The 55,307-nt window shown below is 41.3% G+C and overlaps 1 protein-coding gene across 3 annotated transcripts; it reads left to right on the forward strand.

Moving 5' to 3' along the window:
* The first annotated feature begins 352 nt into the window (after positions 1–352).
* Positions 353–15,694, forward strand: WEE1 (WEE1 G2 checkpoint kinase). 3 transcript variants are annotated; one of them, XM_074335975.2, is made up of 11 exons: positions 353–1,239; positions 2,709–2,914; positions 3,407–3,470; positions 3,813–3,985; positions 4,460–4,581; positions 8,575–8,721; positions 11,532–11,627; positions 11,723–11,808; positions 12,706–12,876; positions 12,972–13,117; positions 14,342–15,694. In XM_074335975.2, the coding sequence occupies exons 1-11, from the start codon at positions 667–669 to the stop codon at positions 14,493–14,495; spliced, it is 1,938 nt and encodes a 645-aa protein (XP_074192076.2). In that variant the 5' UTR covers positions 353–666; the 3' UTR covers positions 14,496–15,694. The 3 variants fall into 3 exon arrangements, with proteins under 3 accessions (XP_074192076.2, XP_019584503.2, XP_074192078.1); XM_019728944.3 differs by lacking the exon at positions 353–1,239 and adding an exon at positions 1,423–1,694; XM_074335977.2 differs by lacking the exon at positions 353–1,239 and adding an exon at positions 1,897–2,034.
* Positions 15,695–55,307: the final 39,613 nt, after the last annotated feature.

Consider the following 55,307-nt stretch of genomic DNA (forward strand, 5'->3'; position numbering starts at 1 on the left):
ACCCCGAGGTCCTCCCCTGCCCCCTGTCCCACTTTAGACCCTGGAGCGCCGGAGGCAGGGCTAGGAGGGCAAGTGCAGACCGGCGTTCGGCTCGGCCGAGTCAAGCTCGGCTCCCGTCGCCCCCTCCCTAAGGAGCCGCCCCGGTTCCCTAGCTCGGCCTCGTCCCGGCGGCGCCGGGCCAGACTCCCGGCATTCTCGCTCACTCATTGGCCCGCGGCGCCGCGCCCGCCCTACCCCACCCCGCGCCGCGTGGGGGCGGAGCCAGCGGGTTCGCGCCAAAATCACGTAACTAATCCCTCCCCCGCGGGCTACGTCGCGCCCTCCTTTTTTTTCAAACCAGGGGCTGGGCGGGGATTGGTGGGCTGGACACTCACGTGGTTAACGGTCGCGGGAAGCCGCGGAGCCCGAACTCGCGGCTGGACCTGCGGAGACCTCAGCCTCGGCGCACGGGCCGCCCCGCCTCTCCCGGCTAAGTCCGCGTTGCCGCCGCCACCGTCACCCGCAGCCTCAAGCGCCCCGGAGTCCCAAATCTCCGCCACGCAGACCCGCCGCGGCGGCCACCGGACGCGCCCTGTTGCACGTGGCAGACCCGCCCCCTGGGCCGACTGTGTCCTGGACTCCGCGGGTCCCGGCTCTCCGGTCCGCCGCCCCAACCCCAGGAGCGCGATGAGCTTCCTGAGCCGGCAGCAGCCGCCACCGCCCCGTCGCGCTGGGGCCTCCTGCACCTTGCGACAGAAACTGATCTTCTCGCCCTGCAGCGACTGTGAGGAGGAGGAGGAGGAAGAAGAGGAGGAGGGCAGCGGCCACAGCACCGGGGAGGACTCCGCCTTTCAGGAGCCCGACTCGCCGCTGCCGTCCGCGCGGAGCCCCTTAGAGCCCGGGCCCGAGCGCTGCCGCTCGCCTGGCCCGGCCCCTGGCAGCCCGGGGGAGCTGGAGGAGGACATGCTGCTGCAGGGCGCCTGCCCCGGCGCGGATGCGACCGGCGGCGGGGCCGAGGGCGACTCGTGGGAGGAGGAGGGCTTCGGCTCCTCGTCACCGGTCAAGTCGCCGGCCGCCGCCTACTTCCTGGGCTCGTTCTCGCCGGTGCGCTGCGGCGGCCCGGGGGACGCGTCCCCGCGCATTTGCGGGGCGCGCAGGGTTAGCGAGGGCCCCTGCTCGCCGCTGCCTGACCACCCCGGCACCCCGCCGCACAAGACCTTCCGCAAGCTGCGGCTCTTCGACACGCCGCACACCCCCAAGGTGAGGAGGACCCCGGGGTCCGGGTTCCCTGTGCCGGCCCAGCCTTTTAAAAAGGCGGAGGCGCCGGGAGCGGGTGCCCCTCGGGTTCGGTTACATAACTGCCCGGCCGCACCCCCTCTCGCTCTCCGGCTCCGCAACAAAAGTTGGCAGGCCCCTGTTTTTGGCCCTGCCCAGAAGTTGTCCGTTAGGATTATGTAACTGAATAATGGGCCTCGTCTGGAACTTCTTCATCTTTCAAAGGGGCTGATCGGCGCCGTCCAGGTGGCTGACGATTGAACGCCCGCCGACTAGGGGCCGCCCCGAGCGTGTCAGACCGGAGTGTGGCACCGATAACGTGGTTGGGAAGGATGCTGGAGCTGTGCTGGCCCGGCCACCTGACACTCCCGAGCGCCGCAGCCATATGGTGCCTTTTAAACGCAGGGATCGGTCCTGTAATTTGGGCGGCGCACACAGGAGTTCGGTTAAATTAATTTTAATGCGTTTATCTTTTCTTGTCATGTGGCCTTATGGCGGGGGTGGGGCGGGGAGTTTGAGGTAGGGAGGGAGACTGCGCTTCGACTGAGGAGAAAAGGCTGGCCTTCCAACCATTTACAGCCTTAAAGACTTGTAAATAATTCAGGGTAGCATTTAAACTTATTTCCAGACATAGCGCTTTATTGGGTCAGCGTTTGTTTACACCCGTGGATTTGTAGCGCCCAAGTTTGGTCAGCCTAAGTGTGATCAGGAACATCCAACTGTTAAAATCCAGCGTTGGGACTGGTGCTTGGACCCTTACGCGTTCACATTGTTGATAAGGTATGAAGAAGTGGGTGTTCGGCACCTGTTTGTTGAGTGGCCAGAGTATGCATATTATTACTACTAGTACTTGAGAAGTAACCATAAATTTTAAAACGGACACTTCCCGAGTTGAGACAGGTATCGCATTTCTAACATGAATATGGAAAATGTACCTTTTTAATTGAGTCAGTGTCAGTACTTTTAGTCCTAAACCTCAGAAAGATGTTTGCTTTTGCGCTTTACTGCTAATTAGCCGACTTGCCCAAGGCAAGATTCCTCTGAAAGTCAGGGGAGGAGCCCAGAGGAGGTGGCTTTCAAAGCCCTATCTAGGTGAGGGGTGGGGGTGGGGGGTGAGGATCTTTTATGGGGCTCCCTGACTGCTTCCTATTTTTAGATGGATTGAAAGGGTTTGTTAATTTAGCCTCTAGAATGAACTTAATTTTAATATGCATTGGTTCTCCCTTCCTACTCTTCAGGGCTAGAGACCTATTTTTCTTAGCTGTCTTTTTCAGAAAAGATGGTTATTATCTAGGTTCAGACTCCTAAATTAACCACTGTTTCTTTTGGTTGAAATACTGTAGGAAAAGCTTGTGTGTTGCTTTGACCTACACATTTCAGCCAAGTGAAAAGCTTGTTGAAGGTTAGGTTGTCTGTAGGACTTGAATCCTAAAAACTTATTTTTCCTCTCCTAGAGTTTGCTCTCCAAAGCTCGAGGAATTGATTCCAGCTCTGTTAAACTCCGAGGTGGTTCTCTATTCATGGATACACAAAAATCAGGAAAGAGGGAATTTGACATTCGACAGACTCCCCAAGTGAATATTAATCCTTTTACTCCAGATTCTGTGTTACTTCATTCCTCAGGACAGTGTCGAAGAAGAAAGAGAACATATTGGAATGAGTAAGTTAGTTATTATTCAACCATTTGTTCCCCAACCACCCAAGACTGGTTTGGTACACTTAACAAAATTTAATTTCAACTGAATGACATGGAAGTTTATGCTCTGAAATTTTTCTCTATTACCAGCACCTAATTCTCAACAGGGATAGGTGGGAAGTAATCAGCTGTGGAAAAGGAGTGGAATGAAAAAGGAAGGAATAAAAAGCCTGGATAGCTTGGTGTCAAACGTCAAAAGTGAGGCAGGCAGAGACAGCTAATTTAAAAAGGCTTTAATTTTGATATGTGTGGTGGTGGTGCTTCTGGTTAATGAGCATATCTCAGCAGGAACCACATTTTCATGAGCTGAGCTATATCTTGTGATCGTAAAATTAAATGCTTTTCTGGTTTTATTAAAATTTCATTTCCTTATACACCTATCAGATAAAAGTTTTAGATCTCTAGTTGATGTATCTTTCAGATATGTTGATGGAGAAAATACATTATATTTTTTAGTTCCTGTGGTGAAGACATGGAAGCCAGTGATTATGAATTTGAAGATGAAACAAGACCTGCTAAAGTAAATACCTTTTAATTTTCTTGTTTCTGAAATTTGAATTTCTACTTTTTAACAAGTTACTGTATATAATGTTAAATAAACATTAAAACATAATTTTTAAATTTCATAGTGCTATCATAGCAAAAAGTCATTTTCATGTTTTCGTGTGCATATACATATGTATATGTATACGCACACTTTCTTTAAATTTATTGGGGTGACAATGGTTAGTAAAATTATATAGGTTTCAAGTGTACAATTCTATAGTACAACATCTATATATCCCATTGTGTGCTCACCACCCAGAGTCAGTTCTCGTTCCATCACCATATATTTGACCCCTGGATATACTTTTCATTACAGAGAATTACAATTACTGAAAGCAATATGAAGTCACGGTATACAACAGAATTTCATGAGCTAGAGAAAATTGGCTCTGGAGAATTTGGTTCTGTGTTTAAGTGTGTGAAGAGGCTGGATGGATGCATTTATGCCATTAAACGATCAAAAAAACCATTGGCCGGCTCTGTTGATGAGTATGTATTTAAAATTTTGTCCTTTGTTCCCTGCAGTGTTACAAACATTAAGGTTTTACGTGATCAGACACTGAATTTAATTCTCTAATTTTTGAGAAGTTAGAATGACTCAATCATATCCTTTTCATTTTGTACTGTTCTTATTGGACTTGGTAAAATAATATGAGTAGTCTGACTTTGGAACCTAACTTAAATTTCTTATTTCTAGTAGCATCCATGAATTCACAGTAAAATGGAGTTGCATCTTTCCTGATTTCTAGGTCTAGTAAGATTTCTTCTTTCTAACTGACATTCTTTAGTAGAAGTCTTTGGAAAAATCTGCAATAGAGTCTTAACTCCCTCTCAATTAAGCAAGTTGTTTTTCAGCATAATGATAGATACAGAAGTCAAGTTTCTTTATTAGATTTCAGATAAATTCAGTTTAGGCTTGAATAAAAATGATTTATCATTCTGTTAATCTCAAATCTCTCCTAGGCAGAACGCTTTGAGAGAAGTGTATGCTCATGCAGTGCTTGGACAACATTCTCATGTAGTTCGGTATTTCTCTGCATGGGCAGAAGATGATCATATGCTTATACAGAACGAATATTGTAATGGTGAGTAGTGCTTCCCTTGTAAATCTGTGAGCTCAAATGAATGAACACTGAGGAAATATTTTTATCTCAAATCTTACTCTATTCTGTCTCTTTTATCTTACGAATTCAAAGATCAGAAGCCTAACATGAATTTCAAGTGCAAGTAATGCCTACCTGTATGTTAAATAAAGATTGGAAACCTTGTCCCTTCCACCTCTGTAGTGGAACAGTACAAATTATTTATATGCCAGTTACTCAATTTAAACTGATGTTTTTGAGAGGATACTGGTCTTGCCATATATGTTTTGGTATTCCTAGCACCTAGCATAGACTTTGGGATATAGCAGGCTCCCTGTATCTAGCCTTCCATTTCATTTTATGAGCTGCTAAAACTGATGTTGGTTACTAAGAAAAATGACAGTGACTATTGATCTGAACTCAGCCATTTGTTCAAGGCATTCTGTAATCTTGCCCTCACTCCCATCTATCCTACGTAGTTTACCACTAGAATCCACTAACACTTTTCTATTAAGTTGTTCTAATTTAGCTGTGCCTCCGTCCCTCTTTCCCCTTCATAACACAAAAGAAGCATGTTTAGCAGTTTAACTTTGGATCTGTGTATAGCTTTCAATTGCAGCAGGACCTTCAAGGACGAACTTGGGTCCCTCCTTTTCTGTTAAACTTTTATTACCAAAATCCTGGTCTCAATTCTGAATCTTATAGACATCTGTCATTAAGTACTCAAATCTTGATACATAATGGATTTTTATTTCTGTAAACTTCTGTGAATAATAGAGAATTTAGAATTTAGTAAACACTTGAGGTTATAGCAAAGATTTATTTTTGTATTATTATTTTTGTTCATGCTCATTAGTTTTTCCGTAAACAAGTTCAGCCATCTCATAGATTGTGAATAAATAAGTGGATGCAGTTTTTCTGAATTTAAAAGTGAACAAAACAAGTAAAAGATCCAGTTCTGAAACCTGATTTCTCACTGAGTTGTCATTTTGTTCTCTATACTTGCAAGAACAGGAACGCTCAGTATATATATAGCATTGCTGCTAGTTTGTTTCATAAATCTTTTGAAATGTTTCTGTTCATACCATCAAAATATTTATGTAGCTATCTCCCATGACCTTGTAAAATATTGTTTCTTAACCTTTACTTTTCAGTTAACTGCATGTAATGTAGTACAACTCAACCATAATGTCTCCTCCACTCCATTTTTGCTAGACACCATTACCTTTTTAGTTTCTTCCTCCCTCTCACCTTTTTGATGTGGCTGATTCTCTTAACAGATATTTCAGTAGTAATCCAGAGATCACAAATTTGTAACAACCTACTAAATATATGGTTGTGTTATTCAGATGATTTTGAGAAAACTCTTGGGTCTGAGAAAACTCTTGCTACTCTCTCAGATTACAAAGGTCTTTTCCCCTACTAAAGTTAGATTATAACATTTTTTTTTTTAACTTTTTATTGCGGAATATTGGAGAACAGTGTTTCTCCAGGGCCCAAGTTGTTGTCCTTCAATCTAGTTGTGGAGGGGGCAGCTCAGTTCCAAGTCCAGTTGCCGTTTTCAGTCTTTAGTTGCAGGGGACGCAACCCACCATCCCACGCAGGTATTGAACCAGCAACCTTTGTTGTTGAGAGCTCACGCTCTAACCCACTGAGCACCAACTGAGCCATCGGGCTGCCCCTCGGGAAACTCAGCGGCAGCTCATTATCTTCAATCTTCATTGCAGGGGGTGTAGTTCACTGGCCCATGTAGGAATCGAACTGGCAACCCTGTTGTTCAGAGCTCGCACTCTAACCAACTGAGCCATCCGGCTGCCCCTATAAAATAATCTTTTGAAACAGTTCATATTATTTTGGCGCAATATAAAACTTACAGATCTTTTAAAAGTAAACAGACCTGGGGCCAGCTAGTTAGCTCAGTTGGTTAGAGCGTGGTGCTAATAACACCAAGGTTGCTGGTTCGATCCCCGCATGGGCCACTGTGAGCTGCGCCCTCTGCAACTAGATTGAAACAACTACTTGACTTGGAGCTGATGGGTCCTGGAAAAACACTTTAAAAAAAAAAAGTAAATAGATTGCCTCTTTATATTGTTGTTTATTCTGCTTAGAAGAAAGAAAATAAGGCTATCCTGGTACATTTGAGCTCTTTTCTTTGGTTCCCTTTTCCACCATTCCTCCATGGAAAGTTTTGAATGTACTACTAATAATAGGCCTGTTCTTCAGATCCTTTTCCAGTTTCACAGGGAAAGGATTCTGTTATTCATTTATACATGTCGATTAACTGATATTCTTTATCAGTGATTAAGCTTCCTTATTATCTCAGTCATTTGCATTTTAAGCCTTTTGTCTTTGGTTTGGTGATAAACTGAAATTTCTACCATAGATAAGTGTAGAAAAATGTTGATGAACAGGGAAAGAGAACGTGAAAATCAGATGAATGTTTTGCTCTTCTAACCTGCCTTGCCTTTTCAAGCAATGAGATAGATAGGCTCAGCTATTGTTGCTAGATCCACTAAAAAGCAGCCGTATTCTTTCTTATTAAACTTGATCTAGGACTTCAAGCCTGTTTGTCTGACAGGCATATTGACCTGCTCCCTTCTAGAGCCCTATTTTTTCCTCCCCGCAGTTCAAGATTTATACAAGTTAAGTATGGAGAACACACTTAAGCTTAAGATACCGAGGTATATGATTTATTTTTATTTTAAAAACACATTTGACATTTTACTCCATCTTGTTCAAATTGTAGGACCTTTCCTAATATTTCATTGACTTTCCTGCTTTTATTATTCCTAATTAAACTTGAAACAGAAGTGGTTTGTTTTGGGCTTTTTAAAAAATATATAACTTCTCATTTCCTCTGAGATAAAGTTAGAAACTTACAAGTTTTATTAAAAACTTAAACTTTATTTAAGCCAGACTAAAAACTTGTAAGTATAAACTTATAGAAGTATAAACAAATTAGGTGATTGGTTTGGCTGATTCTATAAAAACAGGTTTTATTCTAATACGTAGTAAGAGCAGTTTAAATTAAAATTACTAAGATACGGGTTTTAACCTATAAAATTTATAGACTTGTCAAGGGTGTTGGAAAACAAGTATTCTCATACATTAATGAGGGGAGTATAAATTGGTACAGCCTTCTCTATGGGGGACTGTGTATGTGTGTCTGTAATCACCTAAGATTCACATAGGCACATGCTAATAAAGTACTAGCCATTTTGAAAACAGAAACTGAATGTCCTGTTATTTCTTTATGTGAACTTTTCAGAGACAATCAAGTCTTGCTCCTGATGATGGTGTGAATACCAGTCCTAAGCTCCTTTGCAGAGGATAAACAGAGAAATGGCCCTGTCAGCTCCAGAAACTTATTCTAGATGTAATAAAGTAGTATTACACACACACACACACACACACACACACACACACACACACACACAACGCATTCATATATTTCATTGTACGTACCCTTGGATGCAGCAGTGTGTTTCTAGGAGATGTACTAAATATATGTGAAATCAGCAATGTACAAAGTTATTCCTTAGTTCATAATATATATAGTAGCAAAGGCTTGGAAATTATTTTTAAATATCCATCAATTAAAAGATTGGTTAATGCATTACTATTCAATTATACAGTGGAATTCTGTAGAGACAAAAGAAAAAGGGGTAGTTTTTGTGCATTGGTAAATTATCTTCAAGGTGATGAAAATATGTTATGATTTGTATAAAAAGGAGTTGAAAAGAAAGCATAAGAAACTGATAAAATTGGTTTACTCTGGGTAAAAGAACCAGGTGGGTTGCTGGGGTATATGGATGAGACAAAGACTACATCATATTTTGTACCTATGTGAGTGTATTATCTATTGAAAGAATAAAATTTTGATTTTATAAGCAGGTTGAAGGGAATAAGTCCTATAAAATGTCCCTTCCTTGGTTAAGTCTGGTCATTCAATAAAGATAGAAAGAAGAAAATGCTAATTTTTTTCATGTTTGTTAGGTGGAAGTTTAGCTGATGCCATAAGTAAAAACTACAGAAGCATGAGTTACTTTACGGAGGCAGAATTGAAGGATCTCCTTTTGCAAGTTGGCCGGGGCTTGAGGTATATTCATTCAATGTCTTTGGTTCACATGGATATAAAACCTAGTAAGTATTGCAAATCCTATGACCTGTGATTTTAGGATTATAGAGTAAATGACTTCATTAAAACAATATGAAAACATACATCTTAACTATTTTTTTCATTGTTAGTTTAAAAGACCTTTAGCCAACTTATTGGTATTGTTTTAGGATTTCCATTCATCTCTTGTTATCCCCAAAGATTTGATTTAATGAACTCATATTTATTAAAAATGGAAAATTTTGAGGCATCTTGTGCAAACTACATAGTCTCGAAGTGGGACTCTGTTGTGCGGAGACTAAGAACCTGTGTTTAAAGCCCCTTCTACTAGACAATAGGACCATAATTATAAATTCATGTTGGTGCTATCAGGGTTATTAGAATAAAATGAGAAATGTGAAAATGTTTTGAAAACTTAAGTGCTATACAAACATATTTCTAGTCTAAAATAAAGTCATATGACTCAGAAAACAAAATAAATACTACGATTGTAACTTTATAAAAAAGATTGCAAGTGAATCAGGGTTGGAGATCGCAAGTGAGTAGGAATATAGTGGGTTTAGTTTTTTTCTCTTTACCGTTAGGCTATTTTTCAGCTAAAAAAATGATTTATATATATATAAATTGGCTCCAGTAGAGTTGACCATACTATGGCTCAGACCAATATCAGAGTATTCTTTCAAAGGCTGATGAGGCTTCGGACTGAAGGGAGCAGTGATACTAACCAAAGTGTAGGCTTAAATCTTAGCTTAAATTGAAACTATTTTATTACATAAGCAGTAATGAGCACATTGTAAAAATATTTTTAAATATAGATAAGCCAAACTAAAAAAAATTAAATAGCCACTCATCTATTAATCTCTAGAACCACAGTTATAAAATAATGTCATTCCGGCCAGCAGGCTTATTAAAATAAACTGAGGTGTGGAAATGCTTTGAAAACTTAAGTACTTTACAAACGTGGTGGTATTTCTAGCCTATAAAGTACCGTGAAAATGGCTCACGCATTATGATTATATTGCATTTATGATTATTGCATTTAAAAAAGGATGCAAGTGAATCTTACAATAACATCTTAGTGCAAATCCCTCATTTAATTAAAATACCATAACGTACACACTGTTTTAATTTTTTTTTTAAGTCAACGATCTCTACCTTTCCATTTTAATAAGTTTTCATCTCATCAATACCCAGATCATACTAAAAAATTTCCCAGTTAACCCAAGTCCTTAACAGTTGATTTGTCCAAATTAGTATCCATTTCAGGACCATGCATTATATCTGATTATGTCCATTTTTCTTAGGTGTTAACCTTGCCCTGCTTTTACAAACAATAACATAGATACCTTTCAAAGACGTACATCGTTCTGAATTTGATTGGTTGTTTCCTTGCATCATTTAGCTTATTCCTCTTTCCCCTATATTTCCTATAAATTTGAAGTTATAACTAAAAGGATGGATTCAAGTTAAACATTTTAGGAAAGGTGTTTTTAAGTTATATTTAAAAGTTTGGGGTTTTATTTATTTTTTACCTATGGAAATGTGTAATTCATGGGAATTTAAGTCATTTTTACACAGTTTATTTCAATTCTAGGAGTATGTAAAGAAGTTCTTGTCTGTACTAAAACAGCTCACTAAAATTTTTATTTTCAAAAAGAATATATTTGGACTGATCGCAGTAAATGTGACTTGTAAAGTTTGCCTACATACAGTCATATCTTGTATTGTGTGTCAGACAAACATAGTAGACTCTTACGTTGTAAGTACCGAAGTTGAAAATACCAAGGCATGTGAAGTTTTTAAATTTTCAGTTTACAAATGCCACCGAAAATAATTTGTCCTACAAATAAAGCAAGCTAGAAAGATGACTCCAATGAATAGAACATTTATAAATTCAGTACTATATTGTTAAACTATTAACATGAATCTGGCACTAAAACTTATGTTAATCATGAGCTTACCCAAATTTGAAGCAAAAAAGTGTGTACATCTGAAATAGTGGACCATGAAGCCACATTGCGATATAGATGCTGTATGGTCAGCCAAACTCAACAGCTACATGACTATTCTCTTCACATCAGCCTTGTAGCTTAGACAAAATTTGTGCTTTGGCAGCTTTACAGATAACTGTTACTGCCCTTTGTATTGTTTCTAAGTAATTAAAACTGATGATGATGAATAGGCAGATAAGAAGGGCCTGATGCTATGATTTCTAAGTGCTCAAGGACCTGTGCTAGGCCTGAAAATATATTCTTAGACACTATAGCCTTGGTTCCTATCCCGTGATTCTTAATTCTCATTGGGTTTGGGGTAGAACATAGGAAAATCTCTATACAGTGGTACCTCGGTTTTCGAATGTCTCTGCTGACGAACATTTCGGTTTACGAACGCCGTAAATTTTATGGATCTATGGTATTAATAGATAGTAATATTTATGCTAAATTTGCAGTTTTAGGGGTTGATTTTAAAAGTCTGGAACGGATTAACCCATTTTGCATTATTTTCTATGGGGAAACCGTGCCTCAGTTTTCGAACAATTCAGAACTCAAACTGTCTTCCAGAACGGATTACGTTAGAAAACCGAGGTGCCACTGTATATACCGGGGGTGCCAAAAAAAAATGTATACACATAACTTGTATTCATCTTTATTATCAGTGTATATTGAGTATTGTCATTTTAATAGTTTTTTTTTCCTTTAAAATGTGTATATATATTTTTTGGCACCCTCTGTATATTTACACGCTTTCTGTATGATTTTGACGTAAGGCCTTGTTTCTGAACTTTGGTTAAGACTCTTCATTGTTAGTGTGGCTTACGTAAGTGACTGTTTGACAGGTAACATTTTCATATCTCGAACCTCAATACCAAATGCTGCCTCTGAAGAAGGAGATGAAGATGACTGGGTGTCCAACAAAGTTATATTTAAAATAGGTAAGAAAGAAAGATAACCAGATTATTACCTTTAAATAAAGAGAAGAGAGGCTGTTGTGTTTTAACTCTTGGCTGTATTTTTTCAATACTTCTAGGTGATCTTGGGCATGTAACAAGAATTTCTAGCCCACAAGTTGAAGAGGGTGATAGCCGTTTTCTTGCAAATGAAGTTTTGCAGGAGGTAGTTTTTCTTTTTTAATAATGCCGTTTGCTTTGTAACATGTATTAGTTGATAGAACATAAATGCAGGTGTATTAAGATTTTAAGCTAGTAACTAGTACATGGTAATATAAAATAGGAAGTCTAAACCACCAGCTGGGGTATTTAACTTAACAAAAGTCAGTAAAGGCAAAGATTTATAATATTCAACAATGGTGGAGTTGTAGTAAAAGAGACGTTCTCATACAGTACTAGTGTAACTTTAAAATGGCATAGCCTTTTTGGAGATCAAAGTATTAGTATCGCGTAACATTTAAAAATCACCCACCCTTTGACTCAGAATTTCCATTTCTAGGAGTCTCCTATAGAAACATTCATATAAGTAAACTGAGAACAATATGAATAAGTGCTTAGCAATACAGGAATGATTAAGTAAATTATGTAGTTAGTAGTCATCACACTCTTTTGAAACATTTGAGACATTTCTCAATAAGTTTTGAATGAAAATAGAACAAGTAGAACAAATAAATTGTATGATGCCATTGTGCTTTTTATGTTTGTGTCTTACATGTATATGTGTATTTGTAACTTGTCAATATATGTATGTTTTGTGTTTTCATATGAATGCCCCTAAGAAGGATGGGAGTTTGTTCTGAAAGTTGAATTGGTCTAGTGATAAAGAGGAGACATTCAGTTTTATAAATTTATTTACCACTCCCCCCAGAGTGTTTATTACTTTGTAATTAGAATAATTTCCCCAAATTTAGCTTGTTCTCCAAATAGGTCCTGAACTTAAAAAATGGCATTGGACATTTTAATTTAGTCCTATTTCTCACCGAAATCATTATTGAGTTGTAATCTTACTTTATTTTGACCATTTTTATATTTCCTTGATTTTATTTTGTTTTTAATTTCACAGAACTATACCCATCTACCAAAAGCGGATATTTTTGCCCTTGCCCTTACGGTGGTATGTGCTGCTGGTGCCGAACCTCTTCCCAGAAATGGAGACCAATGGCATGAAATCAGACAGGGTAGATTACCTCGGATTCCACAAGTGCTTTCTCAAGAATTTACAGAGCTGCTAAAAGTGAATATTTTGTACATGAAGCGCATTTTTGACATGGTTCAATATTTTACTAAATCACATGTCTTTACCTTAATTTCATATCTTTTTCTTTTAAGGTTATGATTCATCCAGATCCAGAGAGAAGACCTTCAGCAATGGCACTGGTAAAGCATTCAGTATTGCTGTCTGCTTCTAGAAAAAGTGCAGAACAATTACGAATAGAATTGAATGCTGAAAAGTTCAAAAATTCACTTTTGCAGAAGTAAGTGAGGGGTTTTCGTTTTGTTTTTACTTGATCATTTTTTTACCCCCTCCCACCCCTTTGCCCCCCCACAACTCTGATTCAAGCCATTGTTCTCAATCTAGTGGAGGACGCAGCTCCCTGGCCCATGTTGGTATTATGAGCCTTGCGCTCCATCCGGCTGAGGCAGTTATTTTGGCCGATGGTTGGTGGCTCCAGCCTCTCAGGCTGGCCATCAGCCCCTCACGGCAGCCCAGCTCCAGGTCGAGTCGTTGTTCACAATCTTAGCTGTAGAGGGCGCAGCTCACTGGCCCACGTGGGAATCGAACCAGCAACCGTGGTATTGGGAGCACAGCGCTCCAACCACCTGAGCCGCCTGGCCGCCCTTTCTCATTTTTTTAATTCACAAATTTTAATGAGAGATGATTAAGCCTTTCTGTCAGTGAAAGACGTGGTGATTTGGCATGTTATACAGTTCAAGTTTGGGGATTTCTGCCTTAAATTAATATTTGACCTATAAATTTGTGTTGTTTCTAGAAATTATAGACTTAAATTTTTTTAAGACTAGCATATATTTGCAAGTCGTGATAATCCCCAAATCCTAAATCATAGCAAAAGCTAAGTGAGCCTGCACTGTTTCCCCGCTTCCCAACTTAGCAAAAATTAATAATTTTCCTTGAAACATTCTTTTCTACTTATTTTGATGAAAGGATGAAATTAATGTTGATTAGGTTAATAGTTGATTCTCATGTGATATAAATGACCTTTCACATTTTCAGAAAACTCGGAATAATTCTAATTCATTTGCTATATTGCTATCCTTTTGATTCTAACCTAATAAAACTACTTGAAATACAAGGTTTATTTGCCACTAGTTTGATAGCCATCATTGTTCATGCAAATAGGAAGTAGAATTTTCCTTTTACCTGTTATGTAAAGATATTTTCACAATATGGAGTTCTATTTGAAGTTATTTTTTAACTAAAACCCAGTCATTACTAGTCTTTATTACTTGTATTTAAGTGTAAATATTTTAATTCTGAAAGCACAAAGTAAAATTATTTCATAAGTAAGTTGTTTGAACAGAAACTAAAATTTCATATTTTTCCTGCCTTATTTGCATCTTAGAATAATGACATGCAAAGATCTCCCCTGATAATATAGTTTGTGTTTGGCCTCTTAGGATCCCTTCCTAGGATTAATACAGTCTGTGAAAAATCTTGTTTCCTATTTTTATGTTCTTAGAGAACTCAAGAAAGCCCAGATGGCAAAAGCTGCAGCTGAGGAAAGAGCACTCTTCACTGACCGGATGGCTACTAGGTCCAGCACCCAGAGTAATAGAACATCTCGACTTATTGGAAAGAAAATGAACCGCTCTGTCAGTCTTACCATATACTGAACTACTCATTTCCCACCTCCCCCAAAAAACTGTGACAAGAGGGAAGATAGGTTGAAATCACTGCTAGAACCCAGTTACAATCATTTTCTCAAAATCGGTATCAGTTGTTTACCTGAAATATCTTTTAGGACTTTTATTTGTGAATTACAGTTAAAAGCTGTATTTGACCAATGCTCTATCAGGCTTTCATCTAGTCTTACCAGTCTGTCTGGTAGGGTGTCAGTCATGTTGGATGTTACATCAGTCTTTCCAGGGTTAACCACTATGGTTGTGTGCTGCTTATAGTTTGCTGTTGGGTTGTAATAAAAGGTATCATTCCCTATAATGACCTGTAAAAAGGACTCAAGGACTTTATTGCAAACATTCTCCCTTGGAAAAGGAAAATGGTAAGAGCCTCAGTTACCACGGCCTTCAATGTACCTGTGTGTGTCAGTCTTATATTTCTTTCTTTTTTTTAAATTTTTTATTGTGAATTATACTTGTATATCCAACTGGGAGCACTTTGTAGGCACTGTATGAACCATGGAATGATAATTCTATGGAAATATTGCCTTGTGAATTTGCTGCTATTTTAGTTTTGTTTTTGCTGTAAAATTGTAGCATTAAACAATCATCATTGTTAATAGGCATTCTTTTGAAAACAATTATGTGAAATATATAGCTGCTCTTGATGAAAAGCAGCTATTTGCCTTTCTTTTTCTTTGGACTTTGAAGCTAGTGCATTGGAGAAGTGCACCTTCCCCCCCCCCCCCCCCCCCTTTGGAATGCTGTATTAATGTAGTGTAATTATTACTGGTTTTGTAATTTTTCCTGATAATGCCCTTCCCAGACTCTTTTTAAAAAACGTTGCCTCCTTCCACCCAAGTTTTGAACTTGATTGTATTGTTAATCTGTTTTTAACTGTTTTGCCCAGTTTCTCTTCAATATTTGTGTATATAAACTAATCTTGGTGATACTGTACATAGATGTTTGAAATGCCAGAATGACTTCTGACTATTCCAAGCTTTTCACAAAATATGTTTTATCTGTGATTAGCCATTTGACTAATAATACTGGCTAATAGATGTTGGAAAAAAAGAATTTGTCTATTGTTTTCCTATTAATTTTGGTATAAGACATGTTTGCACTTGTCTCTTTGACTTGTGTTTTATTAACATTGATTGGCATATTAAAAGTCACTCTGAGCTTAACTGTCTAAATCTTTGTGATGCCTATTTTGTACTATTTTATCTCCATTACTACACTATGAAATTAAGAGCATAGTATATGTAAAGTACTAAAAGCAGAAGATACATTTTTGATAGAATATGAAACTGAATATTTAGTGATGAGTTTTAGTCCACATTAGTTACATTTTTGGGATTTTAAAAAAATTTCCCCATCGAATATTTTTACTTATAAATATTAATTTTTTTTACATCACATTGCGTATTGTGCTTTTGATCTGCTAGTAAGGTAGTATAATACAGTTTAAAATAGCTTTAGATTTTTAAGTGAATATAATATGACTCATAATTTGAACTGAGTCACAAGAGAGCTGTAAGGTGGGAAGGGTTTTAACTCACTAAGCTGGATTTTAAGAAGTGAGTGCAAATTTAAGTGATAAACAGTGCTAATTCTAAGTGACATTTTTCTGATGTAGATTTGAACCAGAGAAAGCAACAAAGGCCTTTGAGTAGATATAGTGGATGTTGCAAGATCTTGTGTTTTTCGATCATGGCTCTATTTCTCTTGATTAGGGTCTATTCCTGCCATAAATATTTCTAACAAGCTTGATCATTTTAGCTTTCTAGCCTATGGCATGTTAAAAAGCACAACTTGGAGGTGTGAGAGGAATTGGTGCAGACGGATCCATTAAATATAAAAGCTGATAGTTGTGGGTGACAACATTAAAAGCGTCATAGGCTGGAGCAGATAACACGTTTCAGGAGCCACAGAAGATAACTATAAAAGTATGATAGGATCATTAGGCTCACTCCAAGTCATTAAAGTTTCATTTTTCTAGTGCACTAGCTTCAAAGAGAAAAATCTGGTGTTTTTTCATCAAAACTAGCAGTAAATTTTTCAAATGTTTAAGAATATTAGATAAAGTAAAAAAATAATCTGGTTTTCAAAGAATTCTTAAGCCATCTGGGAGCTGCTATGAGAGCTGGGCTCACATCCAGCACAGGATACTTAACATTGAGTGCCTTCTGTGTGCTAACTGGTAGACCAAAGGCCAGTAAGAAGTAGTCTTGGCCCATTAGTGACTCAGGATAAAATAGAGGAGACCCATGTAAAAATGACAATAAAGTGTGATAAATGCTATGTTGGAGGAATCCTGCAAGGTAGAGTGAGGGCTCAAGGGACAATAATAACTAGGGCCTGAACTTAGAACCTATGTAGATGGAAACAAGGGAATTGGGATTTCATAAGATGAGAACACCACATTGAATAGGTTTTGTTTTTATAACAGAACTTAGGACCATCATGCTGAAGCTACAAGTAGGTGCTAATACTGAAGCATTTTCCAAAAAAATTTAAAATGCAGAGCCTGTTACTGTTTGGGACAGAACTTAACATTGATAAAACTTTTTTGGAAAGCTGACTTTAGTAAGGAAGAAAAATATTGACTATGCATTTGGTAGGAGGAATCCCATATTGCAGTTGACTGCAAATTGAAACTTGCCTTACCGTTATCTTGCCAAGAAACCATCCAAGGCAGTCCCCTTTAATTAATGAACTAATGTCTTTTGAAGAGCCAGTTCTTAAGCTTTGATTTTAACTCAACTTTGTTCCAGAGGTCAAGAAATAATGGCATTTAAAAAATTGATAAATGCTGGGTTTGGGTAATACTTTAGGCTGTCTCCTAACTTTAAATCAGCAGCATCCTGACAGAGTAGTTTTTCTTCTCTACATTCAGCTCCACAGAGCATCACACCGACCAGCCATGAGATCCAACAAGTTGTTGCATCCTTAAGGTACTTTGGGGAAATTTTTGAAGACCAATTAAAGCAACAAGGAAGATGGATCAAAAAGAATTTTGGAAATGTTTTGAATATTGTGAAAATCCTAAATGAAGCCTGGAACTAGGAATTTGGAGGAAACTATTTTGAAGGCATTTGTATTACTGTAGAAAGCATCACTGAAACTGATAGATACTGTAGAGGGAGTAGATTTAGAAGTTTCTCCTGCAAACTGGGTTGTATTGTTAGAAATTTCTCAGAAGCTCAGCAAAGTAGATTGTTACAAAAATGGAAGAATAGACATCATTGAAACTCTCCCTCTTGCAACTTTCAGCTTTTATAAACTTTGAGAGTTTATAAAACAACATTATTGAACTTTTTTTTTCTTTGTGGCAGATGACCCTAATTTTCAATGAAGTTCAAAGGTCTCTGGAGTAAGGAAAAATATCTGCTCGTATGTACTAGGAATATTTACCAGGAAAAAATGGCATGTTCTGTTCAAATTTCATTAAGAGTCTTAAGAAACCTCAGCCAGTCCAGCCCATAAAAATACCTCAAAGGCACATTTATATCATATTTCATATTATTTAGTTTTATATGGTTAATAAAGATTTTGAAGAGCATATTATTTGTTTTGAGTTTTTACATTCTTATGCTATGAAATGGTTCCCAGGCCTGGAATTCCAGTTTATGCCTACTAGTCCGTTCCTCCAATGGGAAATAAAAGTTCAGTTGTACAGTGACTCCCTTTAGGATGATCATCCAGGAGAGAAGTCACCTTTTTGCAGACGAGATTGTGTAGGCTCAGGTGAGTTAAATAACTTAGGGACCCTGGTAAGTACGTAGGAGAACCAAAATACCACCTCAGATCTCACAGCAAAGAATCCTGCTTTTTCCAGACATGAAAGTCTTGAGGACAGATATTAATTAAAGGAGAGCGTGAAGGCAGCAAAGGAGAGTGAGAAGGAGTGAGAGGAAAATTGGGAAGATTCTGGTCGTGGAGACCAAGAGAGAATTTTGAAGGGGAAATTGCTTAACTGACTATGCACAAAGACTAAGAAGTGACTCAAAGCTCCGTGAAGGCATCTAGAGTTTATTAGGGGAGCAGTGTCAGTAGGGGAGGAACAGAAGGCAGATTCCACTAAATTGGGGTGTAAATGGTAGATGAGCAAATAGAGACAACAAGTATAAATCATTTTCCAAAAACGTCTGAAAAAGGAGGGTAAGGGAGGAGAGGGCTGTAGCTAGAGGGGAATTTTGGGGTTTTGTTGTTGGGTGAGTCACCCATTATGTGCTAAATGTTTCACATACATAATGTAATTTAATCCTCATAAGAACTATGACAACATCCCCCTTTCGCAAGTGATATTCAGAGAGGTAAAACAAATTCCCCAGATTACATGGCTATGAAGTGTTGGGATTCAAAGTGTGTATCTGAACTACTAGCCAAATTCATAGCAAGTCCTCAGCCTAGAGCAGAGGAGGAATGAGTGTGGATGAGACAAGTTTGGAAGTGTTTGGAGGAATACAGGAGTATCTACTCATGGGGGAGGGGAATTCCAGTTTGATGGCCTCTTCTCTGAAGCTGGAATTGAGTCCTATGAACTGAAAATGCCTGAGGACAGATGCACACGAGAGGAATGCCATCTCCACTGCCTTCTTTCCTTCTGAATGAGGTGGTTAAAACAGTTTTCAGAGTACACTGTGTAGCTATTTAAAGCAATGTTTCAGGAGTTTTTATGACTTGGGGAAATGCATGTTCTAATGTTAAAGTGAAAAGGTAAGCAAAATTGTATATACAGGATTTTTTCTTTTTTTAAAAGCATTAAACAAGAGAACAGAACACTAACAATGGCTGTCATTTGAGTGGTGGGATTATGGGCTATTTCCTACTCCTTTTTCTTTTCTAACTTTCTACATTTTAAACAATGGCATTTGAGTAGTTATTGAAACCTTGGCTGTGAATGAGATAATCAAAGAAGAATTTGTAAAATGAGAGAAATAACCCCAGGGCAGAACCCTGGAAACAGTAATATTTATGGGGTTGATGAGTGAAAAGGAATCAGTGAAGAAGATGGAGAAAGAGCATCCAAGGAGATAGAAGAAAATAAGGGGTGACTGGTGTCTTGGTAGCCCCAGGAGAAGAGAATTTCAAGAATGAGGAAATAACATGCAGAAGAGGACTACAACCCTTAAGATAAGGACTGAAGTATCCCTCTAGTTGAGCAACACAGAAGTCTCTGGTGACTTTGAAAAGAGCAGACTTGGTGGTGTATTAGAGAGAGAATCCAGATGTCAAGGGGTTGAAACTGGAGACCCTGGTACCAGTCCAGGGAATTTTCCCCACCACAGCTCAGCAGTATGTGGTGACAAGAAGATGGAAGGATGCTGGACAAAAGAGGAAGTGAGGTAGAGATGGGAGAGCTGCAAGAACAAGCAGCAAAGTTTGGAGAATGGGATTTTGTCAGGATAGCACTTCTAGGTGATGACAAGGCCAAGGGAATGAGTGGCCCAAGTGGTAAGAAGAGCAAAGGTCATTGGATATGAGGGAGTCAGACTTTAAGGTAAAGATGTGCTATCCACAGAGACACTAAGTCATCTAGGATGAGGACAATATGTCCCCTGGACAGCCTGTGAGTCAGGGGCTCACATCCTCAGTGAATGTTGGGAGGTGGGTAAATGGCTAGTGCCAAGGAAGGGAGCTTCACAGAAGAGTGATAGTCCAAAGAAGGCGGTAAGAAGTAGAAGGATGCTGACCACCCTCCTCCTCGTCCCATGGGAGGTGGGTTATGGGAATGAGTTGGTGTCCCTCCAGAGGTCAGCAAGGAAAGCAACATCCTCAGCCAGGTTTCAGTCAAGTCAGAAAGGGAGTTCCTTTCTATAGGTGAACAAAGGTTCAGGAGGCTGGGAGTAGTGGCAGAAGGGCAGAGGGCATCAGCCTAAGAGCACAGGAGCGGCCAGGTAGCTGGGCTGACTTACATTTTGGGAGTTAGCCTGGGATAACAGAGAGGGAGGGGGCCACAGTGGGACTGATTGACCAGGGACAAAGGAGACCATTATTGAAGTGGCCTCCATACTGTTCAGACAGTCCCTAAGTTATGTCTGCAGCCGGTGTGCTGTTTGGGGTTTTGTACCAGGTTTCCAAAATAAATTTGGTGACATTGTTTGGAAGCCTCTGCAGGACCCGGCTCTGATGAAGGGATGGTAATTAGACTGGAGTCCGAAAGAAGTGGACAGTGGTCTCCTGCACCCCAGCCCTGGGTGGACATGCCTTCGTCATGGATCCTGTGCCTTTGTCATGGCACCCTCATCCATGCCACTCCCTCTTGTCTTTGGAGGAGCCATGCTCTTTAGGTAGGACTGACCACTTCAGCCCTAGAGGTGCGTCCTGAATCAGTTAGAGAGACCCCATCACCTGGCCCACTGACTGGTTCAGGGAAGGAACTAAGCCAGCTCTGCCTTCCTCTGCACATTGGCTTTTCTCTGGGCAGAGGGGCCACTTTGGGGTGGGCACATGACAGTCATTGGCCTGGACAGATTGAAGCCCAGTAATCTGTATGGATGGTGCCATGTAAGGATGTATGATCTGAAATAAACTGCAGCTGCTTCTGTTCCCACGTGAGGAAACAGCCTAAAGATAAAGCCAACACACAGGGAAGGGAATTGCTAAGAGAGGACAGAGAAACAAAGCGGTTGAAGATGTTGAGAACTTTCAGATCAACCACTCTCAAGTCCCCATTGCTTCTGAGACAATAAAGGCCTTATATTATTTAGACCAGTTTCAGTTGAGTGTTCTGTTACCTTATCTTACCTGAGAGCAGCCCAACTGAGAGAAACATATCTTAGGTATCCTTTTTTCCCATCAGCTCCTCCACTCCACCTTCCGTGCCAAGTTGTGTCTGGGGGGCAGGGCATGGTGCAGATTCTGCCACTCTTACCCCTCAGAGGACCGTGATTCTGAAGATGGAGCTGGATATAAACTACGAGCCCGGAGAGCTAGTCTTCTTTGTCCTCCAGCCTCTATCTTGGTGACTCAGAAACTTATTTATATTTTGTAGAATCTTTTGCACTACCAACCTGTATTCTTAGTAATCTCCCTAAGTTAGCTTTCTGTGAATTAGAATGTTTCCTTCTGTCTCTGATCTTTACCACATTGTTGTTATCTGCTTCTCCTTCCCCCTTTCATTTATTCAGTGAATATCAAGTGCCTACCATGTGACAGGCGCTGTTCTTGGCCCTGCATATACGTTAGTGAACAAAACAGGCAACATCCCCTGGCCTCAGAGGCTTACATTCTAATGGGAGATACAGATGATAAAAAAAATAAACAAGTGAAATGTCTACATATCTCTATCTCTATATGTATAGAGGGTGCCAAAAAAAATGTATACACATTTTAAGAAAGGAAAACTGTATTAAAATTGTAATAATGTATACCGATAACAAAAGATGAATACAAGTCATGTGTGACTTCTGCAATTACAAGAGGTGCTCAAAATGGTTACCATCAGCGTCCAGACACTTCTGATTATGGTGAACTACTGCTTGAGCAACGTTGACCAAAGTGTCCACTTGAATACATTTTTTTGGCACCCCCAGTATATAAATGTGTGTGTGTATACCTATGTAGCTTTAGATAGTGATAAAGTAGAAAATCCACAGCATGGTATTTTTTGTGTATTTGCCTCACTGAGAAAGTTGTTTTGGCTTTTGAGTAAAGATCTGAAGGAAGTGAGGCAGGGACCGTGCATGAGTATGAGGGGAAAATCATTCCTGTTCAGGGGAACAAGTCCGAAGGCTTGTGGGCACGTGCCTGGTGTGTTTGAGGAGCAGCGTGGAGGCCAGTCTGATTGAGAGGAATGATGGTAGGGGAGAGTAGTAAGAGAAAAGGCCAGAGAAGTGATGGGGCCTTTAGGGCATAGTGAGCACCTCAGCTTTTACAGCTAATGGATGGGAAGACAACCGGATGTTTTAAGTAGAGGACTGATATGACCTGACTCAGCTTTTAAAGCAAAGAGAGGAGTCGAGGATAATTCCAAGTTTTTGGCTTAAGGCAAATGAAAAGAATTGACTTGCTATTAATTGAGATGATGACTGTTAGAGAAACTATTTTGTGTGTGGGATGTGTGTAGGGTGTGTGTGTGTGTGTGCGTGTGTGTGTGCGTGTGTGTCTTTGGGAAAGGAAGGATGGAGAATGGGTGGTCAGTTTGGGACAGTTAAGTTTGACATTCTTTTTGAGAAGTCAAGTGGACAGATGGATGTTTGAGTGTGGAGTTCAGGGTGGAGGCTCGAGTTAAGGACCTGTTTGAGAATCATTAGGATAGTGATGGTATTTAAAACCACAAAACTGGATAAACCCACTAGCCACACACAACCCCACTTTTTTTTTTCTTTTACTTTGAAAAACTTTTCCCTGAATTATGGCAGTGCTTTACTAAATATCTGTAGATCATTTATTTAGAAAAGGACTGAGTGAGCTGAAAATGAAGAAGTAGCCTTTTATGTCTAACTGATTACAACTGTGGGAAAGGATGGGGTGAAACAATCTCTGCAATGTCATCTTCCATCGAGGATGAAGTTTTGTTAGTTTAGTGAAGATAAAATAACAGATATTTGACTATATTGCTTCACCTTAACGAATTCACCATTGTCTTAATATGTGTGTAAAGTAAATCAGTTTTTAAAATAGCCCAAGTATTACTGTGTGCATGGTTAAAAAAGAATCAAATGACATTCTAGTGGTCACATGTTCTTGCCTAAGGGTCATTGTACTTTCTGTTCCTCCTACCCTGGAGCACTCTTCCCACAGATGCTCCCTCCTGTCTTTCAAGGCTCTGTTCAGATTTTTTTTGTTTTTTAATCAGAGAGGCCTACCCTAATCAAATTCAAATAGTTAAGTCCTATTACCTGCTGTTCTATTTTTCCTTTTAGCACTATCGCCATCTTATACCCTGTAGATTGTCTGTTCCTCTCCATTAGAACAAACTCTTCAAAAGCTATTCATTGAATGAACAAAGATCACCATATTGCTGTTCAAAAGAATTGTATGAAGCTATGGTGACTTTATTATTTTACCACTTTGCCAACATTATGCATTACAATTTTAAAACATTTTTGCTACTTTAGTAGATGTAAGGTGCTATGCCAAGGTTAAGTTTAAAATTTTTAATTATAAAGGACAGTGAACATTTCACGTTCTTGTTTACTAATTTTATTTCTCATTGTGAATTATGTACTTATCTTTTTAATTTATTTAGCTACTGGTATCTTGGTTGTTTTCATATATTTAAACAAGCATTTAAACTTATACATCATTGTGATATTTTTCTGCTTGTTTTTTGGTGCAAACTTTTTTTTTCAAGCTTTTGCCTTTTTAAAATGCTGCCCAGTTTTTATATTTTTGAATGTTAGTCTTCTTTTGTAGTTTCTTCTATTGTTCCAAAGCTGACATTTAGCCATAAATATAACTTTTATTCTATTTAATCTAGTATTTCTATGACTCTTCTTTAAAGTATTCAGCATTTTAATCCACTTGGAGTTTATTTTGATGTATAATGTGGAACTTACTCCCCCCCCCCCAATTTTCATTCATTTATCTGAAAATTCCTTACTAAGTAATCCCTCCTTACTGCTGTGTTTGGTAATACTACTTTACTATCATCAGGAATATATATACATACAGAGAGTGCCAAAAAAATGTATACACATTTTAAGAAAAGAAAAAACCATATTAATATATCCCGATAAAAGATGAATGCAAGTCACTTTTGACTTCTGCAATTACAAGAGGTGCTCAAAGTGGTTATCCTCAGCATCCAGACACTTCTGATGGCGGCAAACTACTGCTTGACCAACGTGTTGACCAAAGCGTTAACGTCTCGTAAAATGTGTGTACATTTTGGTATATACTTATTTGTTCAGTCTCATTCCTTTCACTAGACCTCAGCTTCTATTTTTGGCTCTGTACCCTAGCAGAACTAAAGGAACATTTCGCCCCCTGCAGGCGGCCACTGTCCCCACAGACCTGAAAGTGGGGTGGGGCAGGGACTCGGGGGCGCTAGCCTCCTTGCGTCCCCCTCCGAACGCGGGTAGAAGTATCCCGCTGCCCAGGGGAGGATTTGGGGCCCCTTAGACCGTCTTCCTCTGTCCAGGTCTCTTGGGGTATCGAGCTTCGCTGATCCCATATCTTTAGGACCCAGTAGAGCCGGGTCTATACCCACCGTCGGGTGGGGACTGTCCCCTTTGGTCTCTGCCCTTCGTACCTTTCCTCCTCCTGACCCCGGGATCCGCAGCGGAGGGATTTTGACCGTCTGCGCGGAAAGCCTCGGCACCCAGGCGGGGCGCGGCGCAGGGATAGGTTCTGCGCTCTGACTTTCTAGCTCACTCAGAAGCTGAGCGCTAGGCCCCCATATTTCCCTCCACTTCCCCAGCTGTCCCACATTCTTCTAGCACATTGCTGACTGTACCTGCTGTTGGAAATGTTGAAGCAGACACGGTTCAAACATAAAAATTAAAATATTTTATTTATCCAACAGATGCACACATACCTACTGTGTGCCAGATACTGTTGTCAAATGAGTCCCATACTGAGCCCGCCCTGGGCGTCTAGAACCAACCCGATTTGGTTGCCAAAGTAGAAATCAGGTCTTTGAACATCTCGGGAAGAGTACAGAGCTGGACTGATGGGGAAATGGGTCGTGCTGTGCCCCCTTCCACTCGCTGTCGCTCCATTAAGCTGTGATCCTCCGGGTGGAAGGTCCCCAAGGACCGCCCAGCGCGAGGCCCAGGCTTGTCCTGAGCCGGAACTCCCAGCCGCCCGGGCGGCCCCGGGGGCCTGAGCGCCCCCGGTGCTGGAAGGCGGTGCGCTCCGCGGGTCAGGGCCCGGTTCCCGGACGCGCCCAGCCCAGGCGAGGGAGCTCCAGGGCAGGACATTCCGCCGGTTGCCGCGGCGGGTGACAGCCACCCACGCCCAGGCCCCTCAGGGACTCCGCCCATGGTCACTCACCCTTAGCGACCTCAATGGCTGCGTCTCGCGCCCAGGCCCACGTTGGTAACCTTTTGGACACGCGCTGACAATATGCATCAGGAAAATCCGGTCATAATTGGAGAGTAAAACTTAAATACACGTGAGCCAGCCAGCGGTTGTATCATTTCCATTAAAAACCCCCTGAAAAGCCGGGGTCGGTCTCCGCGGGGCCTCGGATCCACCGACGTGGCCGTCCGTTGCCCTGAGCCCTGGGGCAGGGGAACGGCCCGCAGGACACACTCTCTTGGAAGAGACTCTTGGGAGACAGCCTTGCGGCAGGGATAGGAGATCCCTCTTAGCATGCTCTTGGACCTGCACAGGCGTTTACTGTCTCTCTGGAGAACATACATAACAACAACGTCTCTGAATTCAATATTTCTTTTAATTTGTATCAATTCATCACAATCCTATCACTAGACTTGAAAAATAGCATACATGTTGTAGACATCGTGTGCAAGACGTTGTATTTACTCAAGCCCAGCAGGGATTCTTAAAGGGGAGTTACAGGGACAAGTAGGAGTGTCAAGGATTCAGGGAGTCCATGAAAACCCTGAAATTGTTTTTAAAAATTGGGCTGATGCGCATTTTTCTGAGACGAAGTTCCATATCTTTTATGATTACCAAAGAATTCCTTACCGTTCGGTTAAGAATGCTGGCCTTTCAATGCTCAGTGGGTTAATGTCTGTAGAACCCCTTGCAGTAACACTGAGGCACCGCTGAGGACCCGAGGCCCATGAATCTGGACCCGGGGAGAGTCACTAGAGCCTGGATTTGACTCTACCTCCCAACAGAAAAGCCTCCCCAACCCCCCAACCCCCCCCCAAAAAAAAAAACAAAAAAAAAACTCCAGGAGCACGGGTCAGTTTCCTTTTAAAGCCAAGTTAGACTAAAATAGATTTACTTCTGCATTTCTCTGAGCTTAAATAGAAATATCCTCTGGTGGGTTTTTTTTCCCCGGGTTAGTCATGCAAATGCTCTATGCCTCACTTACCACTCAGTAAGGGCATGAGCCTGGCCCACCACCCCTCTGCTTCGAATGGGAATCTCTGGGGGAACTTGGGCATTGACTTCACTGGGCTGGGATTTTCCTCAGTCAATGTACCCAGGGAGTTAAAACCTGTTCCTTTTATGGAAAAAAAAAGAGTACAAGATTTTTTTTTTAATTGTGAAGAAAATAAAATTTGCAAAACTCCCTACAATCCCACTAATAGGCCTAGCACAACAACTAATTTTGTTTTTTATATCAACTCTCCTATGTATACACATTTTGCGTTGCTGTGATTATAGTAGTTCAGTGATTATATATTAAGAACTGTTCTATTTTGCAATCTACTGTTTTTCCTTAACATACCATAAACATTTTACTGTCTTCATAATTAGCGTTTTTAATGGCTGCATACTTTTCCACCCTACAGGCACACTTCATTATTTCCCTTGTTATATATTTGCAAGGGTTTCAGATTGTGTGTGTGTGTGTGTGTGTGTGTGTGTGGTGTTATCCCACAAACTTGTGTTCAGAGAGTTCATGCTGAGGTCTCTTTTCTCTGGCCAATTTCTGGTGTCATAATGAAATGTCAAGCTCCAGAGAAGCCGTGCTTATTTCATTCATTCATTCACCCAGCAAATATTTAATGAATTAATGAGAACAGGGAAGAGAACAAAACAAAGTCTCTGCTACTGTGGAGCTTGTAGTCTAGTTAGGGAAGACAGACAATAAACAAATATTTATATTACATTATATTATTATGTATTATAATATCAGGCAATGATAAGTGCAACAGGGAGAAATGAAACAAGGTAAGGGAGATAGTGTATAATCTTTTTTGTAATCAGGGAACACCTTTTTGACAAGGTGACATTTAAGCAGAGACACGAAGAAAGTGAAGGAGTAACATTTTTGCAAATAGGGGGAAAGGGCTTTCTTTTTTTTTATTTTTATTGGGATGACAACCGTTAGCAAAGCTACACAGATTTCAGGTATACAACTCTGTAATACATTATCTATATCTGACATTGTGTGTTCACCACCCAGTGTCCGTTCTCCTTCCATCACCATATATTAGACCCCGTTTACCCTCTTCTAGAGCCCCACTCCCACCTCCCAGAAAGGGCTTTCTAGGCTGAGGAAACATAAGTGCAAAGGTCCTGGGGCAGGATTGTGCTTGGCATGTTGCAGGAGGCCAGCGTGACAGAAGTGAAATGAGTGGGAAAGAGTGAAAGGAGATGTGAGTAGAGAGGTGGGTTGTACGTGGTGGGTGCCACATCTTGTGGGAGCCTACAGACTTTTACTCTGAGATCAGGAGCCATTAGAGGGTTTTGAGCAGAGGAATAAGATGCTCTGACTTACCTTTTAAAAGAATCAATTTGGTCATGTGGAGAACAGACTGTCAGAGTTCAGAGGTTGTTGTAATAACCCAGGTAAGAGATGAAGCGGTTCTTTGGACCAGGGCACAGTGGTGAGGGTAGTAAGTAAGGATAGCCTGGGGATGGATCTAACAAGACTTGATGGTTTGAATATGCAGTTTGAAAGCAAGGATCAAAGATGACTTAAAGGATTAGGAAGAATGGAATTACCATTGAGTTCTTTTGTTTTGCTGTTGTTAGTTCATTTGTTTATGTTTTGTAGAGGGAGACAGGGAATTAGGAATTTAGTTTGGACATGCTAAATTTGAGGTGTGTGTTAGAAAGGTAAGTGAATAAGTCAAGTAGGCAGTAGAACATAAGAGGTTGCAGTTTAGGGAAGAAGTTAGAGCCAGTTTTGGAGATGTCAGTGAATATTTGATATTTAAAGCATGAGATAGCACAAGGTCTAGCCCAGACCTCTCTTGTCAATCATTTATCCAGCTGTCTACTTGACATCTCACTTGGATGCCTAAAAGCCAACCCAAGCTCAATGTGTTCAAACCCAAGCACCTGCTTTTACCCCCCACCTGCTTTACCCACAGCCTCCTCCATCTCATCTGGTGATAGTGCCACTGCTCAGACGAAACCCTGGGAGTCACATTTTACTTTTTTCTCACCTCCCACCTCCAGTCTGTTAGGAAATCCTGTTGGCTCTGCCTTCAAAATATATCCAGAATCTAATCGAAACACTTCTCACCACCTCCACTGTTACCATCCTGGTCAGAGCCGCTATGAGTTATTTCTTGCCAGGGTTGTTACTGCAATAGCCTCCTAAATTTCCTCGGCTTCTACATCATCCCACCCTAACCCCTCCCCTCCCCCACCAGTCTATTTCTCAACACAGGAGCCAGACGGATTCTTTTAAAACATGTCAGAGCAAGTCCCTCCTCTGCTTAAAACCCTCCAATAGTTTCACTCAGAGTAAAAGACAAAGTCCTTGTAATAACCGACGAGGGTCTACGTTGTTTGACCCAGGGCCTGTACCTCTGGCCCTCCTCCTACTGTGCTCTTCATGTTTCACTCCGCTCCAGTGACACGGGTCTCTTTGTTGTTCCTCAAACATGCCAGACACACACCCACCTCAGTGCTCTCTACTTAGGATGCCCTTCTCTCAGGTGTGCCCCTTGTCTAGTTCCCTCACCTTCTTAAGATTTTGATCATCTCACTTTCTCAATGAAACTCCTCCTGAGACCCTTTGAATATGCAATACCTTTCAGCCTATACCTGACCCTGCTTTCCCTGCTCTACCTTCTGATTTTTTATATAACTTTTCACCTTACAACATATGACATAATGTATTTATTTGTGTGTAAGCTCTTCCAGAGAAGAAATCTTTGTTTTGTCGTGTTTGTTTACTGATGTGTGTCCAATGCCTGGAACAGTGCCTGGAACATGGCAGATGCTTGATACATGCTTGTTGAATGAATGAATACATGAATGTTGAATGTAGAGCACAGGGAAATGAGTCTGATGGTCTCCAAGGCAGATTGTGATGTGGGAGTGATGGAAGTTGCCAAGAGCAGATATAGATATAATGCTGAGACTCCTGGGCTGGGTGAAAGCTACAGGTAAAAAATTATGAGGACCTGAACCAAGGCAGGGAATGGAGGCATATTAAAAGAGTAACAGTCTTAAAAAACTAAGTTAGAGAGACCATGTAGTCATTTGTTCATTCATTCATTCATTCATTCATTCATTCACATGCTTTCTCTGCACCTACAATATGGAAGATACTGGGAGTATCAACTCTGTGTCCAGTCCAAGCCTTCCTGAATTAAAAGGTCGAGTGTACAAGAGGATGAAAGAGGTGGTGTATTCTTTGAGCAGGGCATTTGTCTCAGAGGGTTACCAAGATGCTGTAGGAGCTGCCAAATACCTCGAGGGTGGGAAAAGTAGAAGAAGAGTGAAATGAATCCGCTGGTGCTCTTCTGGCAGATACTGCTTGCTCTTTTGCTGCCCAGGAGCTGTGGGTCTTCCTTGGGTCAAGGAGGGCGCAAATATGGAATCAGAGCTCTAAAGCTTCCTAAACAGCTGTGTAGGCTGAGACCCTGCTCAGCCTTCCCTTCTCTCCTTCACCTCTGTAAACTGCCTGAGGCCACTGGGGCAGGAGTGTTGGCCAGGGGAGGGGGTGCTGGGAACACCTACCAATTAGACCTAATTAGTGATTTGTCTGGGTTAATGAGCAGGGCTTTCAAACATGTAAGTCCCCAAAAGGACTGAGATGGGTGGGAACTAGTGTTAGCAGAACTCGGGGATGGGAATCAGCCTGCGGGGGCTATGCATGCAGTTCATTGTGCCCCAGGTCCAGAGGCAGCTGGTATCACACAAGGGTGTAACAGTTTCATCTTTTATTACCCTGAGTGTGTGTGCAATTTGTGTATATATGTGTGTGCCTAATTTACTCCATGGCCTCTCCCACTTGGGGCCTGGTGTCATCCCATTTTGTAACTGGTTGCTTTACAGAAATGAGGTTGGATGGAACAAAGGGGCTAACCTTTCAGCTTTTACACTTTGGTGCTATTTGAATTCTTCAAATGAGCAGGAGTCATTTTGTTATTTTAAAAATTGGTGGATGGAGGCTGGGTAACAAAATCACTCAGTGTGGGGACAGTGTCCCAGAGAGCAGTTTCCAGGCTCTTGGCCTCACGTGGAAAGGTGCTGGCTCTGTTATTAGATGGACATCAGCTGTAATCAGATGGCCATTAGCCACTAATATAACTGCTGTGGCTACGCTGGGGGTGTTGGTTGGTTGGCAGAGAAACATACAGTGGATTGCGGCTAGCAAGTGCGGTTAGTAAGCGTGGATGGCGGATTGTAGATCATGTGGATCCTACTTCCTGTGTCTCGCCCAACCGCCAGCAAGACTAGGGTGCAGGAAGACCCCTTGTTGGGGTACTGGCAGATGTTTGCTTTTGTGTCTCTACCAGCCGCCATCGAAAATATAGTGGGATGAACCCCCCATCCAGGGCTCCATTGGTGTTCCTTTTTTTTAAAGATTTTATTGGGGAAGGGGAACAGGACTTTATTGGGGAACAGTGTGTACTTCAGGACTTTTTTTCCAAGTCAAGTTGTTGTCCTTTCAATCTTAGTTGTGGAGGGTGCCGTTCAGCTTCAACTTGTCCTTTCAGTCTTAGTTGTGGAGGGCACAGCTCAGCTCCAGGTCCAGTTGCCATTTTCTAGTTGCAGGGGACGCAGCCCACCATCCCTTGCGGGAAATCGAACTGACAACCTTGTGGTTGAGAGCCCACTGGCCCACGTGGGAATAAAACTGGCAGCCTTCGGAGTTAGGAGCATGGAGCTCTAACCGCCTGAGCCACCGGGCCGGCCCTGGTGTTCCTTTTTGACTTCACCATATCCTGCGTTCTTGTGCGGGGAGCGGGAGCTGAGACCCTGCATTACACTCGGTTTCAAGGAGGTCCTGCAATTGAGTCCTCAGTATTGGGACTTAGACTTTCAGCAAGTTAGTTAGTCTTTTTTGTTAGAAAGGAAAATAGGGATAAAAACACAGACATGCAAATAAACCAGCAGGTGTCAGTATTTCTGACATCTATTCCCTCACCTCCACCCTTGATGCTTCTGCCTTGGTTTAGGCCTCATCGCCCTTCTCCAGGCCTGTGAACTCCACAAGGGCAAGGCTGTGGTTACTATTTGATTGCTGGATCATAGTACAGTTCCCAGCACAGAGTGGCTAGTCCATCAATAAATACTAAAAATGAATGAATTGTGGCAATAGTCTCCTGTTGGTCTCCCTGACTCTAGTTTTACATTTGATGATAATTAAATTCAGCAAAGACTCATTGATGCACCTACTATAGCAGTCTTCAAACTTTTGAGCATCTTGTATTCCCCAAAATCAGTGTTAGAATTTATACTATAGGTTTAAATAATTTCGAAGGATGTAATTTCTGGCTGATCGTATATACTGACATTTAAATTAAAAAAGTATCTAATGGAATCTAAATACCATGGCAGCTTGATGCCCACCATTATCCATTAAAAAAAAAAAAAAAAAGACAAACAAGGCCTTTTTTAATGTGGGAATTTTGTGCCTTTTACTCCCTGAACTGGTGGAATCCATTGTACTTCTCCACATAGAATTTTACCCTGATGTAACATATTTTTTTCCTTGAAAGTCTTTTATTGATTACCTTATTCTTTTCTGCCATAACAAAATGTACATGAATTGAAATAAAAAATATTTCCTTTGATCTTTAGATTATAGATGCTAAATTTCTTCTGGACTGAATTGGTGTTATTATAATTATTAGTGCACAGTTGGTTAAAATAATATAAATGTGTTATAAATCATGATAAATAATTATTAAACATGAAAACAAAATTTTAGTGAAAATGTCTCTCTTAATGAAATGGATGGACCTGTGTTTTTGTTATTCCATGTCTTGGTGGTTAAATATTACCTTACTCAAATGAATAAGTAAATGAGAATGGAAGAAGTTCTGTTATTGCAGATTTTGTCAATTATTTGAGCCCCTTTTGAGTTATATGCCAAAAACCATATAGCAATTATTAACTTTTATCAAAAATTATTTTTAATAATCTGTCAGCTGATAACTCAATTTTCAGTTTTGTTGAAAGCAAAGGAATTGGAAACCACCCGACTTTCAAAAGGATTTGTTACCCAGTTAGACTCGTTTACTTTCTAATTTCTGAAAGCAGAAAGGCTTTATCAAGCCTTAACAAATTAATGTTACTTATATCTCTCATTTATTTATGTAGAGGCACATTATTTAATACAATATACTTAGAAAGAATTGGGAACATAAAAATATTAATTTTGAAATACCTTGCTAATATAATTGTTTAAATGAAATGCTTTTATCTTATTATAGGCTTTAAGTATAATTTGTCAAAACCTTGGACCTACAGATTTGACTCCTTCAAATTGAAGGGAAATGTCTGGCATTAAGAAAAATTGGCAAAACCAGTGTATTATCAAATTAATCAGCCAGTCAGGCTTCATTTTTCAATATCAATAAATATGTTGTGTTTCCCTACAACAAACATATTTCATCTGAATTCTAGTTCTAAATTGAATGGCTAGACAAGGCAGAGAAACTAACTCTGAGTTTGCACCAGGAAGGTATAAGGTGCTGTCACTCAGTATTTCCTCCTGAACTTCTCTTTGCTCTCACAGGATTCTGTCTCTGAAGAAACATATTCAGAGATTTCACAGCAGTCTTGAGATGGAGGAAGGAATACAGCTTGTCATTATTCCTTGGTCCCATTCTATCACATATTTAAATCGTAACATCTCAAAAGTGCTCTGTTACCCTGTTTCCAATATGATGCTTCAAACTTAACACAAATATGTATAAGACAGATGTGGGAACAGAGTTCCAGAGAGCAGTTTTCAGGCTGTTGGCCTCACGTGGAAAGGTGCTGGCTCGGGTGGTAGATGGCTATCAGCTGTGCCTGGTTGGCTGTCAGCTGTAACCTGTTAGCCACTGGCCATTGATATAACTGCCGTGGCTAAGCTAGCAAGGGCAAATTGCAGTTAGCAAGGGGGTTGGTTAGTTGGCAGAGAAGTGGATTGCGGATTGCAGCTAGCAAGTGGGGTTTGCATGCATGGATGGCGGATTGCAGATCATGTGGATCCTACTTTCTGTGTCTCCCCTGGCCGCCTGCAAGACTGGGGTGCAGGAAGACCCCTTGGCGGATGTTTCCTTTTGTATCTCTAACCCAGCCGCCAGCGAGAATATAGTGGTATGGACCCCCATCCACGGCTCCGTTGGTGTTCCTTTTCAGCCTCACCATGTCCTGTGTTCTTACGGGGGGAGGAGAACCAGAATCCCTGCATGACAACAGGGAAAGACATGAAGCCTACTATAGGTGTCCTGTTTAGAGAGATAATTTTTTTATATCTTGGATCAATTCACAATATAAGATTCAGGATGGGTGAGAGATATACCTTTCTTTTGTAAAGAGAAGGGGTGATGGGAAAGGGCAACAGGCATAGTGGTACACCCCAAAGGTGCATCCTTAGATCAATTTTAGGCTAAAGTACATGTGGAAGTCAAGGATCCCCTTAAATTGATCCCCTCAAACTGTCCATGCCTGCATAACCCTGGCAACCCCAGGTTAAAGACCACTATCTTAAAGCACAGTCCTGATCACCAACTTGCTGGTTTAAAGATGGAGGGGGCAACATGACTAGGAATGTAGGCAGTTTTAAAAAGCTGACAGAAGCCCCTGGCTGACAGCCATCAAGGAAATGGGGACCAGTGAGCCCTCCAAATACAAGGAACTGAATTCTGTTAACAAACTGAGTGACCTTGGAAGATTTATCCCCAGAGTCTCCAGAAAGGAATGCAGTCCCTCCAACACATTGATTTCAGCCTCTGTGAGACTTTGCACAGAGAAGCCAGTTGAGCCATACTGCACCTGGGCCTGACCTGCAGAGCTAGAACTAGGAGATAACCGGTGGGTAGGGTTTGAAGCCTGGTTTGTGGTAATTTGCTCTGGCAGCAATAGAAAATGAATACACCACACTACGATTATTTGACTTTATCATATTCTACGACATAGGCCCCACCATTTTATGACTTTTGATCAGGTTTTTACTTCCTGTCTTTTTAAAGTTAGACTCTATAGTCTGCTAATATAATTATTCCCTTATAAGTATCCTCAGCTCTCTTGTTCTTTCCTTGTATTGCGGTGTTGCTCAGACTTGTCTGGGTATAGCACCAGAACCACCTGAAGGGCTTGTTAAAACCCTTTGGTGGGCCCTACTTTCAGAGTTTCTGATTCGGGGGGGGCAGCCGTGAGGCCTGAGAATTTAAATTTCTTACCAGTTTTCAATAATTCTGCTGCTGCTGGTCAGGAGACCACACACTGAGAACCCTGCTCTGCTCCAGTCACCCTGACTGAACTCCAGTCTGGCTTTTCTGCACCTGCAACCAAGCAGCTGGATGCTGCTCAAGAGAAATTACTGACTGGATTGCCTGCTTTCATTTAAATTTGTAATTACAGACCTCAAATAGGCCCTCCACTGCCTAGTTCTCTTTTCACATTTCCCTAGTAAAGTCTATCTTTCTCCACATTCTGTCTGTCCTCTCTTCTGAAAGCTCGCATATCTGTTCTCCCCTTAGTATCAACAGATAACCTCATCTCCCACACGTCAGTGAGGAACTAGAAGACAGGAGAAGGGAATTCCCGCATCTTCCCACTAACTAGGCTCTAACTCTGTTCTTTCCTCCTGTTCAGTGGGAGGACAGATCTCGGCTCATCACAGCCAACCTCTCCTCCTATGCTCTGCCTCCCGTTGCGCTCACCTCTCCAAGAACTCTGCTTCTTCAATCCCCCCCTTTTTCCTGTGCTATTGGTTGTGCAATCTAGATTCTTCCTTGTATCTCCATTTTTAACCCTCTCTTGACACTGTATTCTCTTCCAGCCACCATCCCATCTCTCCGTTCCCATTCACAGTAAAAATTATTGAAAATGTTGTTGACTTCCCGTGTTTCTATCTCCTCACTTCACATTCATTCTTTTAAAATATGTGTGGGAGGTATATTTATTTACCGAATAAATACTACATCGGATACTTGAGTATTGTTCGGTGGTCCCCACTCTCAGGAGATAGTGGACAAATTCCTAAATATGGAATTTATAGCTAGCAATGAGTGCTGTGTGGAAAACGGAGGAATGGGGTAGTTTTCATGATTCATAAAGACATGCAAGAAATAGGCACTGAGTGCCCATAATGCACCAGGAGTAGTTGTAGGCACTGAGCACACATCAGTGAAGAAAGCAGATGAAGGTACCTGTCTGCATGGAGTTTACATTTTAGTGGGAGAATATAAAAAATAAGCTGAGACAACATAAAGTAAAAAATGTATATTAGTGATACATGATATAAAAAAATATAAAGCAGAGAGAGTCAGGGACTGTATGTAGGGGGACTGTAGTTTTAAATAAGGTGGGCAGATAAGGTCCCAATGAGAAGCTGCATTTGAATAAAAACCTGAGGAAGGATAAGAAGTTAGCTGGGCAGAAATCTGGGGGAAGAACATTCCAGACAGAGAAAATAGCAGGAGACAAGACCTCAGGGCAAGAACATTCCTGGCAGGTTTGCGTAACCACAAGAAACTTCAAGAAATAAGAAGCAGGCCAGTCTGCCTGGAGCTAGATGAGCAGAGGGAATTACCAAGGGTAGGAGATGAACCCCAGGTCATCAAGAGTCTAGATGGCGTAGGGCAGAAGTTAACAACTTTTTCTGTAAAGTTCCAGATAGTAAATATTTTAAGCTTTGTAGGCTATATCTGGTCTCTACTGCATATTCTTCCTCTTATTTTTTATTTTAAAACAACTCTTTAAAATTGTAAATGTTTTCTTTTTGACAGTACATGGATCTGACCCACCTTAGTTTGCTACCCTGTGGGATCTTGAGGCTGTGATAAACATTTTGGTTTTACTCTCGGCGAGAGAAGCATTGGAGGATCTTGAGCAAAGAAGTGAGAGGACTGCTCATGTTTTAAAAGGAGCTCCCCGCCATTGTGTGGAGAACAAACTGAAGCGGGTGTATGTGAAGGAGGAAGCAGGGACACTAGAGTTTAGGTCATTAGACAACCAGTTCAGATTGTGGTAAAATAAACTACCCTGTAACTTAGAGGCTTAAACAACAAACTTTTGTTATCACTCGTGGTTCTGTGGGCCATGAGTAATTTGGACCGAGTGCAGGAGGGCTAGCAATTTCTGCTGGGCCTGGAACGTCCACTATGTGTTCACAAAGAGTTGGGGGCTGGTTGTGATGGCGACACTGGGGTCATATTCTCGCAGTTTGGTTCTTTCCGTTGGCTGAAGGCCTCGGTTCACCTCCATGTGGTCTCTAGTCTCTTCTCTCCCTCTTCATGTGGCCTCTCCAACTGGTTAGCCAGACTTTTTACATGGCAGCTCAAAGCTTCTAAAAGCACACAAAGGGAAGTTGCCAGGCCTTCTGACGGCTTAGGCTTATCACTGGCATGCATCAGTTCTCACGTTTAAAGTAGGGTATAGGGCCAACCCAGATTCAGGGGGAGGGACCACTTAAGGATGTGAATACAGAAGCTATTAGCCATTCAAATAGTTCACTGGAGGCCTGCAAGTGACAGTGCAACACCACTGAATTGAAAGCTATTTCAGTAATTGAGGCAAGACATGATGGTGGTTTGAACTAAGGTGTTAACAATAGAGATTGTGAAAATTCACTGGCTTCTGGATGTGTTTTGAAGGTAAAGTTGAGGGGATTTGCTGATAGCCTTGTATGTGTGAGACAGAAGAGTCCAGAGTAATTCTGAGGTTTCAGATTGAGCACCTGGAAGATTGCCATTGACTGAGAAGCCGAAGAATGAGGGAGGGGCAGGTTTAGGGGGATTATCAGGAGTTGTGATTTGGAATTTTAAGTTTGAGATTTCTATTGGACACACAAATGGAGCTATCACAGAGCCGCTGAATACACAGGTTTGGAGAGGCCCAGTATGGATATATTATTTGCACGTTGTCAGTGTGTAGATGATATGTAAAGCTGTGAGGCAGGATAACATCACCAAGATAGTTTGAAAACAAGGAAGGGAAATTTTCAAGTGCCAGAAACCAACAAGGAGCCCAGAGCTAATACAGTAGGCAGAACTGGAAGCTGGAGCAGAATAGGTCTTAGTCTTGAGGATGGCATTTTAGTGTCGACATGGCAACAGGAGATGAGACTTTGGCCTTGATATGATTTGGAGCTGGAATAAAGTATAAAAGAGTCCACTAAAAGTATAGCAGAGTGAATGAAAATAGGTACTCCATGGAGAAATTCCAGAACAGTGTGGACGAGTAGACGTTTCTAAAACCTTGCAGAGAGAAACAAGTTTTCTATGAAGGCTCAAAGGTCAGAATGCCTCTGAATGCTCAGCTTTCTCATGGAAAGCTAGGAGGCAATGGCAAAATGCCTTCCAAATACTGAGGAAAAAATAATTTTCAACTTAGAATTCTAATCTTACCAAGCTATCAAGTGAGAATAGAAAAAAATATTTTCAGACATGCAAGGTCTCAAAAAATGTTAACTTCCAATGCACTCTTGGGACATAATGGGAGACTTTGCTCCATTAAAACACAGAAGCCAAGAAGTAGAAAGAATGGGAACCAAGAGACCAGGTCTTCATCACAAAAGAGAGCAAATCTCCAAATGATGGTACATGGAGAATCCAAGATGACGATGATGCTGCAGCCGTAGAAGAAAACCAGTTCATACTGGCGAAGTCAGAAGGCTCCAGGGGAGACTTCATCAAGTAGATGGAATAGATAGAGTGCCTAATGTGAATAAATGTACCTGAGAGGAGATTTACACAGCTGGTGGAAAGTTTGAAGATACATTATGATAGAACATAGAAAAACTAAGCAAATACAAAGTTAGACTTTTTTTGAAGGGAAAACAAAACTAAAAATAAAAGTTGCCAATTGATCATATGAAGAAACGTACATGTTAAAATCAAAATTCAGTAGTTCACTGAGTAAGGGCCACGAGTGGTAAGTACTTCTTAGTTTTTATATACTGAAATTTCCCCACCGCCCAATGCTCTTGAATAATAATTTGGCTGAATGTAAATTTCTTTCGTTCCTAAGGCTTTTGATTCAATTCTGGGGAAAAAAAGAACTCAGTAATTTTCTCTTTCAATATTGTTTTTTCTACCATTTCTTTTATTTCTCTTTCTCTCCCTGAACTCCTATTATATAAATATTTAAACCTTTTAATATGTTCTCCATGTTTTTAACTGCTGTTTCTTTTTGTTCATTCTGAGTTCCTCAGTTCTCTCTTCCAGTTGTCTAATTTACTCTTTGAGCGTATTTAGTCTAGGGTTTCTCCCATTTATGGTCTTTTAGATTCAATTAGGGTATTTTTCATTTCAAGGATTTCTAATTGGTTATTGTTCATATTGTTTCATTTCAGTCTAGTTTTGCTTAATAATCTCCTTTTGAAATGGAAGATGTGCATTCATTTCTGAACATTTTCAACCTACTATTTTAAAGTCTTTTACAAGTTTCCAGAGGAAATTTGAGAACATTTCTGATCTGATTGTTAATTTCAAGGGGTATCTTTCTCACCAGTAGGTTCTTTCAGACGTTTTGGAATTCTGGTTTGCAAATTCTTTGTGAATGAGAACATATTTGTTTTGTTTAATTTCTCTCTTTCTTACTTTCCTCTCACCCCTTCTCAGGATGCCTCTGTCGGGCCCTCTGGGCCTCAACCTAGAGCCAGAGCTTTGGATCATGATTCTCCATCCCAGGATATTAGGGATATGACAGATCTAGTCACGGGCCAGTAGGCAGCTTTACACTTCCTGGTAGCAAGATGTTCTCTGTTCTACCCCCACCTGGGCTCTAATAAAGCCAGGTCCACAGATTGACAGCTGTTTTCTTCAGCTTCTTTTCAACCACATTGTGGGGAGCATATTTTACCCCCACGGGACTTGAACTTTTGCACAGCTGCCAGCGTCCAGCTTCCAGACTTAGAGCACACAAGTTTTCGTCTTCAGCTCCACTGATCTTTCTTTGTTTCTATTCCATTTTTGGTTCATGAAGATAAGTAAGAGTCCAGTTGTGTGTTTTTTTTAAATCATTTTTGTGTTTTAAATGTCATGGCTGGCTATGTGTTTGAAACAAAGGGGTTTTTGGAGACATAAACTCACTTCCTTGTGTTGACGTCAACCTCCTCACACCTGCTTTTCCCCCCACCCCTCTGTTGAAGCCACCAAGTCAAAGTCACTGGCGATCTCTAGGTTACCAAACCCAAAGGGCAGTTCTCTGTCCTAACTGCTCTTGACTCTTCGGCAGCTTTTGACATAACTGCTCTGTTCTGAAAATATCACTCTCTGGCTACACAGCATTTTCCTGGATCTCGTTCTTATTATCCTTTGCAGCTCAATAGATCAGCAATGTTGAGATATTCCTTTGTCTTCTGGCATTCATTGTTGCTGATGAGTAGCTTGCTAATGTTTGTCAGTCTTTTGTAGGTAGCTGGTCTCTTTCCATAGGTTGCTTTCAAGACTTTTGTTTCTGATATTTGATTTCTCCAATTTTACCAAGCTGTCGAGGTATGAATTTACTTGTACTTTGCTCAATATCTTGTGGCCTGCATCTGAAGGATAACGTGAGTTCAGGTCCCACATTGGTGTAGAAACAGGCTTGGGGTTCCAATTTATTACAGATGATTCTTTTCCTCCCTGTGACCCCGGCCAATGGCAGCCTTGTTCTTTCCCCAGGCTGGTAAGCAGAGTTTTCTATCCCGTGGGGAGTAGACGGGACCTTTGTTTCAACTTCAGGTCTTGTCAGGGCTCAAGGCCTCATCTTTTGTTGTCTCATCAACATTAAAATCCCTTCTTAATACCTATCCTGTTTTAGCTTTGGATTCTGCTCACCATGCTAGTTTTGGGTTCCCTTTTGATTTCTGGCACCTCGGAATTTCCCTTTCTTGCTTTCAATCCCCTATATGTCTTCAGAAAAAAAAAAAAAAAAAGAAGTATCCAGCATTTCTCTTTGTGTGAATGGTGAGTCTGGCTTCCGTTCTGTCAGCTTGCCTTATTTTAAGACACTATTGTGGAACTCAAAGCCAAGGATTTGACTCTTTCCCCTCACTGGGCTCTTTTGAGTCCTCTTTCCTGTACAACTAAGATAGCCTAAATTGAGTTTCAGTCAATTGAATCCAATTTTAATACAGTGGGGTTTCGGAATTTCTGGCCTTCAAGACAAAGTTCAAGTTCCCCAAACATTCTGACCCAAGATATGTTCCTAACTCTATTTCCTAGTATCCTCTCTAACACATCCAATGTTTTTAACAAACCAAAGTACTTGCTCTTGTCTCTGTGCCCCTGAGCTTTCTCACTTCCATGACCTAGAACGTGATGCTCCCTTTTACCCGTGATAGTTTTGCCATTACTGCAGGCCAATCCAACCTGTCTTTCAAAATTCAGCTCAATTGATGTTCCTGTGAAGCCTGGGTAATCTTTTCAGCCTAAAGTCGTCTGTGCTTCCTCTGGATTTCTGTGACTGAGAGAGGCAGCTGGGCGGCAAAGGACTGAATCTGCAGATTGACATCAAGACCTGATTTGCTACACCTTAGCCATCTCTTTTTACCTCCCTGATCTTCAGTTTTTCTTATAGAAAACAGAGATGGAAATATCTACCCCCACAGAGTTCAAGTTTCTTTTATCCCTCTTTTGGTTTTGAGTGACAGAGAACTCAACCCAAAATGGCTTCTGACAAAAGGGCATTTATTGGTTTATAGAGGGGCAGAGATGGTTTCGGGCATGGCTGATTTTAAAGTTCAAATGATGATATCAGGACTCTCTTCTCTCAGCTCTGCCGTTTGCTTTGTCACCCTCAGACTCAGATTCAAAGAGTGGTTAGATAGCTGGCAGCAGTTCTAGAACCATGTTTTTCACTGCTTTGTGCTTCAAGTTCAGCGGTTTTTGTGCTTCAAATCCAGGACACAAGTGTGAGAACCTCTTTCTCAGAAGTCCTGCTATATTCGCGTTGTTCTCATTGGGTCAGGTACCCATTCCTGAAGTGGTCCCTATGGCCAGGAGCATTTGAGGTTTGGATTGGCTGGGGCCCAGGAGACTTGTCCTACTTCAGACCCTGGGGTGCAGCCCTGGCAGCAGCACATGACATGGGAGTGAATGGGTGGTGGCTCCGCAGGGAGAAGTTAACCTTTCACTGAAGTCATGGATAAGTCAGCTCTAGCTTTCTTCCATAGTGGGTGGGTGAGATAAATAATTTCAGAAAGATGTGTCCTCGCTTTGATTGATTTGTTGACTTGGCCAACTTAAGGCTCTTCAGAGAAACGAAAAGTCCTTCTGGTTTATTTATTCGTTTATTTTATTTCTGGTTACTTTTTCTCCTTCTGCCCTCATTATAAGGGGGTGGGCTTCAGGAAAGTGCAGACTGAATGAAAGAATTTCCCAAAGGCACTGATCAGCAGGGCAGGTTTGAGGCTCCCTACTTAAAGCATGAGCTTCCAGGAAGTTTTGAGTTTAATTAACGTAACTCAATATCAGATCTAGTGGACCAGTTGGCAGCCCGGCCCAGTAAATCTGTTCTCCCATGTCTTGGTGGTTATGCTCATTTCCTTAGATTTCCTATCTGAACACGGAAGCTGGAGTTACTGGTGCCATACTGGAGTTTGGGAAATGAGCTCTTAAAAGAGGGACCCAGATCACCTCTTGAAATAGGCTGCAGGTGGCCCCTGCTTCAGAGTTGGACAGAAGCTGCGTTGTGGCTGATTTTGCAATAAAGACACTAACTCTTTGCAGCCATAAGTGTTAAGTAGGAAAGGTGATGAGGCCTAACATATAATATATTGGGGCTGTAGGGACCCTGCACTTTTCAATCTGCCTTCTCTTAAGTTGTAGCAATGATGCTGTTCCAGGAACCTGGGCCCTAGCAGGGCAGAAACAACAGGGACACTTTTTTAGATAAGGAAAAGTCCATGATTACAGGTATTCTGAACATGGACATAAACACTTGACTAAATTGCAGAGTCATTGTTGGAAAGTGTTTCAGTTCCTGTACTTCAAAGACAATTAATTGCTAGATGGTGGGGGAGTGGGAAAGAGAATTCCCCAAAGGCATTGTTAGCAGGTCAAGAGTCACCAAAGGAAAATCTGAGCTGGGTGGGCCCACAGCACCCAGCCTGGTGTTTGGGAGGTTGGGCAGCAAAGCTGGGTATTGCTTAAAAGGAACTCCCTGTTCACTATCTTCACTTCCTGGACTGTGCCAGTCAGTGCACACTCATTTCTGGAAGGATATCCCTTGACTTCCAGGTTCTGACCTTGCCTTCCCTCGTGTCTCTGTCTTTTCCCCAGTGGGTATCTTATCTGTCTTCCTGACACTGGCTTCCTCTTTGGGCCTCAGCAATGCGCTCACCACTTTTTGGGTAATGTTCTCCTTGCCTGAACGTGCCCTTTGGTCTCTCTTCCCCATAGGTAGCCGCAGGTGCTCTGCCAAGGGACTTGTAGCAACAGGGCCTCATAAAAAGAGGCTGGACTTGGAAGCCACACCGAGGTGAGTTCAAATCCTTGCTCTGCCATTTATTAACAGGGTGAGCTTGAGCAAGTTATTTCATCTCTTTGAGGATCCTCATTTGTAAAATGAGGATAACTGATCTTATTGGGTTTCTATCAGGATTTGAGAAGATAAAGGACTTAGGACAGCAAACAGGTTGCCCCTTTGTTAATGGCAGCTCTTATTAAGAGTGACGAGCAGGCTGGAGAAGACACATCACACAAACAGGACCTTGCCACCTCACCAGTGATAGCATCTGACCAATAGAATCAGACGTTACCCTGGCGGAAAAATCCTGTGTAGATGGAGCCTCCACTTCCTCATTTGTAACCTGCTCTAATGTTTCACAGTCTGTTAGTCAGAACATTGTCCTTAATATCTAACCTGTGTTCCTCCTGCTACAATGTGTCATATCACACTTATTTTAAAATACTGTAACACACAAATAGGCCCATGAAAATGAGCAGATTTTTCTCTGAGTCAGAGGCATTCACAGGCTTTAGGATTACTCTTCTTGTCTTCAAGAAACCAGGAAATGTTTATTGTATGACCACTGCAAACAGGGGCTGTGCTGGGCTGTGCTGGGAAGGTCCAGAAATGTGTAAAAAGACTCTCGAGACTCATGTCTTTCTTGGACCAGCAGTCTCAGTCTCTCTCTCTCTCTCATTTTTTTCAGTTGTAAGTGGATGACTGATTCCTAATTTATAAACCCTAGGAACACAGCAAAGGAGTTTAGTAGGACTAATCGCATTCGTGGTCCATCACTGATATACAACATGCTTTGGCAAGTATTGAAATGAAAACTGTGTGTTGGCCGTCACAACTGAAGGATGTGACACTAGCCAGCTCCATGCAACAGATCATTTCATTCAACTCTGCAGGTGCATTTTGCTGCTCATCCTTCTTGCTTGGCTCTTACTATGAATCACATCTTTTCGGCTACATGGCCCAGAATCTGAGTATCTAAGAAGCTCTTGTGGGAGAAATATGCTTGTCCTGCCTGGCAGCACAGGGCCGATGTCTCAGCTTTCACATACATCCCCTCTATGGACATGCTCCAAGCCTATGGGCTGAGGTTGCAATGGCAGCCCGTAGACCAGGGACATCCTGTAGATGTGTTCTGTTTGGCCACACAGTGTTTTGTTTTTAAATTTGAATTGGTTGCCCTAATCTAAAACTTGATGGATTCACACGATCCAGGTTACTGGCTTTTCTTGAAAAAAGGGACGATCTGGCAATGCTGAAGTTGCATTTCCTCACAGTAGCATCACCTAGGGCTGAGTGGAGGTGATCCCTGTAGATGGTATCACCGTTTCCAACTGCCGCACTCTCACTCACTTTCGTTCATGTATAGAAACTGTCTGGGTCCTGAAGGCATCTGAACTGGGGACTCTCAGCCTGTGAAATCCCCTTTGGTCACTGATAGAGAGCACAGTGGCTAGCAATCTTTTCCTTCGGGCTCTCTAACTTCTCTTTCTCCACAGAAATCAGTGTTTGTGAGTCCTGCAGATGTGCCTTCCCTGAGTTTATATTTAATGCCACAGTTGAAGACATGTCATGTAACCTGTGGGTTCTTACATAAGGATCAAGGGGATGAATCCTATGAAATTTGCCTCTTTGCACTGTTTCTAGGTTCTTTAAAATCCAGGGGGCTTCTGTGTGTGCAGTGGAACACTCGCTACAACTTCCAGTATAACTGGTGCTCAGTTTATCAAATGTATATGCCTGATAAACAAAACTTAGAAAATAAAAATTTCTTAAACTGTATTTTTACGTTTAAATCCTGATTATAAATTTTACTTCTTTTGGGTGAAAATAACAGAAAGCCCTGAATCAAATGGCTTCAACGGTACAGAAATGTGTGATCTCACATACCACGAAGCCCTGAGGTGGGGTGCGCTTTTGTCCCAGTACACCCGGCTGCAGTTCCACGTCATTCTGCTTCTCTTGGCTGTGCCCTGCTCCGTGTATTGGCAGCACCTTCAGGCTTGTAGCAATGTGGCAACTACGATAGTATCATATTCAGATGCAACAATTCAGAGGAGGAAGTGGGACTCTTATTTCTCTTTTTTGGGGACTGTGGAAACCTCTTCCGGAAGCCCCACAGTGGACTTTTACAGACATCTCATTGGCCAGAGTTGTGTCACTTACCCATTCCTAAACCAATCACCTGCAAGGAGAATGAGACTGCCAGCTGGCTTTTACTAATTGTCCCAGAGTGGAATGATATTGGGGTGTCCACCATACTGATCACTATATAACTTAATTAAATTCCCTTAAACAATCCAAGTTATAATCATAAATCCAATAAGACTGATTCCTTGAACATTTCCAACATCCTAACACACCAAACAGCTGACAGAATCACAAAAATAAAATAGTCACAAAGGCTATAGCCACATTTAAATATAATTTACAAATAATAAAACCATGGATTTAATTTCTTTTTCATTGCCTCTATACTTATTCTTGTAGGTAATATTTATTTGGATACTTTTCTAGGGTTATAGTAATTTTGTTAGACCCCAAGTTAAAATACCATCCTATGCTGGCCAACGTAGGTTATTTATTTTAGGTTATTTGTGTAGGTCAGGGTTATTTATAATTGATTCTTGGCTGGAGCAGGGGGTTTGGTGGCACCTTATAAACCTGAGCTGGCATGCATCAGGCTGCTCACCCCCTTTATCACAGCTTTATTGAGATAAAATTCCATCTCATACAATTCACCATTTAAAGTATACAATTCAATGGTTTTTGGTATATTCACAGAGTTGTGCCACCAGCACTACAATTAATTTTGGAACACTTTCATCACTCCAGTGAGAAACCCATTAGCAGTCATTCTGCATTTTCCCTTTCCTCTAAGCCCTAGACAACCACTAATCTACTTTCTGTCTGTATGGATTTACCTATTTTGGACATTTCATACAAATGGATCATATTCTATGTGGAGACTGAACCTCTTTTATCATTAAACTTTATTTGCTCCATCAGTGCCTATACCTTTCATAGGGGATTTCCTGAAATCATGTATTTTTAAACTTTTGCTTGGGTAGTATTAAATAACTGATTGTACTGCCTTTGTTAAATATCGACCCAGTTGTTTGGAATGATTGGAAATATAAACATGCCTTATATATTGGGCATTCACTCCCTTCCTTTCTTCCTCCATGCCTTCCTTCTTTCCTTCCCTCCTTCCACAAATAAGCATTGAGCACATTCTCTGTATCAGGTATTGTGCCAGGCGCTGGGGATACAACTATGAACACGCAGGGAGGCCCTTACCCGCCAGGACTTACAGTTGGGTGGAGGTCCTGTCCCGTCTGCTGATGACATGAGGAGGCAAGGCCATGTGGGTGCTGCTGAGTTCCCATTCCTGAACTGTTCACTGGGCCCCAGGTAGCTCCCTGCTCCTTCCCACATTGCCAATCTTTCCCCATCTCTCCTACCACCTAACCCTTGACATACTTTCTTCAGGTATCTAATTATCCTCATTTATGCAAACTTTTCCAAACATGCTTAATTATCTTATTATCACAACAACTCATGAAATATGTATCACATTTGTTTTATTATCAAGTTTTATTTGATTGCAAAAATAAACTGTCCATTTATTTCATACTTATACTGAGATTCTTCCAAAAAAAGGATTAAAATTAAAGCAGAACACGGGTCATTTATAAATAGCCAAGGTATAGGTAATAACAGCTAACTGGAAAATCTGTCTTACAGTTGAGCACTAATTTACCTTGGACCAAAAAAAGAATGCAAATAAATCGGCATCTATGAAGAGACTTCTGAATGGTGATAGATGACTCAAATAAAGATTATGAACGGGATTATAAATCATAGATTTGGTGAGGGGTTACAAATTAAGGAAGTATATATTAGACTAAGGAAATATATTACTAGAGCAAAAATAATTTAGAATTGGATAAAAATGGGAAGTTTTAATGAAAACTGATGGACTTGAAACATAGTCTTCCCGGTCTGTCACCTGGGAACAACTTTACTCACTTCTAAACGTTGATTTGCACACTGAACATCCAGATTTTGGATTCTTCTATGCTCCTTAAAAAGAAACCAGGGCTTTTTGAAGCATAGCCAATTCCATGTCTTGGAGCATGGAAAAATCAGGAGGGGTTTGTAACATCCAAGAAAAGGATGCTTGCAAAAATATTTGAAATAGTGCTCATTGGACAATGAAGCCAATATAACAGGGTTCTCACTGGCCATGTGATTCTTTTGAGCATCAGAAAAGAATAATTACAGTTAATTATAATATTTGTAAAATCCATGTCTCAAAGTGAAAAGTTTTGAAGAAGTATATGAAAAAGTAATTATAATACAAAAGTAGGATAAATACAATAAAATATATTTAAATTCTTGTTAATTTTCAAAGTAGGTGTTAATATTTTTGGCTGCTTTGTTTCTTCTGTTAGGTACATTTTTGTGTATAAAGTATAAATATATATTTATCTCTGTGTAATGAGGGAAGAGTATATACAAGGAAATATAAGTAAGCCAAAAAGTTATGTGAAAGCAAGGATTGTACCAAGAGCAGGAAAAATGATTTAACACAATGGTCACATAATAACGTAAAAAGAGGGACTGATAATGTGTTCCAGGATGATGCACTAATCAATTGTCATACAGAAAGAAAGCCAACCCAGTAGATTCAATCCTTTGTTTGCTGGAAGCTGAAATCTTTGGATGATTCTGCTAGTATATTAAAGATTAGCTGATGGGAGAGATGGGGAAAGATTGGCAATGTGGGAAGGAGCAGGAAGCTACCTGGGGCTCGGTGAATAGTTCAGGAATGGGAACTCAGCAGCACCCACATGGCCTTGCCACCTCATGTCATCAGCAGATGGGACCAGAACTCCACCCAACTGTAAGTCCTGGCGGGGAAGGGCCTACCTGAAAGTTCATTGTTGAATCCCCCCAGTGCCTGGCACAATACCTGATACGGAGAAGGTGCTCAATGCTTATTTGTGGAAGGAAGAAAGGAAGGAGGGAAGGATGGACGAAAAAACAATTTTAAAAAATTTTTTATTGGGAAATATTGGGGAACAGTGTGTTTCTCCAGGGCCCGTCAGCTCCAAGTCATTATTCTTTAATCTAGTTGTGGAGGGTGCAGCTCAGCTCCAAGTCCCATTGCCGTTTTCAATCTTCAGTTGCGGGGTTCCCAGCCCACCATCCCATGTGGGAATTGAACCGGCAACGTTGTGGTTAAGAGCTTGTGCTCCAACCAACTGAGCCATCTGGCCGCCCCAAACAATTTTTTTGGATGTTGTTGATTTCCCCCATCTTTATTGAGGTATAATTAACAAAAAAATGTTATATATATTCAAGATGTATGACTTGATGTTTTGATATACATTGTGAAATAATTGCCACAATCAAGCTAATTAGCATATCGATCACCTCACACTGTTACCATTGTGGGTTTTTGTTTATTCTTTTGTGGTGAGAACACCTAACACCTACCCTCTTGGCAAATTTCAAATATACAATAGTCTGTTAACTATATTTACATTGCTGTATATTAGATGCCCAGAGCTTATGCATCTTGCAAAACTGAAACTTTGTACCTTTGACCATCTCCCTATTTCCCCCTCCTGTAGCCCCTGGCTACCACCAATCTACTCTTTGCTTCTGTGATTCACATATAAGTGAGATCTAGCGGTATTTGTCATTCTGTGTTTGGCTTATTTCACTTAGCATAAAGTCCTCCAGGTTCATCCACGTTGCTACAAACATCAAGATTTCCTTTTTGATAAAGGCTGAATAATATTGCATTCTCTATATACCGGGGGTCAGGGTAGCTACAATTGAAGCTTTCCTTACCATTCCCAGGTCAAGTAGGCTAAAATTTTATTCATTAGAGATTAATTTACAGTCATAGGTAACACATATATAAAACACTCAAGGACTGGCTGAAGGTAGAGAAGCATTGGTCATTCAAACCTAATTGTGGACTGCTTTAACTCAGATTGCTTTCCTACACTCAGGAGAAAGGGAGTTTTGATGGAGAGCGTGGAAGGAAAGGATTAAGAACTAATTCAGGAACGAGGGGCGCTATGAAGGGAGAATGAGGTTGAGAGGGTTGCTAGGCGTTAGGGCGACTTTGGACCTCTCTGGCTGGACTTTCTTAGCCTTTTTCATAAACTCCTTTTTAAGCCATGCCTTAAATCTTGGTGTTTGCTGGGATTCTACCTTTGTCTCATCTTACTTTCTACTTTCTCTAGCTGATCTCATACACTTATCTACTTGTATGTCACACCTGGGCTGGACATTACCCATAGCCCTCCTGCCACACTCTTGTGTTTGACCGCAGGAATTCCTGTGTACAAATCAGGCCCTTTTTCAGGATCTGCCTCCCACCCTTGGGCTTGGAGCTTTGCCTTGGTCCATTTTCCTGATTTCTGCACCACTGCTTTTCTACCAGATTCTCCTCCACTCTGTCTAGTCAAAGAGTCTGTCTGGTTTTTGGATTCAATATCTCCTAAAAAACACATGTTTGATCACCTTTCTGATTGTAAAGACCAAGGTTCCTTAGCCTATGATTCTGACACCAATTCTGATGTGTGGGTTTTTCCTTACACCAAGCAATTTTCCAACACCAGCCTGTGTCTATTCTGACAGTATTTACCCAGAGAGCATCAGCTCCCACAAGTTAAGGGCTCAGTCCCCACAGGACTGTCCTGACTTCAGGTGCCTATCTCAAGTCTAAGCACCTGTCCATCTGACCAACTGGCTAAAAATCAGAGGTTCCTACAACCAACTCTTTGGGTTCAATTGATTTGCTAGAGTGGCTCACAGAACTCAGGAAACCAGTTTACTTACAGATTACTGGTTTATTAGAAAGGATATTAAAGTATATGAATGGAAAGCCAGATGAAGAGATACATAGGATGAGGTCCTGAACACAGGGGCTTCTGTTTGCATGGAGTTTGGGGCCTGGCACACAGATGTGTTCAGGTTCACCAACCTGGAAGCTCTAAACCCAGTCCTTTTCTGGTTTTATTTATGGAGGTTTCATTACATAGGGATGATTGATTAAATCATTGGCCATTGGTGATTGAAGTCAACCTCCAGCCCCTCTCTGCTCCAGAGGTCAGAGCGAAAGTTTCAAAGCTCTAATCAATCTGTTGGTTCCTCTGGCTACCAGCCCCACCCTTAGGTACTTTCCAAAAGTTACCTTATTAACATAACAAAAGACACCTTTATTTTCTCACCACCTAGGAAATTCCAAGGGTTTAGGGAGCTTTGTGCCAGAAGAAAAAGACCAAACATATATTTCTTATTATAAATCACAATGTCACATAGCCAAAACACCATGTGTGTTCCTACTTCTCTTTCGTCTCCCACATGCTTCTCCCCCCCACACTTCTGCACATACTACTGCCTTTTTCTGAAATGCCTTTCCTTCTACAACTGCCTGTGAACTTTCACTAATTCTTAAGATTCCATCTCCACTTCCTCCGTGATGGATTTTTATGCATTCAGATCTGGCCTTGGTCTCAGTAAAAGATCATTAACCCAGGATTTTCTGTATAACATTGGGTTCAGCCTAAACTCCAGGTAGTGACGTCTGAGAAGGCTTTCAGAGTTAACCCTGTCACACAGTTCTTATAATTAAATGACCAGATTTTGCTGCTTTTGCACCTTGAGCAAACCACCCAACCCTAAGGCCCCAGAGGTCTGTCCTTGTTGGCAGAACTCTATTATTATTATCCTCCTTCTTGTTCATCACCACTGCCCCTCCCATTTGGATGGGCTATAGTGATTATGCTTTCTCAGCTGTTATCTTATTTCTTCCTCACAATAACCCGACACTGTGAAGCAGAGAAGGCTTTGGTCTTTACCAGTTGAGGAGACTGTAATTTCACCTGACTGAGGGCCTGGGGGTAATTCTGGCTCCCTGTGGCTCAGTTTAAATCCTGGGACTGGCTTATGAAACTTCCCATGGCACCAGAAGCTTCCTCTCATCCCCAGGAAAGCTGTGGGGTAATGGCAGCTGTTGAGTGGCCAGTGGCCCAGACATCACTCCCACATCTGCCAACTTCACGCACAGTTATTCAGCATTTCTGCTTCTTGCTGCCAGATCTTTGGGGAAGATAAGAGCTCTCTAGAGCTAACCCGCAGGCCCGGTGTTCCTGTCTTCTTAGGATTCAGAGTTCTGACTTCTCTAATTTCTCCTCCCACCTCAGCACTCCTGCCATTGTTCTCCACACTCCTGTCACACTGGCCTTCACTTGGGTTTCTTGACTACACCATGGTCTGCCTAGGCTGTTCTTTCTGTCTGGAAGGTTCTTCCCTCACTTTTTGCCCAGTTAACTGCAGCTTATCTTTCAGGACTCAGACCCATTGTCACTTCTCATTTGCAGGCTTTCCTGTCCCCAAAGGAGCAGCATGTTCACCTGCATGCATTCTCCTATCAGCCCATACTTTTCCTTTGTAGCACTTAGAAAAAAAAAAAAGACAGAAGGGTCTGTAACATGGTCCAAGGGGAGGGAATGCCATTTATTTGTAATACTTAGAAAGCCACGAGTAAGTGTTAGCCATGACTGAGCTAGTCCTGAATGAAGGAATACAGTCCATTCAACCAAAAGGAATTTTGAAAGATTTCAAGTCCTTCATCTGTACCTTTCAAACACAATGGAACTATGTAGTCACCCATGAGACCTCGGAATTCCCCCTTTCCCATCGTCTGCCTTCACAGTCTACAGCTGCTTTTCTTCTCAGCAACTGTCCTTTTCCCCAGAAAACTGCACGATGAGACAACTAAAGAGTTAACAGGAGCTAGTTTGTAAGCTACTAAGAATGAGCTTAAAAATTAACCACTTGGCTCTGATTTCCCTGGCTAGCACTGCACCTGCAAACTGACAAGCACCTTACATCCATCATAGGTAGGAACGGAACAGTCCCAATCACAATGGCAACCCCCTGCAAGCTAACAAATGCCTATCATAGGTGGGAACAGAACAGTTCCCGAAAGAAGCCAGTTGTAACAGCAACCCCCTGCAAGCTGACATCCATCACAGACGGGAACAAGACAAGACAATTGGAACGGGGCAGCCCCCCTGCAAGCTGACAAGCACCCTACATCCTGCATAGGAAAATATAAAACTCCAGCGCTCCTTCTCATCGGGGCAGCCATCTTCTCTAGACACTGCCACCGCCGTCCTCGCTGCCCAACTTTCAATAAACTTTTTCTTGCTTTCCTACTTTTCAGAGTCTCACGAATTCTTTCATGTTCTGTGAATACCAAGGGGTAATTATAAACCAACACACTGCATTATGGTCTCCTTTCCCTCTTCTTTTCTTCCTGATTCTCCATTACAAAAAATAAAAACAAACAAACAAAAAATCTCAAACACTGGTCTGGAAAGGTAGGACTCTCATTGGAAGGCAGGGGAGAGGAAGAGTCTGAGTAAGGCTAAGACAGAATCTTCTATGGTGGGAAGGAGAAGGAAATGTTATCTTGGGAACATTATCTTGTCACTGTTGTTTGGTTACCCAATTACCCAAGACTACATAACAAACTGCCCAAAACTTAATGGCATAAAACAGCAGCCATTTTATTATTTTTATTTATTTATTTATTTTATAAGTAATTGATTTTCTACTTCTTTCCTCCTTTCTCCCCCCCCCCCCCCCCCCCCCCAGTTCAAGCTGTTGTTTCTCAGTCTAGCTGTGTAGGACACAGCTCCCTGGCCCATGCTGGTATTATGAGCCTTGCGTTCCCCCCTCCCCCCACACCCCCCACCCTTCCCCCTTTCCGCTTTCCCCTCCCCCCCAGGCAGTAGGTCATCGGTCTTAGGTGGGCCGCTCATGATAGCATCCATTTTATTATGCTCATGATTCAGTAAGTGGCAAGTTTGGGCAGGGCACAGAAGGGATGGCTTATCTTTCTTTCCCAATGTCTGGGGCTTCAGCAGGGTTGGCTCAAATGACTGGAGAGGGCAGGGACAGCTTGACTGGGGTAATATGTCTGGAGTTTCGGTTCTTCTCCATGTAGTATCTGCTGGGACTAGAATGTCCAACGTGGTTTCTTCACTCATATGTCTGATGTCTGGGTTGGAATGATTGAAACAGCTGGGGTCTGGCCAGCATTGTTCTCTCTCTCTTCACGTGGCCTTTCCATGTGAGTTTAGCTTCTCACAGCATGGCAGCAAGGTTCCAAGAGTGAGAATCCCAAGAAATCTGGGTGAAAATTATAAAGCTTTTTATGATCTGGCCTTAGAAATCCCAGGCTGTCACGCCTGCCACATGTCATTAAATCCAGCTCATATGCAAAAAGAGGGGAATTAGACTTCACTTTTTGATATAATGTGCAGTATGGATCTATAGAGAAAGACAGAGTTAATGGCAGCTGCCATTTTAGAGATTATCTACCACAATCCTCACCCCCCTCCCTGCTACCACAATTCATGTATGTTTCATGGAATTCTCATGAAGTCCAGAATCTCATCAAAATCAGGTTCAGGTGGATGAGGCTCCTTGATTGCAGCTCTTCTTCATCTGAAGAACTGTGAATTAAAGAGACAAGTTATTTGTCCCTTTCCTGCCTGTATTGGGGGTCAATTACCAGGTTTGATGATTCACCAGGAGGACTTACAGGACTCAGCATATAGCCATATTCATGTCTGAGATTTATTACAACAAAAGGATAATCAAAAAGCAAAATCAGCAAAGAGAAACGATACATAGGGGCAAAGTCTGGAGAAAACCAGGTGAAGCTTCCAGAGTCCTCTCTCAGTGGATTTACACAAGACATGCTTAATTTCTCCTAAAATGAGTTGTGAAAACGCCTGTGAAATGTTGCCAACCAGGGTTTTTAATTAATGGCTAGTTATGTAGGCAGTCTCAGCCTGGCATGTACCCAAATTGCAGACTCCTAGAAGGAAGACAGGTGTTCAACGTAAACCATATTACTTGTAGAAACAGTTTAGGCACAGAGAGCGAGCTTACCAGTTCATGGTGGAAATCTTCCTGAAATCTAGGTTGCCAGTTGCCAGTCAAAGGCCAATCCTATAAGTAGAACTTGCTAAGGATAAGCATCAGGATTGCTACGTTAACTTTTTGTTTTTATGTACTGGCCAACATGTCTTGGTAATACAGGGACAGAATAACGACAATAAACGCTCCCATGTAAAAAGTGGAGGGGAGAGGGATGAGAGGCATATAGCTGTCACTGGTCCATAGCAAGTCTGAAATCTATCCAGGCACATGTTTCTAGTTCCTTGGCTAAGGCCCGGCCCTGCTGCCTGGGAGTGTTTCTTGGCTCTTCCCCATGGGCTCTTGGCTTTGCACTCAGTCATTCTTCCTTTTCCATAAGAAATGCCCTATGTTTGCAAATGAGTGGCTTTTTCAGCCTACTTCTTGTTCACATAAAGCTGGGTGTCCCGAGGCTTCTTTTCATTTTGAACTATTTCTGTTATTTTTAGTCCCAGTTGGTAGCACTTCTACTAATACAATTCTCTTAACACCACTGTGGGTTTTCTGTTAATTGTATTTATGTTCGTTCTATTATATAAAAGCCACATCCTAAAATATCCTAAAGACAATCCCCTTTCTTCCTTGGGCTAAGAATCAAGATACTTTGAGATAATGCTCTTAAAAGTCTTAGAGCCTTTAGTCTAATTGGGAGTATCCATGAAGTAGACCCTTGAATCTTACATCTGTTTCCGTGCTGAAAAAACTCTTGAAATAATTTTTACCCAGAGGCCATATTTTACTTGAAGAGTGCTGAATTTAATCTTTGCTTAGTCTATATCTTGTTTTGAGAGTTTTAAACTGAGAGAGACTGGGGGTTAGAAACAGTTTCATTTTTGCACCTAGCAAATCTTGACTTGTACGTATATAGTTAGTCCCTTTAAATTCTGCTTGAAAATTGAACAATTGCTTCTTTAGTTCAACTCCCTTTTTGTATTTTGTCTCAGACAAATAGAAGAAGCCAATGGAAATTTCAACATTCTGATTGGAAACTCCTTAGCCGCATCACAGATCATTAAGTATCCTTTATATTTTTCATTAGATACCTTTTCCAATTGTAATGTTACCCCAGGCAACATTGTTGTCAAGCTTTCTGCCACTATATAACATGGTCATCTTTTATCCAACTGTATTAATTTGCTAGGTGCCATAATAAGGTGCTCCAAACTGGGAGGCTTAAACAACAGAGCTGGGTGACTCAGACAACAGAAATTTATTGTCTCACAGTTCTGGAGGCTAGAAGTCTAAGATCAAGGTGTTAGTAGGGTTGATTCCTTCTAATCTGTTCCATGACTCTCTTAGCTTCTGGTGGATTGCTGGCAATCTTTGGTATTCCTTGGCTTGAAGACCCAATACCTTGATCTCTGTCTTTATGTTCACATGTCTTTTTCCCTG

Source organism: Rhinolophus sinicus, chromosome 14 (genome assembly GCF_057876585.1).
Source record: "Rhinolophus sinicus isolate RSI-liver-muscle chromosome 14, RSI-T2T, whole genome shotgun sequence".
Taxonomy (NCBI): domain Eukaryota; kingdom Metazoa; phylum Chordata; class Mammalia; order Chiroptera; family Rhinolophidae; genus Rhinolophus; species Rhinolophus sinicus.

Excerpts from the sequence above, each read along its gene's own strand:
- WEE1 (XM_074335975.2), top strand. The coding sequence starts at position 667 with ATGAGCTTCCTGAGCCGGCAGCAGCCGCCACCGCCCCGTCGCGCTGGG. Across the intron at positions 3,986-4,459 it reads TTGGCCGGCTCTGTTGATGA|GCAGAACGCTTTGAGAGAAG; the intron begins GTATGTATTTAA and ends AATCTCTCCTAG. Across the intron at positions 4,582-8,574 it reads ACAGAACGAATATTGTAATG|GTGGAAGTTTAGCTGATGCC; the intron begins GTGAGTAGTGCT and ends CATGTTTGTTAG.